This window comes from Benincasa hispida, chromosome 9, assembly GCF_027475165.1.
Source record: "Benincasa hispida cultivar pf3 chromosome 9, pf3_genome.v1.1, whole genome shotgun sequence".
Classification (NCBI taxonomy): domain Eukaryota; kingdom Viridiplantae; phylum Streptophyta; class Magnoliopsida; order Cucurbitales; family Cucurbitaceae; genus Benincasa; species Benincasa hispida.
The window spans coordinates 60,811,920-60,884,008 of NC_143486.1; the positions used below are offsets into that span (position 1 = coordinate 60,811,920).

Here is a 72,089-nt window from a genome sequence, read left to right on the forward strand (position 1 = left end):
CAATGGAGAGAGATTTGAGATCCTTTGTCTCTTGAATGGCGATGACTTTAGGCTCCCATTGTTTAGGCAAAGACCACAATAGCTTATTTATCTTCTCAAGTGTGAAAGCTATCGCTCTAAGTAAAAGAAATGTCATTTACGTTTTGTGTGTGTGAGTTTTTTTTTTTTTTTTTTTTTTTTTTAAGAAAAAAAAAAAGGCACCCTTGTATTAGAATTGACTTTATCCAATGCAAGTTAGGTATATCATAGACCGATAACCAGGCCAGTGTAGGGCGAAGAGAAACTGAAAGTTGGATGTTTCCTTTCTATTAATTTAGGCCTTTAAGTAAACTAAAACTAGGTAGTCTTTTCTTTTATAATCTTGCAAGAAAAATACCTTTTTTTTTTCAAAATAAGCTTCAACCTTTTGTTAGCAAAACTTTGAATTTCTAAATGCTTGCTTATATCCTTACTTCCTCAGTTATTGAGAAAAGAGATGAGAATCAATTCATTGTGTAAAAACACTTGAAAGAATATCATTAGGATGTGAAGATGTAAATGTACCAACTTCAATTTGTCAATTTTGAACAAAAGAATGAAACTTTGAATAAACAATAAACAATCCATTTTTGCTTAAATGTATGCATATTTCTATTTTAGACTGCTCGGTACAACCAAGAGCTAAATTGGGGGTGTTTTGATTGGTCTTTAAAGGATGTATATTTTCTATGTTAATTTCCCCCAAAATAGTGTTGATTATTTGCTTTAAATACTAATTTTGTAGGTAAAATAATCCCCGAAGCATTTAGGAGTCATTACAAGAAGATCAGGCCAAAAAGATAAAAAATGACCAAGAAAATCAACAAATTGAAGAGAATCGAGTAAATACCCAAAATGCCATCGAGTAAGGTTGTTGAGTAATCGAGCATCGAGTATTCTATATTTCATACCATCGAGTAATCATCCATCGAGTCATCGAGTACTATCGAGTTTCTTCTTATTCATTTTTTTCCATCGAGTAAAAGCTATCAAGTAAAGGCCATCCAGCGTCGAGCATCGAGTAAAGCATAATGTTCATCGAGGATCGAGTATAAGTTAAAAAATTTGCTTTTTAAACTGACTGGATGCGATCATTCTTCTTTCTGGATTTTAACGCGATTCATCCCCACAGCTCATGATGCTTTACTACTGGTATAAATTTTGGTTCAATTTTTCAACAAAACATTATTCATATATCATATATCATATATCATTTTTAGAGAGAAACTCTGAAGAGAAGAAAAATCAAATTTTTTATAGAGAGACTTCGAATTTCCAAGAGCGGTTCTTGTAATTTTTTTGCGAGTTTCATTTGATTTGTATTTAGAATTTGTATCAATATGCAACTATTAATAGATTGCTTGAAGAATTTCATCATCCATGAGTAGGTAATTCTTTTTTTTGAGACTTTCTTGCATTTTCGTTCATGTAATTACTTTCTTTTGAAAGTTCTTTTTGAGATTTAGAATAAAAAGGATTAAGATTGAATTGACAACTCAAGATTAATCAATTTTTGTATGTAAAAATTACATGGTTCTGTAACAAAATTATAATTATGGTTGCAAGAATTAGTAGTCTTGATAGAAAATGTGGACTTCTTTTCCTCTTTTCTATAAAGAATTTATTAATTCAGAACATCCATGTAGTCAATCTTGAACTTTCAGTCTTTTGATTTCAAGATTGGAATAGTTAAGAAAACCCACGAGTTTAAGCAATTTAGGGATTAATTGTGAAATGTCTTTAGGAAGCAATTAAGACCTAGATTAGGGCTAATTATCAATATTTCATTTCAATTCAATCTTATCTCACAATCTCTCTTATTTCTTTAATCAATAAATTTCCTATATCAATTCTTGTCTTTTTACTTAGTTAGTTTCTAGTTCTTAAAACAAACAACCACCCATCTAATCTTTTGCATTTTGGAATTTAAGTAGTTTATTTTAGGCCAATTAATAGTGGTTCTCTTGGGATCAACCTTTTACTCCACTATTACTACGTGTTAGTTATAGTTGTAGTTCTAGTATTATAAATTTCATTTGTTTTTGGTAAGATAGCATTACGACACCTATTTCGCACTAAACACATGTGATGATGGCTTGTGGCGGGATGACATGCGATGATGGCTTTTGGCGAGACACATTCCATGCGATGAGGTGATGGCCTTGCAAAATATAGGAGTTTGAAGATAAGCGCATCAGCATATACCATGTGCCGACACTTATAAGGCTGAATGCAAACCCATGTGACAGGTAGAAAACCATGCAGCGAGACGACGCCTATGTGGTGAAGGGACTTAGGCGCAGTAGATACAATGCTCACAGTTGCATGTGGAAGGATGATGCCCATGTGTTGAGCTTCGTTGTCCAACGCATGCAGTACTGGAAACCCATGCGGCAGATAGTATACCAATCTGGTGATTCGATTCCCATGCAGTGAAGGGACCTAGGTGCAGTGGTTGCAATGCTCACAGTCACATGTTGAGGGACGATGCCAATGTGTTGAGCTTCATTATCCAACACATGCAATACTTGAAACCCATACAGCAGGTAGCATACCAATGTGGCGAGTGGATGCCCATGCAGTTAAGGGGCTTAGGCGCGGTGGATACAATGCTCACATCTGCATGTGGAGGGAGGACGCCCATGTGTTGAACTTCATTGTCCAACACATGCAGTACTCAAAATCCATTCATCGAGCACTTCGTCTGCCATGCGTTGAGTTCAGTGGAAATCCCTTGTTTGTCTTGGTTTGTGCATCATGGACGGTACCTGGCAGATAGGTGATTGCAAGAGTCTCTTCCAATGCAAGGATGGTAGCTTTCCTTTGGAATTTAAATTTTGTTAAATCTAGGGTGCCAATATTTCGTCTATCATAACTTTTATATAGTTTTATATGCATGTGATGTTTTATATGTTGCATAATGTATGCCATATAGTTTTAAAATCCCACATTAGGATAAACATGATCATGCATCATATAAATGTTGTATGGTTACATGATTAATATAAGCGTGCTCATGCATTATAATATCATTGTTACATTATTCAAATGTATGTTTTGAGTAAGCATATTCATGCATCATAAATGTTATAATGTTTGATGTAAAGAAATGAATATGTATGTTTAGTTTCCATGTATGATAATTATAAGTGTTATAATTAGATGAAAAATGAACTTTGCATTGATCATAACATTACTTAGATTAATATAAATGTTACATTTAATCAAAGTCGTTGTCATAATGCAAACGAAAAAGGATTTTAAAAAATTCATTGTTTTATAAAGATTATAAGTTCAATGAATTAGATTAAAATCGACAATAAAAAATTGCATGTAAATATAAGTTCAATTTTTTTTAAAAATTGTTTGAAATTAATTTACCTAGACTTATGTTAAATGAATTTCTAATGAGATTAGAAATAGGTTAATCTTTTAATTCATTTTAATAGGATTAAAATGAACTTGGTTAAATGATTAAATTTATAAAATAATTACCCATAAGGGACCTTTGTCTAAGGAACATTCTATCTAGACTGAGGTTTTTAAGCTGACAAAAACGAAAAAACTCTACCTAGGAATGGACCTAGAAGGTGAATTGGGCAAATATTTTATAAGCATGAAATAAGTGATTATTTTCATTAAAAGTGTTTAATGAGCAAAAATACATATTGTTAAACTATTATATAAGCACCATATTGAGCAAATTTAACAATGACTTAGTTAAAATAATTTAGCATTTTTTCTAAGTTAATAAACCTAAAAGGTAGAACACTTAGTGCGAGCAAAAAGATATATATGATATGCCGTTTTTCTACCCACGTTCTTTTAAAGAGTTCATAGGGCGAGATTCATGCTCGGCCTCGTGGTACCCTGGGCGCACCTTCCCTTAGGAAGGTATTTACATGTGTCAATATCAAGGTGAATGGAGAAAGTGTTTATAGTAAGTGGGAGAAGGACGTGTGACAACATATCCTATGGTCTCTTTCGTTAGTTTGTAATGTTTCTTTCATGCTCGACCTCGTGGTACCCTTGGCGCACTCTCCCTTATGAAGGTATTTGTATGAGGGAAGGGCATTACAAACTCTATAAATAGATAAGACCACTATAATCAATTGCACCAAATACGTTCTTTCCTAATGCAGACTGTTTGAAGTGGGGTTATAGGGTTGAAAATGAAGGGTTACACTTACGATAAAACATTAAAGCAGTTAATGATTTATTGCCCAAATGAATGGTAATTAAATATTATATGAATAAGAAATTCTTCTGGGCTAATATTTAATTGAGAGTGCCTTATTTCAGTGATAGGAATAACTGTACACCTTGAGGTGGCATTTATTCCAAATGACTGAATGTATCATTGCAAAATTCAATGATCATTAATTTTTGCCAAACTAATTAGATTAAAATGAAAAATGAATTTTTGCACAAGTATCTAATATAAGTAATTTGTTTTTGTATCAGCATGTCTAGCTCAATCGTTACTTTGTTTGGCACTAAAAATTAATTGAAGAAAATTATATAACTTGGGAAAATATGATGAATACAGTTTTGGTAGTAGATGACCTCAAATTCGTTCTCACAGAGAAATATCCTCCAGCCCCTGGGCACAACGCACCACGAAGTGTTGATAATTTTTATAAGAAGTCGACCAAGGTCAATGATAAGGCAAAGGTCTACATTTTGGTAGGCCTATTTGAAGTCCCGGCCAAAATGTATGAGACCATGATCACTGCATGCCAGATCATGGAATCATCGCGTGACACGTTTGGAAAATCTTCCTCATAAGCCTTGCATGATGCTCTTAAGTTCAGCTTTAGTGTGCGGATTGTTGAAAGATCGTCTGATAGGGAACATGTCTTTAACATAATGAACCATATACCACTGAGATGAATAAAAGTCTCGTAAATGAGGCCAGTCAAATGAGCTATATCATGCAATGGCTGCCAAACAACTTTATGCAATTCCTTAGCAATTATATTTATGAAAAAAATTGACTACAACCTCACCACCGTCCTTAACGAGCTATGGATTTTTAGTCTTAATGAAAACCAAGAGAAATAATGGGGAAGAAAATGTTGCCTTCTCCAACAAGAAAAAGTTCATAAAGGTTCGACCTTTAGAACTAAATCTGTGCCTTCCTCTTCATCTGGTATGAAGAAGTGGAAAAAGAAGAAAGGTGGAAAGGGGAATAAAGCCACCACTTCTGTTGTTGCCTAAAAGGCCAATAAAGTCAAAGTTGCAAAAGGAACCTGTTATCATTGCAACCAAGATGGGCATTGAAAATGAAATTGCCCAAAATATTTGACCAAGGAAAAAAAAAAAAAGGTAAATATGATTGACTGGTTCTGGAAACATGTTTGGTGGAAAATGATAACCGTACCTGGATACTTGATTTAAGAGCCACTAACCATGTTTGCACTTGTTTGCAAGAAACTAGTTCCTAAAAATAGTTGGCAGTGGGAAGGATGACTCTTTGGGTTGGAACAAGAGTGGTTGTCTTGGTAGTTTCAGTTGGGTGTTTGAAGTTTTTTTTTGAATCAAAGTTTATATTGTTAGATAATGTTTACTATATTCCTAATTTTAAAAGAAACTTGATTTCAGTTTTATGTTTGATAGAACACTATTTTAATGTATCTTTTATTTGGGATAAAACGTTTCTCTCGAAAACTGATATTGATAGTTTTTCTACAACAAACGAAAGTAACTTATATATACTAAGACCATTAGTATCTAAAATACTCCACAATAAAGAAATGTTCATCATTACAACCACTAAAACTAAAAAAAAAAAAAAATTTCCTAAAGAGAATTCTCATCTTTGGAATCTAAGACTAGGTCACATTAATCACAATATGATTGAGAGGTTGGTTAAGAATGAACTTCTAAACGAGTTAGAAGAAAATTCTTTACCTGTATGTGAATCTTGTCTAGAAGGAAAAATGACAAAACGACCTTTTATTGAAAAATGTTATAGAGCCAAATAACCCTTGGAGCTTATACACTCAGACCTTTGTGGTCTGATGAGTGTAAAAGGCAGAGGAGGGTTTGAATATTTTGTCACTTTTATGAACGATTATTCAAGATATGGACATGTTTATCTAATACAACATAAGTCTTACACATTTTGAAATATTCAAGGAGTATAAGGCTGAAGTTGAAAATTTGTTAGGTAGAAAGATTAAAACACTTTGATTAGATCGAGGTGGAGAATACATGGATATTGAATTCCATAACTATATGATAGAACATGAAATCAATCTCAATTCTCAGCACCTGGTACACCTCAACAAACGATGCATTAGAAAGAAGAAATAGAACCTTGTTGGACATGGTTCACTCTATGATGAGCTATGCTTCTCTAATGATTTCTTTTTGTGGTTATGAAATGGAGACTGCATCTTACCTTTTAAACAATGTTCCATAAAAGAGTGTTACTGGAACATCTTTTGAATTAGCGAGAGGTCGTAAAAGTAGTTTATGACATCTCAGGATTTGGGGATGTCCAACACATGTGCTTGTAGTAAATCCAAAGAAATTGGAACCACGTTCAAGATTATGCTTATTTGTACGTTATTTTAAAGAAACGAAAGGTAGTCTGTTCTCCCATCTAAAAGAAAACAAAGTATTTGTATTGTCAAATGCTACTTTATTAAAAGAAAACAACAATAGAGAACATAAGTCAAGGAGTCAAATTGTATTAAATGAAATTTCCAAAGAAACTACTGAAACTTCAACATGAGTTGTTGAAGAGGCGAACATTTCGACAAGAGTTGTTAATGTTGCTTCATCTAGTCAAACACATCATTCTTAAGTGTTGAGAAAGTCTCGATGTAGTGGGAGGATTGTAACCCAACCTACTCACTATTTATGTTTAACAGAAACTCAAATCATCATATTAGATGATAGGGTTGAGGATCCATCATCTTACAAGAAGGCAATGGTTGATGTTGACAAAGAAGAATGGATCAAAGTTATGGATCAAGAAATGGAGTCTATACACTCCAATTATGTTTGGAAACTTGTAGATCAACCTGATGGAATTAAACCAATAGGTTTCAAATGGATCTACATAAGTCTATACCCATCATACTATATTGTGATAATAGTGGTGATGTGGCATACTCCAAAGAGCCTCGTAGCCACAAACATGGAAAGTATATAGAGCGCAAGTATCATCTTATTAGAGAGATTGTGCAATAGGGACATGTGATTGTAACGACCTGACCCCCTGGACTTAAGTTAGGCCGTTACTAAATACATGCATGCATAGAACTCAAAACGACACTCGGTTATGGCGAAATAAATGCTAATTAAATAAAGTAAGTTAAAAAATCTTTCATTAAATTTAAATACTAAAACAATAGTAGGGTACCCATAAATCATAAAGGACAATAAATAAGTCTAAAAAACAATTCTTAAAAGTAAATTTTAAGCTTCAAAACTAAAAATTAAGAGGAACATGAAAAGAACATTAAATCTCATGAGCGGAAGCGTAAAAACTAGTCCCAGTGGCTCGATCACGAATTCCGCTTGTCCATTGTCGGTGCATCTCTACCCTTATCTGAAACAACAACATGAGAAAGAATGAGTATAAAATACTCAGTAAGTAACCCCACTACTGGGGTTAGGCTGGGCATCTATGTTCTTTAGATACCCACCTCTGGTGAAACATATAACTTGCTCTAGTCCTCATGGGACACATACATACATGAAAAACTGAGTTCTATTCTACTGTAGTCAAGTATGCCCACTATCTCTAGTAAGTCCCGTAGGACCCACAACCTCTGGTGAATCTCGAAGGAAACACAATTTCTTACATACGCATGGTTATGCATACACCTCTTTCGTATACACATAACCCATTTAATGTGTACCTCTTTCGTACACATGGTTAAGTATACACCTAACCTACTGAGTATGTACCTCTTTTGTACATCTAGTTATATACACATCTTTTTCGTATACACATAACCCACTGAATGTGTACCTCTTTCATACACCTAGTTAAGTATACACCTCTTTCGTGTACACCTAACCTACTGAGTATGTACCTCTTTTGTACATCTAGTTATATATACACCTCTTTTGTATACACATAACCCACTGAGTATGTACCTCTTTTGTACACTCATATCCTCTCTATAAATATAGGAATGTGTACCTCTTTCGTATACATGGTTAGGCATACACTTCTTTCGTATACACATAACCCACTAAGTATGTACCTCTTTCATACACCCCAGTACCCTCTAGGTATGTATCATTTTCATACACACTAGCCCTAGTACATCTCTTTCATGTACTAACGCCTTTGGTCGTGCATTATTTTCATGCAGTCGTATAGTCTGGAAAGGAAAAGAGATTGCATCTAACTTCATATTACATATAATACTCACCTAATCATGAATCTTCTAAAAAATCTCCTGATCAAGGTTAGGCTAGTTAACCTCAACATACATAATTAATCTAGTATTAATGGATCCACTCTAGTACATCACTTTCATGCACTAACTCATGTAACAATCAAACATTTGAAATTTTATAATACATCATATAACTTACACAATTTCAAAATAAATCACATCAATAAGCACATCAACAAAATGCTCCAACTTTCACCTAACTTTAAGACATTTCCGTAATAGTGCCTCTTAACTCATAATTTAGGGTCATGCCCAATCGTCATTTTAATATATTTCATAAAATTCTAAATCATGCTCATACATTAACATTCTTCAGTCATGTTATCACATGTTCATATATCTTATCTAAACGGTCTATTAAATCTCAGAACAGTCAAAATTATTCTTGTAACCAGTCTTACAATCCTCAACATCAACAGATTAAATACAACCATATGGAATCACATACCATCTCATGCTAGCATTCAAATGCCTATGTGCATAAATAAATCTTTCAGATCTCATACCAGAAAATACATTGGTCATACTATACTATCAGTCCATCATGTTGTCATTCTGCCATAGCATTCATTTATCATGCTAGCATACATCTAATGCTTGGCTCGTGGGCAGTTCCAGTAGTAAGATTACTTACCTCTAATCGCAAATTCTAGAAACTAGAAGCTCAACATCTTCCTTGCCCAATGGAACCTTGAATCAAATAAACATGCAAAACAACTTTAATTCTTGTTGGTTGTTGTTCGAAATTTGGAGCCATTAAGAAGTGGGTAACTCAAATCTAAGTCGCAAGCATTATGGCCATTGAAGTTGTATGCTGCGACATCAGAGGACATTGGTTGGAGATTGTGGGCATTGTCGTTGTTCATTGGAAGGAGAAAACGAACAGATGGGAGGTGGAGTTTGACTTTTTATAAAAAAAAAAAAGAAGAACAATAATAATAATAATAATAATAATAATAATAATAATAATAATAATAATAATAATAATAATAATAATAATAATAATAATAATAATAATAATAATAATAATAGTAATAATAAAACAAAAAAAGGAAATAAATATAATTACGTTTAATTTCTTTCCGTTTTATACTATTAAATTCCATTACATTTAATTTCTTTTCGTTTTACTATTAAATTCCTTTCCGTTTCAAAAGAAAATTAATTCCTGCCATTAATTTTCAAATTGAATTTCAAATTAAATAATTTCACGCCAATAATTAAATTTTCGCACTTATACTTGAAGTCCAAAATTAAAAAATACCCTTAATTAATAAAAATTATTGAAATTCCAAATAATAAAGTTACTGAAATTACATTATTACTTAAAAAATGTGCGGGGTGTTACATTCTTCCCTTCTAAAAAAACTTTCATCCTAGAAAGTTCATTCTTGAAAAATAAAAAAAAAACTCTGGGGGTGTTACAATGATTGTCACAAAGATTGCCTTGGAGCAAAATATTATTGATCCATTTATAAAAAGCTTTCACAGCTAAAGTTTTTCAGAGTCACCTAAAGGCTCTACGTCCATAGGGTATGAGTCGTCTAAGCTAGGGCAAGTGGGAGATTTCATTGAGTATATTGTATGCACTAGTTTATTGTATTGTATATTGATACTTTACTTTTCCGTTCGTCTATTATTATATTTTGATACATTCTACTAGCTTTGGACAAGTGGGAAATTGTTGGGATTGATGTTCTAAATCTAATGTATCTCATGGTTTATAGTTTTGTTAACACAAATTATATATCTAATAAATTCAGAAGTATTTTATTTGAAATTTAGACAACATTAATTCAATCCAATAAATTAAGATCCAAGGTTATATGATGTCACTTGAACAGTATGTGGTTGACAAGGTGGTTCATGTTTAAGTAAAAACCTAAAAAGTCTGTAGTAAATAGATAAAGATTGGGTGCCTTATCCTGGCAACATTGCAGATATGACTTACTTTGTAATTGTTACATGAGATGTAAGTGGATCTAATAAGGAAAAAAACGAGAAAGATAGACGGTCAAACCAAGAAGCAAGACAACTTAAATGCCTAAGCACTTTTCACAAGCCCATTCACTTCAAGGAAGAAACACTCTACAAGTTTGATGACCAATCAACCTTGAATGTTTCTAGCATGCAAATCTAAAAACAAGAATTTGCAAAAAATAAGAAAATGTCTCAAATATGAGATTTCAATTTTCACTCATAAAGTTTTGATTTTTTTTCATTACAAATAAAGGATAGAAGGATTTATATAGCCTTGTAAAGATTCTAATCTATTTAATACAAATAAATAAAAGTCAAAATAAAGCATTAAGTTCTCTTATCAACCTTCATCTTCCAACCACTATCCTTTAATGTAACTGCATTAATTGCAGCCTCCACACTATCCTTCAATGTAAGTCCATTAATTGCAGTCTCCATCTTCAATGCATCTTCATAATTACCAAGACTTAAATTTAACACTTAAAATCTAGAAATCAATTAAAGATAACAAAAAACTCTAAAATTAAAATGCTGAAAATTAATTAAAAACAACTAAAGTTTTACTAATGCAACTCATCGACTCTGATCCATATCATCTTCCCCCTCTTTAAAAGGATTCATCCCCGAATCTAAAAGTATCTCGTACATCAAATGGACGAAATTCAGCTGCATTGAAAAAGTAATTCACCTTTTCCTCGCCTTGAAGAGTAATCTTGTAGCCATTCACTCGAGCTTGATTAAACACTTGGATTGGAACATCTCCACTTGAATCAAGTATGAACTTCATGTCTAGAGTGATCTGCTTCTTTTGCCATGTCTTTAAAGAATAAAAAAGAGCAAAATAATATTGAATGTTAGTTGGAATAAAAATCTCACTCTCTTGATTTTTCTTAAGTACATTTTCTAACAGTTTGTCTTGACTTGACTTTTATCAACATATATGTGAACATCTTCTTTGTTGGTTGACACATCATCGATAATGACGTCTTTCGAAACATCATCTTTAGGCTTGGGACAACCATCTTCTTGAACAAATTGTGTCGCTTGAATCATCATGTCTTGCCCTTGAAACTTCATCTTTTGAGTTAATTTAGAAAAGTAATCATTAGATTGATTTAACTCAGCCGAACTATTGCGAGAAGAGTTAGTGATAAACATCCTCTTGAATAGATTGTGTCGCTTGAATATTCATAGCTTGCTCTTGAAACTTCATCTTAGATTCAATTCAGACATGTAATTAATGGATTGTTGTATCTCAACAAAGGCATCTCGTAAAGTTTTCCAAAATTGGGCATTACCATTTTAGGTATTATTAGAATTTCGCCTTTGGGACAACATGGTGTTCAGATCAAGATAAAATTAAAAGATAATAACACAGAAAGAATAACGTGAATGACACTTTTTTTTTCAGTTTTTTCAGTTCTGATTTTTTTTTTTCATTACAAATGAAGGATAAATACAAATAAACAAAAGTCAAAATAAAGCATTAAGTTCTCTTATCAACCTTCATCTTCCAACCACTATCCGTTAATATAACTCTATTAATTGTAGACTCCATCTTCCAACTACCATCTTCAATGCATCTCCATAATTACCAAGACTTAAATTTAACTCTTAAAATCTAGAAATTATTTAAAGACAACAAAAAACTCTAAATTTAAATGCTGAAAATTAATTAAAATCAACTAAAGTTTTATTAATGCAACTCATTGGTCCTAATCCATATCAATTATAAATAATATGAACTATATTTTTAATGTAAAAACATGTGAGTGGAGGTATCTTGTATAAAGAAGTTTATACATAGATCAAACTACGAAATAATTAGTTTCTCTTTCTAACACTGTTACTTGAAGAAACTAATATTTCGCTAGGATGACCATAGGAGACTTGACCTTAATCCTGAGAGAGTTGTGAACTCCTATTTATGACGACTGTCCTTTGCTCTGTATGAGTAAGAGTGACCATGATAGCCAACTCAATAAGCTTACCATTTTGAGGATTTGTCTGATTAAGGAGTTGTGAACATAGCTACATAAGATGGAACTCACTGCTTCTCATTCCTTGGAAAAAGTAGATAAATAACTCCCTTAATAGCTGGTTTTGAGTCTGGAACAATGAGGCCTCAACCTCTCACTGGCCTGAGAGATGTTAGTTTATAGTTGGACTATAAACTGTTTGTTCATTAGAGGAATCAGTAGTACTTAAGAAGTTAGATGTACCTGCAGGCGTAAAATGGTATTTTGACCCAATTGTAGTTATGAGTGAAGGGTCATCGCTCTGTTGATTGGTTATATCCATGGATATAAAAATATATTACAGTGCAAAGAGTGCAGCTATTGGTCTTTAATGGAGTGATCAATAGTTATTGAATATTGATTGATTGGATGATTAATTGGATTAAAGAAGTTTAATAAATTAATCTCATATCATTGGAACTTCTAATTTGTAGGTCCATTAAGGTCCATTGTAAGCTTACTAAAGGATAGTAATGATGAATAATTTAAACTGTTCAAATCAAATGAGGAAATTTTATATTAATGAAATTTATATATAATGGTTAATTATAAATATGATCTATAATTCAAATTATGTAAGAGATATATATTTGAATACCAAATATTAGATTTATATGAATTGAATTCATAAAGAGATATGTAGATATAAATATGTGATATTTATATATTGATTAACTCCATATTAAATATGATTTAATTGATTAATTAATGGTTAATTAATTGATTAAAAATACTGAGATTAGAGGTTAGTATATGATAATTAATTAAATATATATTAAATCCCTATATGGTCACATGGAGAAGAGGTTAACCCTTTTCTATATAAATATATCCTTATAGCACATTTAGAGTAAAAAAAAGATTTTTTTTTATTACATAAAAAAGAAAAAATATTGCCTCCAAGCCTCCACCTTCTCTCTAACTTTTCTCTAAAAATTCTTTACCATTTTCTCGTCAAATGTTCTTGGAGACCACTTTTCCAAGTTCTTTAGAATCCTAAAGAATAGCAAGGTAACTTTGTCAGTGGTGTCCTTCATTGAAGAAGTTCGAGATCGTTGATAATGGTGGAAGAGGAAAACTAGAAGAATCAACAAATGTGAGTTTTGATTTCTCCTCTTTTTTCTCTTTTCCAGCATGCATATAGTTTTGTTTGAATGTTTATCCTACAAATCCATGTTTTATTTTACTGTTTTTGTTTCCATAAAAATCAAATGTCTAAATGCAAGGCGTTCACATGATTCCGTGAGAATTCGATTCTTTCAAACTCTACATCTCAAACACAGACATATAACTCACACAAAATAACTCTGCACTCCAAACACAAATATATGAACTTTACAGACATATAAACTCCACGAACATATGAACTCTAGACATCATATCTCAACTCAGCACCCCAAACAACTTCATAGTGATACAGTGTTGAAAATAGTAGTCTATGACTTAAACAAGTTTATTCTAAATTTTCACTAAAAAATTCACAATATTTTTATAAATTTTCTTGATATTCGTGATTTTCTTTAAATATCCGTCGATATATCTATAAATCTGAGTTACCGATATTTACACCCATAACGATATTTTCATCATTGAATACAATAAAGGTGAGATAATGAGGATTTAAACTTCTAACATCAGGGTAACGTTTAATAATAAAGAGAGAATTAATTAATATATAAGCTTAAAGTCAATTGAAACACTTATTAACATAATCAATGTAAAATTATTTAAATTATATGTACTAAATGTACCACATTTCAAAAATGGTATTACAAATTCAAACTTTTGACTTCTTAATCGATATTATGTCTTTATGAATTAAGTTATATTCGACTAATTAAAATAGGCTAGAAGGAGGTAGATATTTTTTGTTTTTCATTTTATTACAATTTTTTTTAAATATATAGATATATATAGAGAGAGCCGCTAAACACAACCACAAAATAGTTTTTATACATTTTTACCACACTCTAATCATAACAAGAAAGAAAGATATTTGTTTAGGCGTTATTCTAATTTGGTTTTTAATCCCGTCAAAGCTTCAATTTTTTCATCCTCTATTCAAAGTTTTCAAAATAAGACATTATATAAATGGTTTGTTTTGTTAGATGATATGATATTAAAATTTTCTTCTTTATCCATAAACTTAAACTTTTGGTTCAATTAGTGATTTAATATCCTCTACACCACAGTCAAATTATGCTCAGATTGATATGTAGCCGATTTACAAAATTAGAAATTGTTAAAATTTCACATTAGAAAAGCCTAAGAGAGCTCACAAGTTTTAAAAGAAACCACCATTGTTAATTGGTTTTAAGATGAAACATCATAATTATCTAACACAATATTCAAAAGTTCATCAAACGTGCAATAATTTAAATCGACAAAAAGACAAAAAAAAAAAAAAGGAATCCTTTGACGATTACCCATCAATTCTAAAATGAGATAGAAACCCATAATTGACAAACAAACAAAGTTAATAATTTCAAATTCATATACCATATCATTTAACAATAAATTTCAAGGCCATTTTTCTTCCCCTAGAGATAATATTGTTCTCAACTAGTGGAGATTAGGGATCACAAATTCAGCAACTGCTCCATATCATTATTATTCTTGCTGCTATAAAATGAGCAGCCAATGTACATTGGAGCTTCCCACAACCATGGCCATTGCGGATCAGAGTTCCGAATATGATATCAACATCTCCGTAGCTGGATTACTCATCCTCTTGCTTTTTCTGATCTTCTCATATTATGTCCTGATTCTGAAGAAAAAGGCTACAAAATTACGCCGATCACAACCCCCTGAAGTAGCCGGCGGATGGCCGATCATTGGCCATCTACGCCTCCTCACAACTGATTCTCTGCTCCTCCATGAAATCTTCGGAGCAATGGCCGATAAATACGGCCCGATATTCCAGATCCGACTCGGTGTCCACCCAACTCTAGTTATAAGCAAATGGGAAATCGCTAAAGAATGCTACACAACTCTTGATTCAATCGTCTCTTTCCGACCCAAGATTTTAACTGAAAAAGAATTAGGCTACAACTTCGCCGGGTTCGGGTTTCGGCCGAATTACGATGACTATTACCGAAACATGCGTAAGATAGCAGTCTCGGAAGTGCTTTCGAATCGCCGTCTGGAAATACAGAGAGATCTCAGAGTCAGTGAAGTGAATAGAGGAGTGAAGGGGATTTACAATTCATGGACAGAATATAGAAATGGTGATTTAATTGTTGATTTGGATGAGTGGATTGGGAATATTAATTTGAATGTGATCTTGATGATGGTTTGTGGGAAGCGGTTGGTTGGGGGTTCGGAGATGGACCGATGTCGTAAAGCGATGAGGGGGTTCTTTGAATTGGCGGGGCGGATTACGGTGGGAGATGCCATTCCTTTTCTGAAATTTCTGGATCTTGGTGGTTATTTGAAAGCGACTAAGGAAGTTTCTAAAGAATTGGACTGTCTAATGGAGGAATGGCTGGAAGAACATCGTCAGAAGAAGAAAGACGCCGGTGCCGGGGAGGAGGAGGACCTAATGGGTGTGATGCCGTCGCTTCTTGAAGGGATGGATCTTGGTGGATATGATGCTGATACAGTCAATAAAGCCACTTGCTTGGTATTCTATATTAACATTTTTATAGTAGATCTTTGTGATGGATAACCATTTGGTGTTCGATGTTTAGTTTTTGAAAATTTTGTTAGGATTGATTTCTTTGTTTTGTACGTTTTTAAAAAATCAAATCAAAATTTAAAATTTTTTTAATTTTGGTCTTTAAAAATTAATTATATATTTTATTATCTACTTTATAATGTTTTTTAAAATGAAGTTGGATTTTGAAAAATAAGATCCCGTTTGCTAATTCTTTCATTTTTTTTTTTAAATTAAACATATTTTCTTCATATTTATTATAATGATTTTTTTCTGTAGCATAATGATTGGAATCTTAACCAAATTTTTTTTAAAAAAAATCAATCTTTTAAAAGCTAATTTTTTTTTAGTTCTCAAAATTTAGTTTGGTTTTCTAAACTATTAGTAAAAGGTCGATAACAAAAGAAGAAATTTGAAGGTGAAAGTAGTATCTATATACTTAATTTAAAAAATATATATATATAAAAATGATTACTAAACGAGACCTAAAAAAAGTAGTTTTTGTTTTGGGTTGTTTTTAAATATAGAAAAATGAACCAAAATATTTACAAAATAAAACAAAATTTTAGGACTATCAATGATAGATGCTGATAGACACTGATAGACTCCTATCAATGTCTATCAGTGACATTGATAGACACTGATAGAAGTCTATCAGTGTCTATCAACGTCTATTATTGATAATTCTAAAATTTTGTTATATCTTGTAAATATTTTCAATAGTTTTACTATTTGAAATAATTTTCCTTTTGTTTTTGGAATTTGATTAAAATTCAAGTGCTTCTTAACGTAGATAAAAATTATAATTTGAAAATTGGGAATAGACAAGTATAAATTTTTAGAATAGTAAACAAAAAACTAAATTACCAAAGAAGACCTAAAAAATGTAGCTTTTATAAACTTATTATTCTTTTTAAAAATTGGTTAAGAATTCAAATGTTCAAGAAAATAAAATCTATAATAAAGAAATTGTGAGAAAACATGCCCAATATAAAAAAAAATAAATGATATAAATAAGACTTTATTTATTAACGAATGCTAAAATTGATTAATAATAAATTTAAGTGACATATATAAGGTAATTCACACAAATTTAGACCAGAAAAGAAAATGACCTTTTTAATTCCCAAGTTTTGAATAATATATGCATATGTTCCTTAAGGTTTAAAAATGTACCTTTCTAGTGTTCAAGTTTATAAAAATAGTTGTATTTGGTCTCCAAGTTTTCAAAATATACCCTTTTGGTCTCTAAATTTTTTCAAATAGGTTTAAAAGGTCATTGAATTATGTTTTTGTTTTAATTTTTTAAAAATAATTATATGATATTTAAAATTAGAAAAATAATTTAAGAGTTATAATTTTTAAAAATTATTCTTCTAATTTAAAATTCCATGTAAGTATTTAAAATAATTAAAAAATTATTTGAGCGACCGTTTAAACCTATTGTTAGAAGCTCGGGTGCTACAAAATTACATTTTTAAAACTCAAAGACCAAATTGACCTATGCTTATAAACTTAAGGACTAAAAAAGTATATTTTTAAAATTCAAAGACAAAAAACACATATATATTATATAAAATCTGGAGACTAAAAAGGTAATTTTATCATAGTGAAAGATTAAAAAATTTCTATTGATTTCGAAGAAATTTGAGGAAAGAATAAGAAAATTATTTTCCTAGATTTTAGTCTTAAATTTTTACCCTTAAATTTTTGTCAAATAATTGCTAAGGCTTGGTTTGGTAACCATTTGGTTTTTAGTTTTAGTTTTTGAAAACTAAACCTACTTCATTCACATTTTTTACAATGATTTGCATCTTTCATAATTATAATGATTGAATGCTTAGTAAGAATTCAAAAATAAAAACAACTTTTTGAAAGCAGTTATCAAAATTTGAATTGGTTTTTTAAATTATTAGTGAAAAGTAGATAACAAAAAAAAGAAATTGGGAGGTGAATATAGTGTACATAGACTTAATTAAAAAAAATAAAAAAATAAAATAGTTACTAAACGGGCCAAATATATGAAACTAATTTTAGCCTTCAAAGGGTGAAAAACTTCCTATATGAACAATAATGTTGTTTGAACTATAAAATTATTCATCATTATGGTAATAATCAACTGAGTAATATAAACTCATGATACTCTTACAGCTTCTCTATCATACATTTAGCAGTAAAGAATTTTTCCTGTTTATGATAGACCCTCATTTCTGGAGCAACTGATACAATGACGGTAACTATAACATGGGCAATCTCATTATTACTTAACAACCAAGAGGCACTAAAAGGAGTACAAGAGGAGCTAGACAACCATGTCGGAAACAAAAGGTTAGTGGATGAATCAGACATAAGCAAGCTAGAGTATCTCCAAGCCGTCATCAAAGAGACATTAAGATTGTACCCAGCAGGGCCATTGTCAGGAGCTCGAAAGGTAAGCCAAGATTGCACAATTGGAGGCTACAATGTGGCGGCGGGCACGCACCTTATAACAAACATTTGGAAGATACAGAGGGACCCTCGAGTTTGGCCAGAGCCTTCAAAGTTCAAACCAGAGAGGTTTCTTAGTAGCCATAACTACAACCACATAGATGTGAAGGGCCAACATTTTGAACTGTGTCCGTTTGGTTATGGAAGAAGGTCCTGCCCTGGGTTGGGGATTAGTCTTTTGATGACGCCGTTGGTGTTGGCTAGTTTGATTCATTCATTTGAACTTCGAACTCGTTGTGATGAACCGGTGGACATGGCTGCCAACCTTGGGCTCACCATGCACAGAGTCAACCCTCTTCATGTTCTCGTCAAGCCGCGTCTTCTAGCTACTGCTTATGCATGATCTCTGCCAACTATTTTGTTGTTTTTTTTGAGTTACATAAAATCATTTTTAAGTAAACTGCCTTTTGTAGTTTAATAATGGTAATAGTTGCATCCATTATCATGTATCCTCTTCAATCATAAAGAAAAAAAAATTAAAAAGAAAAATTTGTCACATATCAACTTATGATTAGACACCTAAATGAGCTGTAAGTACTTATGGGATGGAATAAAAAAATCTATGTAATAATTAAGCTTAGGCTTTAAGGGTTTTTTTTTTTTTTTTTTTTTTTTTTTTTGCAAATGTATTGTAATTAAAGTGTGGGGTGGGGAAATCGAACCTCAAACCACGAAATTGATAATATGAACACTATGCCAATTGAGCTACGCTCTTGTTGGCATGCTTAGGTTAAGTTTCTAATGGTTGGATGGTTGTCTCAAATAAAATTGATAATACAAATTAATAAAATTGTGAAGTCTCTATTGGCTACACCTAAACTTTAGTCTCCAAATCTTTTTTATGCTTTGTTTGGGGTTGCGGTAACTTTTGAAATAATGGTTGCCAACGGTGATTAAAAATCAATTGTACCCTTAATTTGTATTTAATAAGTTGATAAATTTTGAAAATGATTAAATGGGGTCTTTAAATACCCAACAATACTTGCTTTCTTAAGCACTTGCAAAAATTAGGGGGTCATTTGTTTCATGGTAATCTTAAATTACCACCTCATGAGCATCTAGATTACTTACATTTTAGTAATTTAAAAATTACCAAGCATCCAAAGATACCCAACATCTAAAATCCTTCAATTCTAGGTATCTCCATTCCTATTGAAATTATGGGTTTTCAAGACTCCCTACTATTAGATATTGGAAAAAAAATAATTAGGGGTTAATTTGTGTATGCATGTTTCTTTTCTATTTTGGAAAAAAATCATAATTATGTTTCTTTTGGTTGGGTCTAGAGCACAATCTAGAGTTCTTTGTATTTTTTTTTATTAAAAAATATCTTTGATCCTCTTTGTTGAGACTTGAGTCTAGATCTTACTATCACAGTATGACTCATTTTATCAAACTTTAATTTGAGAAGTGTCTATTATTTCTTATAAACTTTTGGATTTTTTCTTTGAGCTTTCAAAAATTTTCTAATAAGTTTTAAGCTCTTAATTAAAATATCATTGTATTCCCGATTTAAGTCAAGACCTAACTCTACTGTAAAAGATTAAAAAAAATCTACAATTATTTTGACATAAAGTCCAACTATAGAATGAAGATAAAAAGTTTGATTATTTTTCGTTAAAAGATTAGATTTAAGGTTTTTTTTCAAAATATATAAAATCTACAATTGTTTTGGCAGATAATCTAAGGATGGAATGAAAATAAAAGATGTATTTGATTTTTTTTTATTTTTTATTTTTTGTGAAAAGATTAGATATTTTATTGAAGTTTGTTTCAAATTAGATTAGGCATTTTTTTCATTGTGTATTTTCATTTTCTTCAAATTATATTTTCAATTTTAATTTTTGAAAATCAAATTTTTTATTATATTTCCTACAAATAAAATTATTTTATTTTTTTTGTAAATTAGATTATACATTTTATTTATTTTTAATAATTATATTTATTATTGAAAAGGTACTGATATGGTAGTTTTTAATAAAATTTTCTTATTGTTTGAGATATTTACAAGACAAATTCAGTATTCATATTGTTAAGGTTTTGAAGCTTATTTATAAAAATATATATTTATATTCTTTGCAGATATGAATCATCGTACTTTAAAATTGATAGATAATATTGTGACAATGTTCTATTTTTTAATACAACAATTGCAAAAGTGAAGAATTGAACCTCCGACCTATTGGATCAAAGTGTATGTCAATATGACTGAGTTGAGCTCATTTGGCAATATTGTGACAATATTAATTTGTGATATAGACATATTGAATCAAATGTATTTTTTAAATTTGTTATTATTATTAATTATTGCTGCAAGAAGCATAATCGTAAATATGTAAGAGGTGAAAGTGCATTCTTTAGATTACATGTTAGACAATTTAATGTCCATAGAATGACACATGACAAGGATTTAGTATACTTTGAGAATAGTACTCTATGAATAGAAGAACATTGAGTTTACTTCATCATATGCTCAAAACTATAAGCAAGTTAAAATGATGTCAACATAAATAGATAAAAGAAATAGTGATAATATTTTTACACATCATTACACACGATGTAAAAAATTAGAATGATACATAGATATTTTGTGCGACCAGTAGATGCTTTCATAGAAAGAGATATGAACCATATCATTTAGCAATATTGTGTTAATATGTGGCAAGACATGCTAGACCAATGTATTTGTTAGGGACAACTACCCTCAAACTAACTATCTCCATGATGGTATGATATTTGTCCACTCTGGACATAAATCCCTCATGGCTTTATTTTTTGTTTCATCCCAAAAGGCCTCATACCAATGGAGATAGTCATCCTTACTTATATACCCATGATCCTCCTCTAATCTAACCAATGTGGGACTTTGGTCGCATTCCCAATAGTATTTTTTGAGTTGTTTATTGTTATTAACTATTGCATGCCATAAGCATAATCGTAAATATATAAGAGCCGAAGGTGCATTCTTTAGATTACAAGTTAGACAAATTAATATACATAGATTGATACATGACAATGATTTAATGTGTTTTGAGAATACTCGTATAAATAGAAGAACATTGAGTATACTTTGTTATATGTTCAAAACTGTAGGTAAGTGAAATGGAAATAAACATATAGAGATAGAAGAAATGGTGGCAATATCTTTACACATGATGTAAAAAATAGAGTATGTATAGATATTTTATGCAGTCGGGTGAAACAGTTATTAGATGCTTTAGTGAAGTTCTTCATTTGATATTGCGCCTTCATGAGTATCTACTAAAGAAACTAGATTGTACCTACAAATTCATCCAATGGAAAGTGGAGATAGCTTGAGTTATGCCTTGAAGTAATAAGCTTAATATTTGTCATGTCCCAGATGAGTAGAAAATGACTTTCTAGATAAAATTTGATCTTTATGAGTGGCTTGTTATATCATTTGGTCTTACTAATGTACCAAGGACTTTTATGAGCCTAATGAATCACTTTTGAGAGAATACATTGACAAATTCTCTGGTAATATTCTTGTTTAATAAAAAAGTTTGGGTGTTCATATTTTACATATCAAGACAAGTTTGCTTAAACTTAGAGAACAAAAGTTTTATGCCAACTTCAAAAAGTGTAGTTTTGTCTAGACCAAGCCAACTTTTAAGGATTCCTTGTTTGAAAGGACGAGGTTAAAGTTGATGAAGCAAAGGTAAAGGCTATTCAAGAGTGGCCCACACCCACCAATATAACCAAGATGAGATCTTTTCATGGTTTAGCTAGTTTTTGTAGAAGGTTCATTAAGGATTTTAGTAGCATAGTCTCACCCTTGAATGAACTTGTTAAAAAGAATGTGAAATTTGAATGAAAAGAAAAGCAAGAAATGCATTCAATGAATTGAAAAATAAATTGACTAATGCACATTGTCTTTCTTTACTTAACTTTGATAAATCTTTTGAGATTGAATGTGTGCAAGTGGAAAATGGATTAAAACCATTTTGATGCAAGAAAAGAGGCCAATCATGTTCTTTAGTGAGAAACTAAATGGAGCACAACTTAGCTACCCAATATATGATTAGGAATTACAAGTACTTGTGAGGGCTTTGCAAATTTGGTGACATTACTTGTGGCCAAAGGGTGTTTGTTATCCACACGGATCATGAAATCTAGAAGTACCTAAAAAGCTAAACAAAGTTGAACAAGAGGCATGCTAAATGAGTAGAGTTCATTGAGATATTTTGATATGCCATTCATTACAAAAAAGGTAAGGATAATGTAGTACTTGATGCATTGCTAAGAAGTTGTTTCAAGGACAGAATACTTAAAAAATTTTGATAAAGAAATCAAAGAAATGATTGAAAAGAATAATCAAAAGCTTATCAATAGTAGAAACCAAGAGAGAAAGAAGTTGATTTTTAAACTTGACGATTGGATTTAGGTTCATTTACGAAAGGAAAGGTTTCCGGATGAAAGGAAGTCTAAACTTCAACCAAGAGGAGATGGCCCATTTCAATTAATAGAGCGGATCAATGGTAATGCCTACAAACTAGATCTTGAGGTGAGTACAATGTAAGTTCTACTTTTTCAAGGGATCGGATCTTGCAGTTGAAGCGCATGAATGTGTGTGCTTTTAATTTGATTTTGGAACATACAGAAAATTATATAGAACTTTAAATATAAATTCACTTAGTAGCTATTTAACTATGAATAATTTCAAGGGAAAGATACCTTTGAAGACAATTCTTCATTCTCTAATTCTTCGTTGTGGTCACGATCTCAGCAATTCTTCTTTGGTCTCGAACAAGATACTACCATTATGCTTTCCCCGTTATTACCAAGTAAGGATTTGGCTTATGGATTTTTTTTTTTTTTTTTTTTTTTTTTTTTTTTTTTTTGAAGATTGGGAAGAGATCTAGAGAGAAATTTTTTCTGTGATTTTAAGTGATGAGAGATAGTGAGAGTAGAGAGAGAATTGAGAGTTAGTGTGTTTTTCCTAGAAAAACAATTCCTCTGTCAAAAAACAAACACATAACTATTGTTCATATTAAATGAGGAAATTAACTCCCTCTCCCACTCACATTAACTCATGTTAGCTCCCTTAACTGCACGGGAGTTATATGATTATTTAGTTTAATTTAAATCAAATAAAATTTGATTTAATTTGATTAAATAATTATTAATTAATAAAATTAAATAATCTTAGTTAATTAAATATCACATATTTAATTAATATTAAATTTGAATCATATTCAAATGTATTTCTCTCCCATAACGTTGTTTACTGTCTCATAATTAATATTAAATTTGTTTTAATTAATATTAATTAATATTAGATCAGACCACAAAATCAATCACTCTTACTTTATAACGTTGTTTACTGTTTAAGACTGACTATTTCAAAGCGATGATCTAGGCAACTAGACCTTAATTATGAGCTAACTATGAACTTCTGTTTATTTAGAATTATCCTTAGATTTGCATAGGTGAGGGTTGGCTCAACAGCGCCGGCTCAATAACCTCCCATTTCAGGGGTAAGACTAGATAGATAGCTGGGGACATAGGGTGCAAGACAGAATTCACTCCTACCCGCCTTCAGGGATAGTAGATAGGTTGTTCCCTTAAGTGCTGATTCTGGATCTTGAACAAGGAGCCCCGCCCTCTCACTGGCCCGAGAGGGACTCGATTTTGTTGACTGGATCACAAAAAAATTATTCATTAGGGGACCAGTGGGGACTTAAGGAACAAGAGGTAATATTAGGGGTAAAATAGAGATTTGACCCTGCCGTTATTATGAACAACTTGTGAAAGGTTGATTTACTAATCATGGGTATATCGAGTGAACATAATATATCTACAGTAAGGGGAGTTCAACTATGGGCTTTAGTGGAGTGACTCATTAGTTAATGAATGAGGGTTAGATTGGTCTAATGAGTTTAACCGATTAATCTCGAATCGTTGGAGCCAATGATCTGTAGGTCCACGAGGTCCCCCTACTAGCTTGGAAATGTATTAGCTCTAGAGTAGCGTGATAAGTTAATTTGAAATGTTCAAATTAGAATCAAACAAAATTGAAGAATTTATATTTAAATATGATTTAAATATATGAAGATGGATTTGTGTAAAATTAATTTAATATTGGATATTAAATTAATTAGAATTATTTAAATTATTTAAATAATTATCTATTAATTTTATTAGAAAATTAATTTATGAAATTAATTTGTAAAATTAATAAATTTTTATTTTTGAATCAAATGTGATTTTTAAGTCAAAATTGGATTTTGGATATAGAAATTACACAAATGGGAAATTGAGATTTTCCAACTCCATCTTCAAGTAGCTCACTAACAACCCACCATCTTCAAGCTTCATTTACTCCAATCATGAGTTACATCTCATGCAGTTATTCTCTTTGCATGATAGTCTTCAATATATTAAAGAGATTGGAGTAAATTTGAGGGATGATAATCGATAGAATTTTAGTTGAAAATTCGTGTGAAGAAGGTGTTCTTCCTTTGGGTTGCTGCTGTGAGCATTCTCCAAGTTCCCTTGATTCCAGCTTATTTTGAGTCACACAACTCAATCTAGAGCACTAAGAGAATATTAGGGAAGATCTTGTGGGAGTCTACACAGAGATTTGGAGGAATTTGCAGCTGAAAATCGAGATTTCAAAGGTTCTTCAAAGGTATGACTTAAAACCCATTAAATTCTGCTTGAGCATTCTTTCATGTCTGCCAAAATTAATCTTTTAGAGTGGTTATCGATCCTCGTCGCTTTCGCTGCGTGCTAGAACCATCCAACATTACTTTCCTCTACCCTGGGGAAGGAGTGAATTCCGTCTTGTGTAGCTGTGTTGCCAGCTCCTCAATTCAATGAATCCCCAAAATGATACGCTTATTGAATCGGCAATCTGGCCACTCTCACCCATACAAATCAAAGGTTTGCCTTCATAAGCAGAAGTTTACAACTTACTCAGGTCATCTTGGTGAAATGTAAGTCTCTATTATGAACAACGTTATATAATAAGACTAGTCATTTCGTGGTCCGGTCTTATATAAACTCCTTTGTATAAAATATTCCCGCTCACATATCTCCATATGAATGATCAAGATCAGATCATTTATAGCACTTTACAACAATTATAACATCTACAAAGGGGGGCATACTCGTAGTGTCATAAGCATAAGGTATCCAGCCTTATCCATCTACTACAGACCATTAAGGTTATCACTTAAACATGATCCACCCATATGTCTCTACATACATGTTAAGCTACAATATAACCTTGGATCTTGGTTTATTGGTTTGTGATTAATGCAATTAAAAAAGAAATACAACACCATTTTATTGAATTAATAAGATGTTTATACATTACAATTACAAATTATAGGATACTATGAGATTTAGGGCATCAACCCCAATACATCGAACCACAAAGGTCCAAGTTTACAAGTTCTAGGGATTCTTTGGCACTATGATCTTTTTCAATAAAAGATCTTTTAGCCATTTTTCCTTCAAGGAATGACTCACATACAGGTAAAGGATTTTCTTATAACTCACTTAGAAGTTCATTCTTGACTAGTCTCTCAATCATATTGAGATTTATGTGTCCTAGTCTTAGGTGCCAAAGATGGGCATTTTCTTTAGGAGAAAATTTATGCCTTTTAGTATGAGTTATCATAGTTTTAAACAATTCGGTATTTAGGAGAGTTTTAGTTGCTAACAGTCTTAGCACATATAAATTATCTTCGTGATTAGCAGAACAAAATATGTACTCCATTGTTGTAAACAAACATTTTATTTACATAAAAACTAAAAGAGTATTGCTGTTCTAGAAGACATTTTATAGAAATTCAGTTCCTTTTTAAGTCTGGAACCACATGTACATTATCTAAAAAAATGTAAGATTTCTATAAGTAGATTCGAAGCCTTACCACTACCGTAGCAGAAACGATGTGCCCAATTCCAACATGCTTCGTGATTTTCCCAGCCTCCAGTTGCCTCCAGGAACTAATTCCTTGAAATGATGAACAAATATGGTTAGTGGTGCCTGAATTAATTATCCAGGCAAAATCATCATTCTCCACTAAACAAGTTTCCAAAACAAGTAAATCACATTTACCTTACTTGACCTTCTTCTTTTCTTCCAAGTATTTGAGACAATTTCTTTTCCAGTGTCCCTCCTAGTTGCAATGGAAATAAATTCCCTTTGCAGCCTTGGCCTTCTTGCCCTTCTAGGCAGCAACTGGTGGATTAGCTATCCCCTTTCCATCTTTCTTCTTCTTCAACTTTTTGGTATTAGAAGAGGAAGGCACAGGCTTAGTTCCAGAGGTCGAACATCTGAAGAACTTCTTAGAGGATGAGACAACATTTGTCTCTCCCTTATGTTCCTTGACTTTCATCAAGAACTGTAAAGTCTGTAGCTCTTGAGTAAGGTGGTCAGGTTGTAGTCAATCCGTTCATAACAACATTACTATGAAACTGCAAAAAACTTTCAAGTAAAGTTTCCAGGATGCTAACCTGACTGGCCTCATTGATAATAGACTCATTCATCTCCGCCACGTTAAAGTGGACCATCGTGTTGAGAACATGTACTCGAACAGATGCCCTTTCTTGTATACAGGCATTGCCGATGTATTTAGGAGCGTCATGCTTGAGTTGTTCAGACGGTTGTCTAAATGACCCCCGTAGGGAACCCATGTTCTCACGGTAGTGATCATGTGCTCATGTTTCTTGGCCAAGACTTCAGAAAGGCTTGTCTGATATATGCTCGGGCCTTTTCATTTGCCCGTACCAAACACTCTTATGCCTCCTGAAAGTTCCGAGCAGCATTTGGAGCTAGGACTGAAGGACATTCCTCCATCAGGAAAAATCTTAGGTATCGATGATTATAATTGTGTTAATCGTGTTTTTCCAGGTGATATAGTTATCACCTATTAACTTATCAGCGACGAGCATGTTTAGTGTCGAAGAAGTCATTTTATAAATTTTGCTGAAATATTAAATTTATTTATATCATTATTCAAGCATTACCCAATTGAAAAACCAATCAAATTTAGCAAAATAACTTAATTCATCCTGTGTGACATCTATTTTGCAATGATGTTTCAGTGAGGTAAGGTAAAAGCTGCCATAAGGTGATCAGGTACACCTTCACCGAAATGGGACCATCTAAACCAATATACAAAAAACTCCTTGTTACTGTAAATATGAGTCACCATCGTTCGGTCCAGAAGCTGTTAACTATCTTAACATCTTCTTGTAAATGTAACCCCTCATTTTAGATTCTAGAGTTTTGCTCCAATGAGCCAATCGTAGGGCAAAAACTATCTATTTCTAGAGTTTGAGTAATGAGTCATGCAAATGTCATTCGTAGAGGGACATAGGCAAAGGTGCCTTGAGGTCGAGCATGAAAATTTACTACAAACAAATGAGAGAGACCGGGGGATGTGTTGACACATGTCCTGCTCCCTCTTACTATAAACACTCTCTCCATTCACCTTGGTATTGACCTATACGAATACTACCTATAGGGAGACATAAGCGAAGATGCCTCGAGGCTAAGTATAGATCTCACAGTGTGAACTTTGAGGGAGAAACATGAAAAAGAAAAATGAAGTATCATATAGCCTAATTTTCTCCCACTAAATGTTTTACCTAGGGCTATTTAACTTAGAAAAATACGGCTACTTATTTTTACTAAGTGTTTGTTTAAATTGCCCAAAAGTAACATTTACTTTGAATAGTTAAAACAACTTTGATTAATATTTATTAAATATTTTAATAAACTTTAATCAACAATTACATGCTCGTAGCAAATCTATCTAATTTACCTTTCTAGATCAATAACTAGGTAGGGGAGTTTCATTTCCATCAACTTAAATACCACAGCCAAGACAGAACTAGTCTTAGAACAAATGTCCGTTATAGATATGTTTGCCACAAATTTGACCTTTTAATTAAAACCAATTTAATCTTATTAAACTGATTAAAATATTAAACTAATTTCTAATCTCATTAGAAATTTTATGATCTTAGGTCTATGTAATCATATTTTAAAACTATTTTTTATTCGAACCTAAGTTTGCATGCAATTATGAATTATTGATTTTAATTTTTATTTTCATTTAATTATAACAATTATAAAATAAATTATATAAATTAAAATCACACATTGCATTGAATGACATAATTAATAAAATTATAACATTTATAAAATTTTCTAAAGCAGTGTCATGCAATTCCCGTTTCATTATTTAACATACATAACATTTATATATACTAAAGTAATGAAATAATTAATAACGTACACACATCCATACATCCAAACTATATTTTATAAACTTTATAGTATAAATGATGCATGGCTAATGCACACAAACATATATTATAACACTTATATTATATGATGAATAAGCATGCTATAATATAAAATCATGCAACTATATATTATAATATTTATAATATAAATTATGTATGAATAATTCATATGATATGGTAGAATTTTCTATATTGCATACATTATGACATATAAAAATAAAAATAAATCATAAATCAAATGAATAATTTAAACAACAATTTAGGGACCGATATTGGACTCCTAAACCAGTAGTTAAATTAATAGAACTAATTTGATGACTCACAAACTTAAACAACTTTGAAATTGCAGACTTGATAGCAGTTAATAATGCCTAAAAATATAGGTGCCTTTACAATTAACTTGAAATGTAAAAGAATTTAACAAACCAGAGGCTTCATCCCAGAAACTCCATTAATCCACACATCCACAAACAATTTAACGATTAAACAGATAGTAGATATGCTTCACCCACCAAGAATGTAAATGCAATTCTTTGCATCAATGAATTTGGAATATCATAAACCTAGCTCTGATACCAATTGAAGAAACTCTTATACAAAAGTACCTCTGAGCGAAAACGGATCTTTTCAAAGACACTGTGACAGAATTTCCACACTTACATTCAAGAAAACAGATATGCATCATATTGTAAAATTACTGTCAAGCAATCGTTCAGCAACACCACCGGTCGTCTACCATGAACGGTCTCCACATGAATAGAAGGAAGATGGGGACGACACCAACCACTTGGATCCCTTAGTATTCTCGGTGTGTGAATCCAAAGAGTGGGCTCTGTTCGAATTTGGAAGAGGAGAAGAGAAAAAGAAGATCATATACAACGATCAAGCAAGTGGGAGAAGGTTGCATCTATCGTATAGACAAAATGTTTGATCGTTTAGATGAAGTACACGATCGTGTAGTAAATAGGCAACGATCATCTATACGATCGTAAGACGATCGTTTAGTACAAGGTACTGATCGTTTAGAAGATGGCGCACACGTGTATACGATTGTGTAGTAAAATCGAGCTATCGTATAGACTCTCAATTTACTAAGCGATAGGTAGCAAACACTTCCTGAGCAAAATAACTGTGATCTTTTGCAAAATGAAAACAATTTTCATTTTATTCTTTAGTTATGAAAACCGATTGGAACTTCCGACTAACACAAAATTACGGAGAAACGGCGTGCACAATTATCCCATAATTGTCAAAATTAAAAATTAAATATAATCATATTATATTTATTAACCTATAGTTTAGTATCAAATATAACCATAGTGTTTCCTCCTCCACTAGATATAAATCATATTTATATCCAATTTTGTCCAATTAATGTATCTTATACATAAAGTCAATCATATCAAATATAATTAACCAATTCAATCATATCATATATAATCGAACTCCCTTTTGTCAATTTGAACATTTCAAACTGGCCCAGAAATTGATTCTCAACTTAAATCCATTGAGCTACCAAAGGTGACCTTATGGACCTATGGCTCGAGCTCCAATGGTAGGTGAATTGCTAACTAAACTCTTTAGCTACGAGATCCTCCATCTGTTAACTGCCAGGCATTCCACTAAAGACCGACATCTGAACTCTTCTTAGCACAGATATATTTTTGTGTCCATCGGATATAATCAATCAACAGTACAATAACCCTTCACAGATGCTCGTAAGTACAGCTGGGCCAATTTACCGTTTTGTCCCTGTAGTTACATCTAATTCCTTAAGTACTACTAATCCCTCTAATGAACAATACAGCATAGTTCTACTATGTGTGGACACCTCTTGGGCCAAGAGAAAGTGTGTGGCGCCGCATCGTTCAAGCCCCAAGATCAACCTTTAAGGGAGCAATCTATCTACTCACCCCTTCTTCGGGGAAGGAATGAATTCCATCTTGTGTAGTTGAGTTCCTAGCTCCCAAATCAGACGAATCCCCAAAGTGGTAGGTTTGAGTCGGCAACCTGATCACTCGCACCCATGCAAATCAAAGGACCGCCTTCAAAGGCAGGAGTTCCCAACTCACTCAGGATTGAAGTCATGTTACCTATGGTCATCCTCACTGAACGACGTTATATAACGAGACGTTAACACTTCGTGGTTAGGTCTTATACAAACTCTTTGTATAGGACACCCCCGCTCGCACGTCCCCACATGAATGTTTAGGATCAGACCATCTATAGCAAGTCACAATACTTGTAACTATTCCAGAAAGTGGGCTGCATCCGTAGCGTTATCAAGATAAGGTTTCTCTCCTATATCCATATCCCCAACAAATATAACACATAACGTATAGTTTTTATATTGTATCAAATACAATATAACCTATAGCTTTTGTTTCTCTCAATACTGCATGACATTTAATATAAATCACATTTATATTAAATTTAATTATATGAATCCTATCTAAATAAATAATATTTGAATCATATTCAAATACTTAAATCCTCTCTTAATAAACTTTATTTTATAATGTATCAAAATACATTATACTAAGTATATAACATATATTTAATTTAAATTATATATATCATATATTCCATTAATTTGAACAATTCAAATTAATCCAAAATTAATTCTCAACAATCCTAGTTAAGCTATAGAGGGGACCGTATGGACCTGTAGATTGAAACTCCGATAATATTTGAATAATTAATTAAACTTCATTAATTAAATTACTCAACATCCATTAACTGTTGGTCACTTCATTAAAGACGACAGCTGCATTCTTCGCACTATAGATATATTTTTGTGCCCATTGGATATAACAAGCCAACAGTGCGTTGTCCCTTCACAAATTGCTCGTAAGTACAGTTAGACCAAAATTACCGTTTTTCCCCTGTGGTTATATCTAACTCCTTAAGTACCATTCATCCTTCTATGAACAATAAGTTATAGTCCAACTATGAGCAAACCCCTCTCGGGTTAAGTGGGTGTGTTGCATCACATTTTTCAATTCCCCGAGTTAGCCTTTAAAGGAGCAATTTATCTACTTACCCTAACATTATGGAAGGAGTGAATTTCATCTTGTATAGTTGTGTTTCTAACTCCGCAATTAGTCAAATCTCCAAAATGGTAGGCTTATTGAGTCGGCGATCTGGCCACTCTCACCCATATAAATCAACGGACTGGCTTCATAGACAAGAGTTCACAACTCACTCGGGGTTCAGGTCATGTCACCTATGGTCATCCTGGTGAAATGTAAGTCTCTATTATTAATGTCATTATATAATGAGACTATTCATTTCGTGGTCCAGTTGTATACAAACGCTTTTGTATAGAACACCCCTGTTCCCATGCCTCTACATGACTGATCAGGATCAGATCATTTATAGCACTTTACAATAGTTGTAACATCTACAAAGTAGGTCGTATTCGTAATGTCACCAGGATAAGATATCCAGACCTATCCATTTATCAATCTACTAGAGACCATTTAGGTTATCACTTAAACATGATCCACCTGTATGTCTTTACATACATGTTTAAGCTACAGAAGATAACCTTGGATGTTAGTTTATTGATTTTGTGCATTAATGCTACTAATTGTCGAATAAAATATCTCAAATTTTATTAAATAAATATATTTTTTGTACATTACAATTACAAACTATAGTCCACAAGATTTAGGGCATCAACCCCAATAAATGTCTTAAGATTCTGTAATGTAGTAATTGTGCTATGATGCAAGCAACGTTCAAGTCCATGCAATAAACTTCTTGTCATAGATTTTATGCAATGATATGCAATACTATTTCTAGATATGCGTTATTAATAAATGTTCTTGTAGTATGCTGTGCGTTGAACCAAGTATAATTTCATCGCAAGTTTCTCGGTATGATCCGAGGTCGAACACAGGGATTGTTTTAGGTTAATTGCATTATATTTGTGATAAATGCACTCTCTCGAGATCTAACTTCGGTTGAAGGCTCCGGTCGTCACTCAAAATGGATGAGGGAAATGAAGAACTCTTAAGCTTTCTTCTCACACATTAGTCTGGATCGCAGGGATAACCCTAGATAAGTTGAATTTCTGCTTAGCGGCTTCTATTTATAGAGCTTGGATCGCCAATAACATTTATGGACTGCTCTGATTCTGACATTCGCGATGCGTTAGTCCTTTTCTGATCTACTAACGGTGTGGTAGGTGAAATGTCAACATCATCTTTTGATTTTCCTGAGATATGCGTTGATGCATTCATTCCACCAACCTTGCGTTGATCCCACTAATATGCGTTATCGTGTAGCCGCAATCGTGCAGTGACTGCATTCGCTTAATACCGCAACTCTACATGATGATCGCAATCATTTGACGATCGCAACTCCTATGCGATGGATGCATGCGGCTGATCACCGCAACACCCATGTGGTGGTTCGCCTTTGCGATGGAGAGTTTCTCTGCATGCGGTCGTCTAGGCGGTAGTCCGGCTTCCGCGTTTGCGTCCACTTCCTGCATTAGCTACAAAAATAGACAATTGAACGCATAATAATGCATAATAATGGATTAGCCGAGATTCTCAATGTTGAATGCCGCAAGCTCGTTTTCTCATGAATTTCTAATATAATTGTCGCATATTGTACTTAACAGCCTTCATAATTCTAAATAAAAGGCCTAAGATGACATGCATTTCTGCATGTCATCAATGCTCCGAAGCTCTGTTTAGGTTCATTTTCTTGTCGTTTCAACTCCAGTTGTTGGTTATACCCCTTACTTGCTCAAAACCTACAAAATCAAGGAATAAACACATAAAATCTTAGAATAAGCCCGAATTAAGCTACGAAAAATAACACTTTTACGGTAGTATCAAACACTCCCAACTTAATTCTTAATTGTCTTAAACGAGGTAGAAACATACAATCATGCACAAAGATATGTTTGTTTAATTGCAAGGCTCGTTACTCTCGTTTTAACAGTCTAATAAGATCGTGCATGCAATCACCAATGTCATCTAAAAACAAACAATCAAATGAGGCAATTTAAGAAAGTTTCTTCAAATCTATTCATGCAAAAGTGAGTTCAAGACCCTTCTATCTAAACCTAAGCAGAACTCGTAATAGATTTATAAGGCTCTCAATTTGTTTTCCCGTACTCGGGTTCGAAGGGTTAAGAATTAACTTCCTAAACTCCAAAGTTGCAATACATACAAAATGGAAAGACCAACCTCATTGTTATCAATGAAGAACATATTGTGCATCTCCCAAATTTTTCATTTGAAATTGCAATGCTAGCCATCTCTTTACATTAGCAAGAAATCCTGTCTCATTCCCAATGAGTAGGATATCATCAACATAAACTACCAAGAAAGCTACAGTCTTGTTACTATTTTCTTGTAAACACAAGGTTCGTCAACATTATGTTCAAAGCCATAACATTTGATCGCAATGTCAAATCTTATATTCCAGGATTGAGGTGCTTATTTTAATCCATAAATGGATCTATTAAGCTTGCAATTTTTTTGCTCATGACCCTGTTCAATAAACCTTTCTGGTTGAGACATATATAACTACTTTCATCGAGATGACCATTCAAAAAAGCTACCTTGACATCGATTTCCCATATTTGATCATCACAGAAAGTAGTAATAGATAAAAGTATTTTAATAGATTTAATCATGACAACATGAGAGAAGGTTTCTTCATAGTCTACCCCCTCTCTTTGGGTAAAACCTTCTGCCACGAGACTAGCTTTATAGGTTTGCACCTTACCAGTTTGGTCTCGCTTTCTCTTGTAGATCCGCCTACAACCAATAGGTCTTACACCATCTGGTTGATCTACAAGCTCCCAAACAGAATTGAAGTACATTGACTCTAATTCTAGGTCCATGGTTTTTATCCATTGGTCTCTATCTACATCGTCGATTGTCTGTATAAAGGTTAATGGATCCTCTAAGCCATCATCAGGTATGATGACTTGAGTTTCTATTAAATCCTTGTAGCGGTCAGGCTGTTGAGCAACCCTCTCACTACGTCTAGGCATTTTTAATTTATGAGAAGGATATGACGGACCAATAACTTTTGTTGAAGGACCAGCTTAATCAACAACTTTTGTTGATTTATCTCTAGATTCTCTTGACATCTCATCTAATACTAGTTTACTGCATGGTTAATGATTTCTTATTTGATATTTCTCTAAGAATGTAGCATTTGTCAATACTAATACAATATCTTCTTGAGGATCTAAAATGAACCACCTTTTGTTTCTTTAGAGTATCTTACAAATAGGCATACTTTTGAACGTTGTTCCAATTTCTTAGGGTTTTGTACCAATACTTGTGTCGGACATCCCCAAATTCTGAAGTGACGTAAACTACCTTTACGTCCTCTCCATAACTCATACGGTGTTTCTAAAACACTTTTTTAGGGAACCATGTCTAGAATATATACGACAGCTTACACTGCATACCCCCAAAAAGATTGAGGTAATTGGCCATAACTCATCATTGAACGAACTATGTCTTATAGAGTTCAATTTCTCCTTTCTGCTACACCATTCTGTTGTGGTGTACCAAGTATTGTGAGTTGAGATTGAATTCCATGTTCTACTAAATAGTTATGGATTTTTAAATCCATATACTCACTACCCCCATATGATCGAAGTGTTTTAGTCCTTTTACCTAATAGGTTCTCAACCTCCGTCTTGTATTCTTTGAAATTTTCAATAGTTTTAGACTTATGATGCATTTGGTAAACATAGTCATATCTTTAACAATGATCAATAAAACTGATGAAATCTTCAGATCCTCTCTGAGTCTTAATATTCATTGGATCACAAAGATATGAATGTATAAGGTCTAGAGGTTCTTTGGCTCTAAGACATTTTCCTGGAAAAGATCTTTTAGTCATTTTTCCCTCAAGACATGATTCACATGGAGGTAAAAATTTGTCTTCTAACTTATTTAAATGTCCATATTTTACTAATCTCTCAATTCTGTTGATATTTATATGACCAAGTCTTAAGTGCCAAAGATAGGCGTTGAGAGAAATCTTTCATTTTTTATTTTGAGTTTCTGCTGTTTTAAACATCTCTATATATAAAATAGCTTTTGCCTCAATTGGTTTTAACACATACAAGTTATTTTTAAGTTTAGCAAACAAGATACAGAGATTAAGTTCCTTTTCATTTTATGTACGTAATATACATTTTTCAGTAAATGTAGAAATCTCCAAAACATAACTTGATGTCTCTCATTGCTTCTGCTGAAATGACTTCACCTATTCCCACTTTGAAAGTCATTTCATTTTCCGTTAGCTACTTCCAGGAACTAGTTTTCTAAATGGAAGTGAAAATATGATTAGCAACGCTTGAATCTAGTATCCAGGTCAAATGAGAACTTTCCACTAAACATGTTATATTACAAGTAAATCAGATTTACCTTGATTTGCCTTCTCAGCTTTCTTCTCTGCAAGATACTTAGGGCAATTGTATTTCCAGTGTTCGTCGACATTACAATGGAAACATTTTCCTTTTGCAACTTTCGTATTGCTCTGACTAGCAGGAACTTTTTTCTTCCCTTTTCCCTTCTTCTTAATTTGGATACTCTTATCTTTTGAAGGTTTAGACTTCTTTTCAAAGGGTTTTGAACCAGATGTTGAACCCTTCTGAAATTTCCTCTAGGAAGCAATATTTGATTCCCCTTCTTTATTTTTCATTAAGGATTGATAAGTTTGGAGTTATTTAGGAGAGTTGTCATGTTGTAATCAATATTATTCATTATAGCATTTGTACGAACGGTTAGAAAACTTTTCGGAAGAGATTCCATAACCATACTAACTTGACTCCTCTTGTCTATGACAGCATCATTTGCTTCCGCTTTGTTGAAGTGGACCATTATGTTCCGTACGTGTTCTCTAACAGACGTCCCATCCTTCATACGTGAATTCTAAATGTATTTTATAGCATCGTATTGTACCGTTGAGGACGGCTGTCCAAACATCCCTTGTCTCCATGATCTCTTTTGTAGTGACCATGATTTTATGCCTTTTAGTAAGCACATCAGATATGCTTGCTAAAATGTAGCCTCTGGCTTTTTCATTAGCCCTAACTCATCTGTCATAGGCATCCTGAACATTTCAGTTTGCATTAGAGTTGGGAAGAGGAGGACGTTCCTCCGTTAAAACGAATCTCAGGTCATCAATGACTAGTGTCCTGTTTATGTTTGATTTTTAATTTGAATAACCATCTCCATTGAACTTATCGGAGGCTAAGAGATGAATAATCAAGTTCGACAAGCTGAAACATAAACAAATTCTATGAGAAAATTGCATCTAAATCCAATTTTAACAAAAGTAATAAAGTACCCACATATCTTTATTTATTTGCAACAATACTTTTGTAAGTCAGAATAGATGCTACCAAGGGGCAGTCAAATACTCTTTCACTAAAGTTAGACATTCTTGACTAAATACTATATCGATAATAACTCTTATTGCTATAGTCATTTAGATATCGTTTTCGATCAAGAACTTACTGACACTTAGTAACTCTTGTAAGTGTGACCTTCCATTTTAAGATTTCATAGAACGGTCCACCTAAAAATGACAATAGGCGAAACATAAGAATATCACGGTATTGGAAGAGACCGTAGGATATGATGACACATTTCCTGCACCCACTTACTATGAACTACTTTCCCTATTCACCTTGTTATTGATCCATGCAAACACTTTCCAAATAGAGCAGTCGCGGTAAAAGCGACACGAAGCTGAGTATGGATCTCATAGTGTGAACTCTTAGGGACGTGAGAGCTAAAAACAATATATCATATTTATTATTAATCTTCCACTGATGTATTCCAATTGTTTGGGTATATCTTGTACTTAGGTATATTTCGGCTAGAAAACACCCTAAGTCTATGTGGTTTATCCAAGTATAACGTTTATATTTTGATTTAACCTACGATGTCTATGTGATAAAACCTTTTTATTACCTCACACCGCTCATGCATGCTCATAAAACCAATTAACAACACTCAATATCTCGATTATAATCCCTAGGTAGCAGGTGTTACGTAAACCGTCAACTTAAGTGCCTCTAGCCTTAGATAGGATTGTAGGCCGATTGAGTTTGTAACCGTGTTTTATAAGATAACAACCTATTTTAACTATTAAAACAAGTTGTTATTAAACCTAAGTGAGCATGCATCTTATTTTTGTTGTAGATTTTAAATGTCTAATTCATTTTATAACACATATAAAAATATAGAAATACTATAACATACACTTATGGATTCCATACTATAATAAACTATATTTTTATTTGACACGTGCGCTTGCGCATATCAGAGGACAAGAGATATGAAGGAACATTCTTTTATGAAATGAATAAGAATGTTTTCCATTTCATTTCAGTTGTATTGTAGATTTTAATTACTTTTAGAAAGAAATTCAAATTCAAATTCAAATTAATATTTATTTTATAAAACAAAATATTAAATTAACAAATATCAATTTAATAATTAAAATAATATAAAAAATAAGTTTAAATTAATAAAAAAAATAAATATGTTATATACAAACTATATTAAATTAATGAAAAATTTTCTTTAAAAAATTAATGAGAAAGATGATGTATATTTAAAACGTCTTAGGCACTCGTAAAATTTTGTATGAAATAAATATAATTATTTAAAGATGTCGAATATCTAATTTTGTACGCTCCTTTTAAGGTAACGTGTAATATTACCATAAATGCTCAAGTGGGTGGCGTAATATCTGATGAACCAGACAACCTTAAATTAATTAAACAACAAAATTTTTCTTGGATCGAAAATCAAAAGTGAACAAAAATGTGGAAATTCATAGCACACTTTTGTCATTTTCCCACGAGGGGTGTCATGTTGTCTCGTAGTGGTTGTAGATGGTGGAACAAATACTATTCAATGTGTTCTATGATAGATTTCAAATATATTTTTAAGTATTTAATTTAAATATTTAGTAATTCACAATAGTTTTTTAAATATATTTTAATTATTTTTATAAAAAACGATTTAAATAAAAATAATTTTTTATTTTTTCAAATCAATCCAAATAACCTGAATCTAACCTAATTTTAATGCATATGGAGAAAGATTTATGTAGCCTAACATGTATTAGACATAATACTTTTTCTTTTTCAAGAAGACTAATCCCGAGACATAGAAAAATGATTAAATTCTACTCTAATCTTAATAAGTATTTCTACCCTAAATATTTATTTTTAAAAAATGGACCCTGGACTTAAATAATTTGGGATAATTTATATTTATCTCATTTTTCTAGTTCATTCATTAATTTTAATTTTTAAAAAATAATGAGGTAAGAGTTTCATAAAATTCTCTACTTCAATAAGTGCACACAAAATAAAATTTATAAACCAAGGAACACGTACATCACTAAATAATTCTACTGAAGCTGGCTAATAAAGTTTAAAAATAAAAACGCTTTAATTTTGTTGAACCTTTTTTTGTTCATCAATATGTAGTTAGAATAGATATCTGAATAATGTTAGAATTTTTCGATAAAAACAAATTATATACCTTACCTACTTGAACTATATTGTTCACTATAGTTTGTTTTTTTTTATAAATTTATCAAACTCGTATCCAATATATATGCGGATTTAGGATAATGGTAACGAGTAGCATTTTTAGGATAATAATCATTTATATAATAATATTTTTTAAAAAAATTGTAAATATAGCTAAAGCTATCACTTTTATCAGCTATATGGTCTATTATTGATAGACTCCTATCAATAATATAGTTTATTATTGATAAATTATCTAAATTTTATCATATTTGTAATTTTTTACATTACGTTATATCTACTAATATTTTGAGACTGATTGTTATATTTGTAAAAGTCCTATAAGTTAATATTCTCTTGAATATATATTTTTTTTATAATGTATATTCAAACAAAAATCAACCTTAAAGTAGAAATTACATCTCTTTTAGATGGAGTAAGATAAACATTGAAAGACTTATCTAGATAAATAAATTTAAAAGTGGGATGAAAATGGAGCGTTTGAATAAAAAGGAAAACCAATACAGGCAAGTGGGATTGTCAAATAAATTCGGCTGATTTATTCTTGAATGAAACAATCGACATTCCTCCATGGAAATTATTTCACCCCATCTCAATCTCATCACACTCGGACTCTTCCTCTTCCTTCTCTCCTCTGTTTTCTTTCTAAAGAAGCTAACCAGAGCCTACAAATACAGAGACCCTCCTCAGGCAGCCGGCGGATGGCCGATCATCGGCCACCTCCGACAGCTGCTCGGTCCAAAACTCCCTCACGAAACCTTGGGAGCCATGGCCGACAAATACGGACCAATTTTCACTATCCGTGTTGGTGTCCACAAAGCTCTGGTTATAAGCAATTGGGAAATGGCTAAAGAGTGTTACACAACACATGATTCACTCATTTCTTCTCGTCCCAAAAGTTTAGTTGGCCAATTGTTGGGCTACAACTTTGCGGGGTTTGGGTTCAGACCAAATTATGATTCTTTTTACCGTAGCATTCGGAAAATAATAGCTTCGGAGTTGCTTTCGAATCGGCGTTTGGAAGAACAGAGAGAGGTCAGAGTTTGTGAAGTGAAGAGAGCGGTGAAGGAGGTTTATGAATTGTGGAACAGAAAAACAGAGGATTTGGTTTTGAATATGGATGAATGGATTGGGAATGTTAATTTGAATGTGATTTTGATGATGGTTTGTGGGAAGAGGTTGTTTGGGGATGATGAGACGATGAGACGGTGCCGGAAAGTTATGAGGGAATTTTTTGATTTGGGTGGGCAGTTTATGGTGGGAGATGCGATTCCTTTTTTGAGATGGTTGGATTTGGGTGGATATGAGAAGGCTATGAAGATAACTTCAAGGGAATTGGATTGTTTTATTGGGGAATGGCTTGAAGAACAACGCCGGAATAGAGACTCTGCCACTGCCGCCGCCGCCGCCGATGGTCGACGTGACTTAATGGATGTGATGCTTTCGATTCTTGAAGAAGGAATGGAGCTTGGTGGGTATGATGCCGATACAGTCATCAAAGCTACTTGCATGGTATGCTGTACATTGCTACATTTGTTTTCATTATAATTTGATGGATCTTTATATATTTGCAGCTTACTCTAATTTTACAGAAGAATTTTTTTTTTAAATATCTAAGAGATAATGAAAATTGTATCAGTTGAACGATATGTGAGTACAAAAAAAAGAGGAGTTTTTTTTCCAAGTATCTCTATCTACCACTTAGGAAAATAATAATTTTAGCATGTGTGAGTCCAATGAATTGAAAGCTTAATGGAACAGGGACATTCCTTGTACATTTTCTTAATTATCATTGAAATTAAAATGGAGAACGAAATTTTGTCTTGGTCCCATTGAATTATATCCTCGATCATGGGCCCCATCTTTGTGGAAAAATTTTGCATCTTACTTTAAACTAAAAAAAATGATTAGTTATGGATTAAAGTGCAAATTTGACCACCATAATTAGTTTAGTTCATACGGATTGTTTGATAAAATTTTATCAACTATATTGATTAAATTTTCACTTTCAAAATTATAGTGACTAGATTTTGATTATTTCCAAAATATAGGGAAAATTTTGAAATTTAACCTTCATTATTATAGTTTTTCATGTCATTTTTTAATATTTTTTTATTCAATATTCAATTTATGTGACTCTAATACATGTCCACTTCAATATATATAGTTTTATTATCCATTTGATAAATTCAAAATAAAATATATTAAATTTAAATTTGGCTTTGCGATTTCCACGTAATTTTAATTTGAACAAATATCAATTTATATCTCTGAACTTTAGGGGTGATGTCAATTTAAACTCTAAATTAATAGTTCTATTAAATTAAACCCTAAATTTTAGGTACTATCCATTTAAATTCCAAACTATTAATTGTATCAATTTAAACCTTGAACTTTTACGAGTGTTTCAATTTAAACCATAAACTTTTGTGACTGTATCCAAATAAAACATAATTGAGGGTTTAAATCGATACACTTATGAAAATTTAGGATTGAAATTGATACAATTAATATTTGCGCTTTTAAATTTGTCCAATGCTTTTAAACGTTTTTATAATTTTGAATTTATTTTTTTAATTTGGTATGTATAATTTGGTTGAGTTATAATGTTGGTCCCTATAATTAATAAAACTTCATAAATAATCATTGTCATTAGGATATATATATATGTTTAGTCAGATGGCCATAAGCTAATATTTTGTAGTTTTGGCTTACAATATTAGCTGATCATATATATTATGGTCTAGAGGACTTATGAGATTTAAAAAAATTGAAGCTTAATCCAATTCACAAATTGAAAATTCTAAAATTAAATTAAATTTGATTTTTATGTTGTTTAAACTCTCTATAACAACAGGCCCTTATAGCTGGAGGAACCGATACAGTCACAGTAACTCTAACATGGGCGATCTCATTTTTATTAAACAACCGAGAAGCATTAAGAAAGACACAAGAGGAGCTGGATATCCATGTTGGAAACAAAAGGCTTGTGAATGAATCAGACATAACCAACTTGGTGTATCTCCAAGCCGTAGTCAAAGAGACATTAAGGTTGTACCCAGCAGGCCCGCTGTCGGGGATTCGAGAGTTCAGCCAGGACTGCACGCTCGGAGGCTATCACGTGGCCGCTGGCACGCGCCTCATCACCAACCTTTGGAAGATACAGACCGACCCTCGAGTTTGGGTGGAGCCTTTGGAGTTCAAACCCGAGAGGTTTGTGAGTAGCGAGAAGCATGTGGATGTGAAGGGCCAAAATTATGAACTTGGTCCATTTGGGTTTGGAAGAAGGGCTTGTCCTGGGCTTGGGTTTGGTGTTCAAATGACGCAGTTGGTGCTGGCTATTTTGGTTCATTCGTTTGAAATTGGAACTCGTTTTGATGAACCAGTTGACATGGAGGCTAACTTCGGACTTACTATGCATAGAGTCAACCCTCTTCAAGTTATTGTCAAGCCTCGTCTCTTACATACTGCTTATGCTTGAATTTTATATTGGAATGGAACTGCTTGCTGTTCTGCTTTTAAGTTTTGTTAAGTTTTAGAGACTTTCCAGTTTACAACTATTTGTAACATAAAATAAAGATGGTTGGTTTGATTAAGTAATCAAATTTTGATATGTTGGTGGGAGGAATTTTCTGAAATGGGAGTCAGGAGCTTTGCCTTCTTTTCGAGAGTAATATACATGGTGAATTCTTTTCTATATCACACTCTAATCACACAAAATATTTTTAAAGAATTTAAGAAAAAAATTGCCACGTGAAAAATTATGATTAGACTATTAGGTGGTAGAAAAAGAATATAGTCTAAATTACACCTAAGTATTTTTCGGTGTTTCAATTCATAGAATGATAGAATCATGGGAAAAGCATCCTCAATTATATTCGAACTTCCTATGATGTTTTCAAATCTATTTAATGTTAGAAACTGAGCCTTTTTTTTAATTAAATCTGTTATGTGGCTTTAGGTAATGTAACTAACTATATACCTCCTATTGTACTTCTGCGCTTAAGGTTGTGCTGCTTCGATTGCTCTTCTAAACAATTATGTGCAGAAAGGAAATAGTGTAGGTTAAATACCAGACTGTCTGCCCAGGATTGTATGTTTGATTGAATGGGTCTTGTCGTCTATTTTGCCCATTAAAATTGTAGCCTCCAATTGTATTTATCTCAAGAATTGCTCCTCGCATAGCACTTGGACAAATATCACTTGTATGTCCAGCTCCATGATACATTTGGCAAACAATAGTAGACTGTCCATTCTCCGTCTTTGTCAACTATTTGACAATAGAAACTAGGTTAGATATTTCTTTTTGAAGTTCACTTACCTCATTGGCTGATTTAACACTGACTGAGACCCTTTGTGCGAAACTGTTGAGAGTTGGCTGCCATGGTCGCTATCAGTTTCATCGCCGTAGTAGCGGTTTTGTTTACTAAGGCTCCTCCTGAAGTTGCATCAATACTGCTTTTGTCAGCCTACATCAGTCCCTCATAAAAATATTGGATCAACAGTTGGTCTAAGATCTAATGGTGAGGAAACATTGCACGTGTATTTCAGAATCATTCTCAATGCTCGTGAAGTATCTCCCCATCGACAATACTGTAGATCTTCTTTCTGATACTCGCAACTCGAGATGTTAGGAATAACTTATCCAAAAACTACCTGCAACTCCTCCCAGGATGTGATGCTCTCAGGTGGAAGGATGTAGAGCCATTTCTTGTCATCATCCTTCAATGAGAAGGGGAATGGCCTCATATTAACCTGTTCTCGAGTCACCCCGTTTGGTCTCATTCCATCGCACACCACATAAAATTCCTTAAAGTGCTTGTGCAGAACTTCATCCTACAAAACAAAGAAAGAGTGGAGTAAGTGAATTAACCTAGATTTAAGCTCGAAATTACCTGTCATTTCTGGATAGGAAATGCATAGGGGCTGTTGAGTGAAATCAGGTGCAGAGAGCTCCCTAAGCATCTTCTCATGTTCATCCATTATTAGTGGATTTTCAGGAACACTTTCTGTTAGAATACAGAAACAAGCAGCGGAAGAAAAACAAGATCATTAAACATTCTAATTCATTAAATTTGGCTTCAAATTCAACATTCTCATAAACTAAAAAGAAGGTTTCAACACTAACCTTTAAAGATACATTTGAATCACGAATTCCAGCTACACACCTCCCTTCCTTTGGATGTGAACCACCACAAGGTCTTCCCTACTATTCTCTTGGGACTCAAAATAAGCTTGAATTAGGGAAATGAAGGAGAAAGGCTTTCTTTTTCCGTAGAATGAACAATTTCTTCAAACAGAATTTTCAACAAAACATCTCTTCAATGCAAACCCATTCCACTCAGAATTTGAGCTATATATTGCATGACTATCATACATTCAAAAAAACATGTATGAATTACAGCTCCACCTTAAGAATTTGAGCTGGAAATGCAATGGATTGATGACTAACCTACTAGGTTGAGAGGTGGGAAATTCCCACTTTTCCACTTTTTCTAATTTTTCAAGTTTTTTTATTTTAATTTTGAAACTTTTCCAAAATTAAAATTAAAGTTAACTTTTCAATTTTAATTCTTTAATAAAAATGAATTAAAATTGAGTTTTTATTAATTTTGCAAAAATTAGTTCAAAAATTAATTTTTCTTATAAAATTAATAATTAATAATTAATAATTAATTAAAAATTTAATTAATTTTAATTAATGTAATATCAAATATAAAATTACTTAATCACCAATTCCACTATCATGAATCCCTATTCATGTATTTAATATTTAAATCATATTTAAATATTAATCAATTCTCCAATTTTGTTTAATTCCAAAATTAAACGTGTACTTATATCACATATAATTATTTCATTCTGACATTTACTCATATCCAATAAACAAAGCTCAGTGGTTATCTTATGTAAACTCAAGCATGTATATGTGATATATAAGTGGATCATGTCTTAAGTGATAACCTAAATAGGTCTGTAGTATAAAGATTAAGGTGAGATACCTGATTCTACTGACACTACGAATACGACCCACTTTGTAGAGGATTGCAAGTGTTGTAAACCACTACAGATGGTAGATCCTGACAATTCATGTGGACATATGCGAGCGGAGGTGTCCTATACAAAAAGTTTGTATAAGACCGGACCACAAGATGACTAGCTCTTTATATAACGCCGTTGATATTGGAGACTTACATCTCACCCAAATGACCATAGGTGACACGACCTCAATCCTGAGTGTTTTGGGAACTCCTGCCTTTGAGAGCGGTTCTTTGATTAGTATGAGTGAGAGTATCCAGATTGCCAACTCAACATGCCTACCTTTTTGAGGACTTGTCTAATCTGGGAGCTGAGAACTCGCTTACACAAGATGGAATTCACTCCTTTCTCTAAGCAAGGTTAAGTAGAGAGATTGCTCCCTTAAGGGCTGATTCCGGGGCTTGAACATAGTGGCCACAGCTTCTCTTTGGAAGAGAGGACTCGGTCATAGTAGGACTATGACTTATGTTTATTAGAGGATTCTGTGGTACTTAAGAAGTTAGATGTGACTACAGGGGCATAACGGTTATTGGCCGAGTTGTACTTACGAGCGATCTGTGAAGGGTTGTCGTACTCTTGATTGTTTATAATGAACACATAATATATATGTCATAAGGAGAGTTTAGCTGTCGATCTTTAGTGGAGTGCCTGGCAGTTAACGGATGGTGGATCCCATGACTAAAGAGTTTAGTTAGTTATTCACATACCGTTGGAGCTTCGAGCTATAGGTCCATAAGGTCCCCTTCGTAGCTCAGTGGATTCAAGCCGAGGATCAGTCCTTGGTATTGATTTGAAATGTTGAAATTGACAAGAGGTAATTCGATTATATATGATATGATCGGTATGGTGTATGAGATACTTCAAGTGGATGGAATAAAAAAAGAGCTATGGTTTATATGTTTCATGAGATGAAATATTAAAACTATAGGTTATAAATATATTATGGTAAGTTAGTTATCATTTATATTTATAATAATATTAATTATTGGATAATCATCTCTTTTTCTCTAATAACTAATTGAGTGGTAAGTTATTGGTGGTTTCATGGTAATCGTGAAATAAAAAGAAAAATGTTTTCCTAATTTTAGTAAGAAGTGATTTGAGATTCAATCCCGAAAATACTCACGGATAGTTGTCAAGTAAATAAGATTTACTAAGTGACAGCTTGGAGTTAGCTAAACGATCGTGGAGTGTTCTTAGGCGATAGACACTAAGCTAAGTGATGAGATAAGCGATCACATAGCTTTTGCTAGACTATCGCATAGCTTTTCCTAAACGATTGGGCATCAACCTATATGATATGTTCTTCCATCTCCCATTTGCTCAATCGTTTACACGATTGTGGTTCCTCCTTCTTCTGCCTCAAACCAAGTTCACACAAAACCCGCCCTCTAGATTCTCACACCGTGAATACCAAGGTAACCTTCTTGGTGGTATCATACTCAACTCGACACTATCAAGGTTCTGTGGAGGTTATTCGTGGTGTTCGGGGTGTTCGTGACCTTGGTGATTGCTTAGTTTGAGTGCGCGGTGTTCGTGTAGTGTAGCGGTCGTGTTGGACGAGCGTTCGTGTGTTGTTGTGTTACTGTAATCGAGCATTCATGATCAAGGAGCTTGAAGACGAGTCGACAAAAGTGTGTTGCTCTTGTCCTTGATCTTTTGTATACCATGCTGTAATTTTGTATTTTAGCATAAGCATATGTTTTCGTTTGTGATTGTAATTGTAAAGTTTATATACGATTGTAATTTGGAATGATCATTCTTCTACTCATGTAAATCCTCGTATCTGATTTCCTTCAATTGGTATCAGAGCTAGGTTGTTCTGATATTCCAAATTTCAATTCTGTTTTGAACTTCTTTTACAGTCGTGGAGGGTTTTCTGCATTTTTGTTTAATTGTTAAATGCATTTGTTGATGGAGTTAATGAATGTTTTCGGGTTTAATTTCCTTTGTTTAAAGCTTTCTTCAATTACAAAGTGTTAATTTATAAGGGACCCTATGCTTTTAGGCGTAATTAACATGCAATCGAGTCTGTAATTCAAAGAGTTTGAGTTAGTCAAGTCGTTCATGATGAAGTTTCGGAGCATGGAGATGTGGTTCTAAACGAGGAAAAAGACCAAAAATTGGTCCTATCGTATATCCTAAGGTAAATGATTGTTGGGATTTATCTAAGCGATAATGTAGATTTTTCTATACGATCGTGTAATATTTACTAAACGATCGTTTAGCTAATGCTAAACGATGGGGTAAATCGTTTAATCTATCGCGTAACATTGGTTTCTCGATCGCGTAGGCGCTAGAGGTAGATGATCGTAATGGGAGCATTTGATGCTCATCGTTTAGTAAAAGAAGCGCGCTAGAGGATCATGTAGTTTGCTTGCTTCATCGCTTAGTTACTACCTACACGATCGCGTGATATACGATATGAAGGCGCTCGCTAAGCGATTGGTTATGCAATAGTGCTTTGCCGCATCGTAATCGTTTAGAGGATCGCGTAAGGCTGGTGTTGTGCGAAGCGCGCTAGACTATCATATACCTTCATCGCTTAGAAAAAGGTACACGATCGTTGCCAAACGACCGTTTAGCTCTGGGAGCGTTGGTAAGCGATAAAGTGAAGTATTTGTTCTTTCGTGTAGACATTTGGGGGGAGTTTGGTACACGATGGTTGGAGACGCGTTGCTTTGCCCAGACAGTTCAAGACCCGATTCGCCTGTTTAAACTGGGGACTCTTTATTTTTGTAATAGTTAGCTTTAATTTTTGTGTTTTGAGGAAATTTCACCCAGTTCATCAACATTTGTTTATTATATATGTGATGTATAGTGTTTATATGGCAAAGAGTTTGACATATATTTTAAAAACCCACCTTAGGTTGTGCAATTATTCATGTATCATGTATTATAAATGTTATAATCTAGCATGAAGAAATTACATGAAAGCATGCACAAACATTATGAAATATAAGAGTTATATTTTGCATGTAGTGAGCATTATCATACATCATCCTTTTATTATAAGTGTTATAGTCTAAGGGTGAATGGAAGCATGTTATGCTTGATTTCATTGTTGTTTTGTATAAGTGTTATATAAAAGAAGTAGCAATGAATGAACAATGCATTGAGCATGACACTTAGGCTGTTTATAATCGTTATGAATGCCTTGCATGTGTTAGCTTAGCATTGAGGTTTTGGTTGTTTCCATTTATAAGTGTTATAAAGGAAATTAGAGCTAAAATCAATAATAAAGAGTTGCATGCGGACTTAGGGTGAACTCAAGTTTTTTAAAATTGAATTGAGATAGACCTAAGTTTAAATGGTTCTAAAGAGTTTAGTAACCTAGATTAATCTTTTAAAATCGGTTTAATAGGATTAAATTGATTGGCATAAAAGATTAAATTTTTTGTTTTAATCTATCTATAAGGGACCTTTTGTCTAAGATGGGTTTTGTCTAGGTTGGGGTTCTTAAGTTGATGGAAACGGAACACCCCTACATAGGAACCTACCTGGAAAGGTGAATTAGATAGATTTTCTACAAGCATGTGACAATTGATCAAAGACTCCGTTAAAGAGTTTAATGGATGATGATCAAAAGTTGTTTAACTATCCATGGTACAAGTTATGCTTGGGCAAACCTAAATGTCACTTAGTTAAAATCCTTAGCTGTGTTTTTTCTAAGTAAACTAAACCCTAGGTTATAAAATACTCAGTAGGAGGAAGAGATGTATCTGTTATATCTATGATTCCACTCACATTTTTCCCTGTATGTTCACACCGTGAGATTCATGCTTACCCTCATGGTGCCCTGGGAGCATCCCCCTTCGGATGGTGTTTGCATGAGTCAATATCAAGGTGGACGGAGAGAGTATTTATAGTAAGTGGGTAAAGGGTGTGTGTCAACACGTCCTATGGTCTATGTCATTGGTTCACACAGTGAGATCATTCTGTACTCCCTCGTGGCGCCCTGGGAACATCCCCCTTCGAATTGGTTTTGTGCAATTGGTCAAGATAAAGGTGAACTCCAGAAATGGATAGAGTCGTTTTAGGTTTTTCCCCAATCGGATTTTTTCCCTTTGGATTGGGTTCTTGGGGCGGATATCTAGAGCTTAGAATGGCCGGTCACACTTACGGGAGATTGTTAAGTAAGTTAATGATCTCTTGGTCAAATCAATGATGGCTAGTCGTTATAGGAGCAAGAGTTATTATGGTATTAATGACTGGTTGAGAACTTCTCAATTCAGATGAGGGATAATTGATCTCCATTTCGCAACTTTTGTCCTAAACCTTTGAAGCGTCATTGCGAAACTAGATGTCACACGGGGTTCATATTAGTTTTGCTAAAACCTTATTGGATGTTGTTTGTTTTATATCGGGTATTTGCATTAAAACCTAACGTAGGTCAATATGTTTTTCTTTTCAGCAACTCGTTAGTATTTTCGTTTAGTGCGACTGAATACATACAGTGGAAAGAATCGTATAAAACGTATTTCTTGGAAAACAACCTCAAATTTGTCATGGTTGAGGAGTGTCCTCAAGTCTCGATCCTTGATGACTTCGAAGTGTTCGCAATGCATATGAGGTGTGGATGAAGGCTAATTCATTGGGCCGACTAAACATTTTGGCTAACATATCTAATGTTTTAGCCAAAAGGGTTGAGCACATGATCATTGCACACGAGATTATGGACTCGTTGCAAGATTTGTTTGAACGTCAGTTCTCACTTGTCGAGCACAAAAGGATGGATGAAGAAACCAGTAGTTTCTGTTGTTCTGACACTTATCCCACACTCTCTAAAAGAGGAGGAAAGACAGTAAATCTGATTTATTAGTCTTGTAGACGTGTTTGGTAGAGAATGATGATTCTACCTGGATCCTTGATTCGAGTGCTACCAATCATGTTAGTTCCTCTTACCAAGGATTCAGTTCATGGAAACTGTTGCCACAGGGAAAGATGACTCTATGAGTTGGTACTGGTGAGGTTGTTTCAGCTGTTGTTGTAGGCAGGCTGAAGTTATTTGTTGACAAGAAACATTATTTGTTACTGAATAATGTTTTCGTAGTTTCTCATATTAAGAGGAACTTAATCTCGGTTTCTTGTCTCATTGAATAAGGGTACACCGTCTCTTTTTCTGAGAATAAAGTGTTTATTTTCAAGAATGGAATGGAGATTAGTTATGGTTCAATGGAAAGTAACTTATATGTACTAAGGTCATTAGTCATAAAAGCCTTGTTTAACACTAAAATGTTTAGTGCGGCAACAACTACTAAAAGACCAAAGTTTTCTCCTAAAGAAAATGCCTATCTTTGGCATCTAAGAATAGGTCAAATCAACCTCAATAGGATTAAAAAGGTTGTGAAAAGTGGATTTCTAAAAATCTTAGAAGAAAACTTCTTATCGGTGTGTGAATCATGCCTCGAAGGCAAGATGACCAAACGACCTTTTACTAGAAAAGTTTACAGAGACAAGGAAACCTTGGAGCTTGTACATTCAGACCTCTATGGCCCGATGAATGTTAGAGCTTAGGGTAGTGAATATTTCATCTCTTTCATAGATGATTATTCAAGATACGGGTATCTCTACCTAATGCAACATAAGTCTGAAGCCCTTGACAAGTTCAAGGAGTATAAGCTGAAGTTAAAAACTTGTTAGGTAAGAAGATAAAAACACTACGATTTGATCGTGGTGGAGAGTATATGGACCTCCAATTCTAGAACTATATGAAAGAACATGGGTTTGCGTTCTAACTCTCGGCCCCTGGTACACCTCAGCATAATGGTGTATCAGAAAGGAGAAACAGAACCTTGTTGGACATGGTTCGGTTTATGATGAGTTATGCTCATCTTCCAGACTTGTTTTGGGTTTTACAGTGGAGACTGCATGCTATATCATGAACAACGTTCCCTCGAAAAGTGTTTTTGAAACATCTTTTGAGTTGTGGAGAGGATATAAAGGTAGTTTACGCCACTTCAGGATTTAAGGCTGTCCGGCACATGTGCTAGTGACTAAAGAAGTTGGAACCGAGTTTGAAGGTTTGCCTTTTTGTAGGCTACCCCAAGGAAACGAGAGGTGGATACTCCTACGATCCGAGTGAGAACAAAGTGTTTATTTCTACAAATGCTATCTTCTTGGAAGAACACATATGAGGGATCATAAGCCACGAAGTAAGCTCGTTTTTTAATTGGACAGTTATGGGATAATTGGTCGTCGTTTTCTCTGTAACCATGCATTAGTGGGATGTTCCATTCGGTTTTCGTAACTGAAGAATAAAATAAAAATTGTTTTCATTTTGCAAATATATAAAAAGAACACGGTTAATAGCTCACGGTGTGTTTATTGCCCATCGCTTAGTGAATTGAGATTCTATATGATAGCTCGCTTTTACTAGACGATCGCTCACACGCGCACGTGCATTTTCTAAACAATCTCTTACCTTTTCCTTAACGATCGCTTAGCACCCGAGCTTTACTAAATAATCGTATACTTCGCCTAAATGATCAAGCATCTTATCTATACGATAGTCGTTACCTTCTCCCACTTCCTTAATCGTTGTATGCGATCTGTTTTCCTCCTCCCCTCTACAAAATCTGAACAGAGCCCAATCTTTGGATTCTCACTCCGAGAGTACTAAGGGCTCCAAGTGGTGGTGTCATCCCCATCTTTCTGCTTTTCGTGTGAAGCCATTCGTGGTAGACGACTGGGGTGTTGCTGAATGATAGCCTGACATTCCAGCGAGAGCAAAAGCTTCCGTTTGTGAATAGAGCAAGATTTCAAGTGAAGAGAGTTTTTAACTGGTAAGTTTACTCGTTCGCTTGTTTATTTATCTATAAGTATGCCGTACTTTAGTAGTTTAATGTATATTTGTATGTGTGAATGTAAATGTGGTAATTCTGTCACAATGCTTTTGGAAAGATCTGCTTCCGCTCATAGGTACTCTTGTATAAGAGTTTCTTCAAAGACCCGGAGTCAGCACTTAAAGGAACAACCTCTCTACTATCCTTGAAAGCAGTTAGGAGTGAATTCCATCTTGCACCCTATGTCTCCAGCTATCTACCTAGTCTTACCCCTAAAATGGGAGGCTTATTGAGCCGACACTATTGAGCCAACCCTCACCTATTCAAATCTAAGGATAATTCTGAATAAACGGGAGTTCATAGTTAGCTCAGGAGTATAGTCAAGTTACCTAGGTCATCGTTTTGAAATAGTCAGTCTTAAACAGTAAACAACGTTATAAAGTAAGAGTGACTTATTTCTTGGTCCGAACGTACGCAAACTCATTGCATAGGACACCCCCACTCCTCATGTCAATACATGAACGAATCAAGATCACTTTGTTTGTAGCACCTTACAATAAATTGTAACAACTACAGAGTGGATCGCATCTAATAGTGTTACCAGAATAAGACACTCAACCTTATTCGTATACTATAGATCATTTTGACCATTTATATGAACCTGATCCACTTTTATGTCTCCACATAAAGTTCAAGTATGCATATAATAGCCATGGATCTTAGTTTATTGGATTTAGTCTTTATAAGTGCAATTTAAAAATTCAATAATAAATTTTTTGAAGAAATATTGAATAACATCTTTATTGATGATAGAAAATGTTTAACTTTACAAACTAGTTTTAGGACATACAACCAAACACTTTCTTCTCCAGACATGTCTTCAACATGGATAGTTCTTTCAAGCGTAACTTACTGTCTTCTTTCTCTCCCGATTCTCTGCTTCTCCCTGGAAATTTCTACAAAATACAACTGTTTAGAGCCTTTGAGAATGTGGGTCATGCATCAAAAGAGAAAATCGATTAGCAAGGAAGACACTATAAAGCCTAAAAAAAATCAGGAAATTCGTTGGCTCCCTGGAATTAATCACCGAACGAACTACTTATAACACAAATATCTTATGGTGTCGCTGCCAAAAGATCATAACACAAATAATTAATCACCGAACGAACTACTTATACTAACCAGTAGTTGCACAAGCGGAAAGTCCGAGGTCGAACCTCAGATAATCGAATTGGATTCCCCAAATTTGAAGCTTATAAGAAGTAACCTAGAGGGGGGGGGGGGGGGGAAGAAGGAGGGGGTTGTGAAAATTGTACGAAAATTGAAACGCAAGTGTGAAAGTATGTCTAAAAATACCAATTGAACAAAAAAAATTAGCTTGGGTTATTCCTGTTTATTCCATTCGTTTTCAATTCTATCATAGACTTATTCTAAAGATCATGCGAGAAATTCCAATTAAAACTTATCCTACTCGTTTAGAATCCTAACCAGTAGTCCATAAGATCAAGTTAATTTAAAGAAAAGCAAAATTCCTCACCTAATCAATAAATCAACAGGCATTAAGATTAAAGGCAAAGCTAAGCCAAACAATTAATTTTTATTATCGAATCAATTAAATTGAAGAAATTAGAGTGCTTAAGGTTCTAATTGCTTCTGCATGTTGAATGTCAACATCATCAATTGGTATCAGAGCATGATTTAAGCACTCAATTTGTGTTAATTTTAGCTTGGTGAGCGATTTTCATAAGTTGTATGAAAATGGGTGTTGATATGGATAATTTCAATTTTGACATTAGATTTCTCTTTAATTCGGTGTTAATTGTTGTAATTGGTTCTTTTTTTATGAGTCTTAATGTTGATTAAGTGTCTGTAAATTTGTTAGAGTCAATAGAATTGCAATTAGGTTATATTTAAAGAAAAATCAAAGCAAGCTCAGAGAGGAAGTTTTTCTTTTAATGAGAGTGACCTTTCAAAGAGAATGTGAACTAAACTTATCACAGGAATACCAGTTACGGTACCTATTATCCAATGACACATATGAGATCACCGAATGTTTGGGAGTTCCTCTATTCAATTAAACGTATAGACGGAAAAGAAATTGCACGTGTCGAATGGATCAGAGAAGGAAGGGTTAATGCGGCCAGATGAAGAAGACTGGCGCCTGCTGAAAGAAAAGGGATGGTTGCGATAGAATAACTGCCTTGCAGCATTGCAAAGTTACCATTAGAGCGTTGCAACATTTTTCTTCAGCCAACCCAAAGATGAAGCAAATTCCATGGCGTTGCAATGCTGGGATGAATCGTTGCAACGCCATTCATCCCTGCCAAGGAGGCGTATGCGTGAATGGATCGATTCAACCAGTTCAAATCAAGGAGACCTGATTCAGCCAGTTTTTGTCACACACCCACCTAGATTACTCTCTTAATCTAGAAGGGAATGTGACAAGTTGGTATTAGAGAATAAGTTTTTCGAAAAAAAAAGAGAGAGTTTATGCATTAGTTCAGGTCCTTAACGTGAGTCCCTAACATATGTACTTTATAATTAGGTAAGGATGCCGAGAAGAACTGGCAGGCGGAACGAGCAGACGACAGACGGGGACCTTGACCTTACCGTTAGAAATCCTGAGGTTGGAAAGGATCCAGATTCAAGTAAAAGAAAACCAGTATTACAGGAAACAACTTCAGATAGTGAGTTGAATACCCCGCAGATGGGAGCAAATCCTCAGCTAGAGAAAAGAGTATTTGACAGGATTGCCCAGAGGTTGGCAGCAAGTTTAGGGTCCATACAGACAGACTCAGAGAAGAAGTATGGCATCGAGGGGCTCAAAGCCTTAGGTGCGACGACGTTCGAATGAGCCATGGATCCAGAAAATGTTGAGGTCTGGTTAGATTTGATTGAGAAATGCTCTAACGTGATGAGATGTCCTGATGACCTTAAGGACAGGTAGCAGTGATCCAATTGCAAAAATGAGCTGAGAAATGGTGGAAGATCGTAGACGCTAGAAGAAACCATATAGAGGTTATGACCTGGTCACCGTTCAGAAAAGCTTTTGAGGATAAGTATTATGACCTGGTTGGCGTTCAGATGGGGGGTTTGAATTTATGCTACTGTTAACATGGAGATAAGAACCAAAGTCTTGTAGATGAACTGTTGCCTTGTGACTAGAGCATGATTAACTGCGAACGAGCCTTGGTTTGGAGGCTGTAAATGATCGTTCTCAGCAGGCTCCAACCTACTGGGATGGTCGCAAGGTGGTCTAAGAGACTTCAAATATTTTTTTCCCTCCTTTGTAAGTATATCTTTTCTTGTTGGTGCTTCTGCTTTCTATGTTCCTTAGATGGGGGACGGGGTGGGGGTTGAATTTATGCTACTATTATATGGTTTATGTGAATAGATTATAAAGATGAGAAGTTTTACTTGGATAGTGGGTAGTTGGTTTATGTTCGTAAGGTGTCTAATGAAATGTCTCCAAAATCAGAAGCTAATTCGTCAAGTGTTTTTGTTCTAGTTTTATGTTTTCCTTGAATAGGGTGAATCTATGCTACTGTTGTATGGTGTTCTGTGAACAGATTTGAAAGATGTGGGGTTTTACTAAGATGGTATTGGTGGGTATTTGGTTTATGCTTGTAAATTGTTTAATCAAACATCCTTAAAGTCAGAAACTAGTTTTTAAAGCTGTTTCTGTTCTAATTTTCTATGGTTCGTTGAATGATGTGTGAAGATATTAGAAAGATGGGGGGTTTTACTTAAATGGTGGATATTTGGTTTATGCTCATAAGTTGTCTGATGGATGTCTACAAACCAAAGACTAATTCTTAAGGAGTTTCTTTTCTTCCGTTTTCATGTAAAATCACTGGAAGTTAAGCTCATGTACGATAAGATCATAATATCTTTTTTCCCAATGGAATTGATTACGTTTTTTGTTGGCCATTTAACTCAAAGGTTGATAGTTTTACTATTTTAGCTAGGGGATGTTAGAAAAAAAAACGTGGAGGACAAATATGAAAAATGAGAGATATATTTTTCATTCAACTAAGCATGTCTTTATATAGACTTACAAACATAACCATAGGAATGCCAATGGTTTAAAGTTATAAATGTCATCAAATGCTCATAACTCCCATAACTCCTATAACTTAAAAATCACTATTGGTTACAAAAAACTAAAAGTCACAAAACCCAAAAGTCACACTAAGTGCCACAAATAAAGTTTAATAATGACAAAATTTTCAACACCCTCCCTTAAACTTGATTTGTTACACCAAGTAAACTCCTCATTTTGATAAAAGTCTCCAACTTGAGGGGCTTTGTGAAAATGTCTGCCGCTTGGTCTTGTGACTTGATATATTTGAGTTCCACTTCTTTCTTCGTAATGCAATCCTAAATGTAGTGAAATCGGGTATCATTGTGCTTGCTCTTCCATTTGAAATCTCCATTGTTGTCAACAAAAATCTCCATTGGAGTTCCATTTGAAACTTCAACTCCTTCACTAAGTTTCTTAGCCAAATTGAATGACATACACATGAAGTTGCTGCGACGTACTCTACCTCGCATGTTGATAATGTGATTATGGGTTGCTTTTTTGACATCCATGTGAACGTCATTTCACCAATAAAAAATACAAACCCCGTAGTGTTCTTTCGATCATTCAAATTACTGCTCCAATCACTATTACAATAACCAACAATATCAAAATTGCTAGAAGAGACATAGGAAAGACCATACCCAATCGTCCCTTTCATGTAGCGAAGTATTCTTTTTGCCATTTTGCAATGTGTTACTGTCGGTTCCTCCATAAATCGAAAACAATTCTAACTGAATAAAGAATATCCGGTCTTGTACATGTCAAGTATCTCAAACTTCCAATCAAGCTTTTGAAATATGTAGAATTTACCTTCTCTCCTCCATCTTGCTTGGTGATTTTGACTCCACATTCCATCGGTGTTCCAACTAGATTAGCATCATTCATATTGAACTTTTTGAGCACTTCTTTAGCATAGCCGTCTTGGGATATGAAAATCCCATCTTCACCTTGTTTGACCTTGATCCCAAGATAGTAACTCATGAGACCAATGTCCGTCATTTCAAACACTTTTACCATCTCTCTTTTGAACTCATCAAACATGCTAGGATTGTTTCTGGTAAATACTAAATCATCAACATATAAACAAATGATTAGTATGCTTTCACCTTGCATTTTGATGTAGAGGGCATGCTCATAAGGACACTTCATATACTTCTTCTCTTGAAAGTACTTGTCAATCTTCGAATTCCGTGCTCTTGGTGCTTGCTCTTGACACTTCATACTCTGTTTGAGATGAGTAACACTCATTCGCATAATGTCCATATTTGTTACAATTATAACATTTTACTTGAGATTTATCTCTCCCGGACCTTTCACCACATCTTCCATGACCTCGACCTTCTCTTCCTCTTGAGGATTCAGATGAGTTTTAAGAAACATCAGTGTTGGCTTCACCTCTTCCACCATGGCCTCTACTGTCACACCCCGCTCTAGATTACCCTCTTAACCTGGATGGAATGGTGACTGCACAGTTACCAACCCTTTTGCTGACATTTACTGCCTATCTAACCTGTTAACTTTTGCTCAAACCCTGAATATGTACATTTCATCAATATACGAACAAATAAACTCAGAACTTAACACATTTACATTACAGGGTTTCACAACATTGTTCATACATGAATATTACAACTTAGTGAGCCCCATCTAGAATACTAGTCACTAGACAGACACATGTGTACTAACTAATACAGGTCTTCAATTAAGCTTCCTTCAACATGTTTCTTTGAGTGGTAAAGCAGCAACAGAAAAGTCTTTTAGGAACTAACCGCTACCTGAAAGGAAAACATTTGAAAACATGAGCTAGAAGCCCAGTGAGTGACTAACATTTAAATTGTAATTTTCATACATAAATTTGATATTAAAACTAAAAGCATTAATTGAAAACATAAACTTGGCGACTATTATTCATGTCATCATCAACATCAAATAGCCTTTTTCTTACTTTGCTAGACTATGTCTTAGTCTTTAGTCTAGAGTGGTTTTTTTGCTCACTTCTTATCATTCTTTACTGCATTACTACTTAACTGGGAAGGAATCCTTTTGTTCACTTCCTAAAAACATAATTTGCATCCTTAGTTGAAAGAGAACCTTTACTTAATTCCTCAACACTAACAATAACAACTTTTGGAGTAATCTCGACACTAACAATAACAACTTTTCTTTTATTCATGTGATTCTAGTTTAAGTACCGTCATACCTTAGGTACTACTGCTCAGATACCTTCTCCGTGTACTTCAGTATCGAGCTGCTCGGATACCTTCTCTGTGTACTTCAGTATCAAGCTATTCAAATTCTAAGACAAAGCTTCAGTACCTTCTTCGTGTACTTCAGTATTGAGCTGCTCGGATACCTTCTCCGTGTACTTCAGTATCGAGCTATTCAAATTCTAAGACAAAGCTTCAATATCTTCTCTGTGTACTTTAGTACTGAGCTACTCGGATACCTTCTCCGTGTACTTCAGTATCGAGCTATTCAAATTCTAAGACTGAGCTTTAGTACCTTCTTCATGTACTTCAGTATTGAGCTACTCACACTGAACTTGCTTATTCTTATCTCTTAATGACTTAGTTGCCCAAAAACTTTCTACACTAATGCATCCACATGGTCATTGAAAAACATAGCATAAATATAACATTAATGTGAGATGCGTTGCTTGGTAACTATTTGAGAATAAATAAATAACTTTCAGTAAACATGCATTGTTAAACATTCATGAACATTAGCAATTTACTTAAAACATTTAAAGCATTTAGAGTTACTCACAGTCTTTGGCAATCCTCTCCATGTATATGCTCACTGTGCGTTGAACACTTATCCAAATTCTTAGGCCATAACTTGACTAGGCAGTAACTTCATTACCATGCGTCCATGCTTTGCGTTAGGTGTTCAAGCCTCCTATGCGACCAAGCTTTCAGCTCACGCATATTGCCCATCGCATAGCAACCTTTGCGCCCGTCGTTTAGCTCATGGACCCATCTTGTGACACATCAACGCATGCTTCATGCGTTCGTCTGGTTGTGCCCATCGTTTAGCTCATGCGCCCATCTTGTGGCACATCAATGCATGCCCCATGCGTTCGTTTGGTTGCGCCCATAAACTCCAAGGCACCCTTGCGCCTAATACCTTGTACGCCTGTCTGCAGGATCCAATGCCCACATAGCACTTGTGCTTATGGCTTCAATATATGTTGCATGGTCTAATGCTTCTCAGCACGTCCTTGCGCCAATTCAACCTCCAATGCTGCTTGCTTATTCAACCCAAACAGCTGCCTGCTTTCTCAAGATTTCGAATTTTACAATTTTAATAACTAATTTTTCAGGCCTTTTCTCAAGAAATTTCCTTCTACAAACATTCTCTAAAATGTCTTAGCAAGCTTAACGTAAAATTTCAACTTAGAATTCCTCGTGGTTGAGCCGAAATTCTCAGATCATCAAGACTGGCCTAACTTACTCGAGAATTCGACCTCTAGCCAGATTCTTCATACTCCAGCTCGATTCTGCTAGAATCTCCCTCCGGCATTTCAACCTCAACAACTAGACATACTCAGGGTTTGAATGCTCTGAAATAACTTCATTTGCACGAGCGAACTTCTCCAAACCTCTGTTTGAAGTCGAGCTTCCCTTTTAAACTAACAGCTGTATGTTCTTCTTTTAACATCAAGCTGCCACCTCATCATTAAAGGATAATATCAAACCTGAGTATGACAGCTAGCTTAGCTGATCAATCACCAAGATGATCTTTCCCTCTTGGTTATCGACGCAAGGGTCGGCTCCCAAGCCAATGCTTGCAACCACATGGCAGCATACCTCCTTCTCAACACATCGCCCAATCTGGCTAACGCATAGCTCACTTAGAGGCTATTGCGTCCCTACTTTGGTCGCATACTTCTAAGCCAATGCATGTCCTAGCCCACGAATAGCTGTCTTATCATATCAACCATGCGTTAAGCCTTCCTCATTTCATAGCATAACTTTAGTGTGCATCACATATTCTATCGTCTAATGCCCAACATCTATCGTCTAGCACCCAACGTCTATCATCTAGCACTCAATGTCTATCGTCTAGCGCCTAACGTCTATCATCTAGCGCTCAACGTCTATCATCTAACTTTGATGCCGATCATCTAGCACTTATTGTGCAGCTCGTCATTCAAAGTATAGCGCTATCGTTTAGCTCGCGCAATTACTACACGATCGCCCAGCATCCACCTAAACGATCGCCTACCTCATCGTATAGTGCCATTCACTTACTAGATGATTGCATACCCAATCGTATAGTGCCACTCATCTGGTACACGATTGTTCAGCACCTTTACTCGCACACACTGGAGGCTGCCACAAGCCTTATCAACGCATCATGCATTTCAACTCATTCGTTCATCCTTAGCACCAATGCATAGTTTATCCTTGCCTTCAACACTTAGCCTCTACAAGCCTTGGTTTCTACACACGCAATCTCATGCGTCCACACTTCTCCATCAACGCATGCCTACACTTTGCTTCCATACTTAGCCAATTTTCACTTGTTATATTATCTAAAACTCACCCTTGACTAAGTATTTCTAACACATAGAATTTTCTTCCTCCATCTTCCTACTTTTTTTTACCTCCTTTCATAATTTTACTTAACATGCTTGTTACTCACTTTTGTAAGAAAAATAGAGTACAGGGTTTACATCGACCACCACGACCTCTTCCACGTCCACCACTATTCTCCTCCTTGATTTTGAGTTGGAGAAGTTATTCAACGGTCTCTGTTTGCTCCATCCTCCTTTTCTTTTCTCCTCATAGGCTTGTGACGAGCCTATAAATTGTTCAATTGTCATGTTCTCGAGATCCTGTGTCTCCTCGATCGTCGTGACGATAATCTCGAACTTTATATTTAGGCTTCGTGGAACATTCTCCATGACACAAACATCGGTGATTTCTTCATCATTCCGTCTCATTTGGTTGACGACAACCATTACTTTTGTGTGATATTTTGCTATCACCTCCGTCTCCTTCATTTGTAAAGATTCAAACTCACCACGTAAGGTTTGCAACCGTACCTTTTTCACACGATCAGCCTTTGACGTCTTTGACGTCTCCGCATTGGCGATGGTTTCAAACGTATCTTCGTCCACCGATTGGTACAAGATATAAAGGGCCTTCTTGTCCTTCTTTCTTGTCTCCTTTAACGCATCTCTTTACGCTTGATCGGCTTCAGTTTCTACCTCTTGGAAACCGTTCTCCACGATCTCCCACACGTCTTGTGCTCCTAATAACGGTTTTATCTTGATGCTCCAATTTTCATAATTGAGCTTGGTAAGCATTGGTAGTTGGAGTGAACCTATCCCACCGTTGGTCATTTTTCTCTCAATATTTTCTACTAGCTCTGATACCACTATGTTAGAAAAAAAACTTGGAGGACAAATATGAAAAATAAGAGATATATTTTTCATTCAACTAAGCATATCTTTATATAAGCTTACAAACATAACCATAGGAATGACAATGGTTTAAAGTTATAAATGTCATCAAATGCTCATAACTCACATAACTTCTATAACTCAAAAATTACTATTGGTTACAAAAAAACTAAAAGTCACGAAACCCAAAAATCATACTAAATGCCACAAATAAAATTCAATAATGACAAACTTTTCAACAGGGGATTTGTTGTACTTTCCTACGGGTGTGAAGTTTCAATGATGTTGAAAAGTTTTGGAGTTTTAGGAAGGTGAATAGATATTGTTGGCCACTCGAATTTGTAGGTAAATTCTAGAAACAAGCACTTATTCTTAAAACGACGTTTTGTTTTCAATTTTTTTTTGGATTTTAAAAACATTTGTAAAAATTAAAGTAGAGAAGAGAACAAAGATCCATAGATAGGAGTTGTGTTTATCAACTACTTTTGATATGTCACATTTTCAAGAATTTATTTGGTTTTCTTAGGTATTCTTTTTCTTTTATTTTAGAAAAACCATTGAAGGTTGGATGGTAGGTGTAATCGTTTATTGGGTCAAGTTGTGGCTTGAGTTTAAGATTGCAATTTCTGGTTCGGATAGGTCAGTCAATAACCACTTATATAGGCTAATTAGCCTCTTTATGCACTTTAATTTTGTATTTTTAGTCGATATACTGTATTTTATGTGCTTTTGATGTAGTCCCAAAATTGCAATTTTTGTTTCATTTATATTTTCTTCACGGATATTTTGTTGCGTTTGTGCATGAGTTGGTTATGGGACACATGAAAGTAACAAAGGGTGAACATTGTGGATCAGATTTTCCTTGATTGTTGCCCAACACATCTATATATGAGTTTGTTCTTTCATTGTTCTTACTATGTTGTAATATGGAGCCCTTGAATTTTTTGTTTTTTTTTTTTTATCTACCGTGTAAGTTTAATTTTGTATTCGTTTTTGTGCTTAATATTGCAAATTCTTTATTTTGCATTTAGATTTGTAAATTGTTGGCTTGACCAAATGTCTAGGACTAAAGGCTTTGATTTTTTTTTAGGTATTGATCTATGTTTTCAAGAGTACATCTTTAAAGTTAGTGTTTGCTTATGTTAAATAACTATGTAACCCTTGATATTATAGGTTTCTTGAATCGAAGGTAAACACTGTGACTTCTCAATTTTTGAACATTGGTATATTGTCACATTTAATGATTGATTTTTGAGTTTGATGGTAAATATATGTTCTTTTTGCAGCAAGCAGGGATAAGAGACTTCTTAGATATTTTGATATAAATACTAATGGATGCATCATTTTAAAAAGGTAGAGACTAAAGGATACTTACTTGCCGTGAGAAAATTAGAAAGATGAGGTTGCATTGTTTTTTTCTTTATCTTAATGTAATTTGTACAACATGTCGACTTCACAAAAAATATGGTTATTTTTATGGAATGTTGTATTGATTGAAGCATAACATTACGAGCGATATTTATACTATTGAAATTTTATTTTTGATGTAAATGTACTTGCATATAATGTTAAACATTTATATGATTATAGATGATTTTATAACTTCATTTGTAATAATTTGTTACTGGTATAAAGTGCTATGCAAACTATATACAATTTGATCAAAATCGACTACCAATGCAATATGATTTTTATAGCTATTTTTTTATGACTATAAAAACTGCAATTGAAAGTCAATTATAGCAATTTTTTAATGCTATAATATGTAATAGTCGATTTTGTAATAGAAAATGGATATTTTATAGTTTTTTATAACATTGAAAAGGCACTATGCAAAGTTAGAGACTTTCAATAACATCGGCTACAACAACATGCTTAAAACGTTATAGAAAGTATTTTATAACATTTTTTATAGTATAAAAAAAGCTATAGAAAATCTTTTATAGCGTTTTTTTACCACGATAAACAACGCTATAAAAGTCCTTTTATAGCATTTTTTGCCAACGTTATGAAAATTTTTCATAACATTAAATATGTGCTATCAAAAGTTTATTTTTTATTGCATTTTTTATAGCGTTAAAAGAACGCAATGGAAAGTTGGAAACATTCAATAACATAGGTTACGACAGCATTTCGAAAATGGTATGAAAAGTCTACGATAGCAGTTTTTTAAAGCTATCAAATATGATATTTGTTGTAGTAAGACAGAATTTGGCTCTTCTTCTAAGAACAAAAATATTCCAATGAAAAAGGGTAAGGGAAAAAGGAAGACTCCTACTGATTGCAAAGGCAAGGCTAAAGTTACAGACGAAGGAAAATGTTTCTAAATATTTTATAGTTTTTTTTATAACATTGAAAAAACGCTATGCAAAGTTAGAGACTTTCAATAACAGCGACTACAATAGCATGCTTAAAATGCTATAGAAAATCTTTTATAATATTTTTTTATCGTATAAAAAATGCTATAGAAAAACGCTATAGAAAATATTTATAGCATTTTTTACTGTTATAAACAACGCTATAAAAGACCTTTTATAGCGTTTTTTTGCCAGCACTATGAAAAGTTTTCATAACATTAAATATGTGCTATCAAAAGTTAATTTTTAATAGCATTGGGAAAACGCAATGGAAAGTCGGGAACTTTTATTAACATAGGCTACGAAAACATTTCGGAAATGCTATGGAAAGTCTACAATAGTAGTTTTTTTAAAGCTATCAAATGTAATATTTGTTGTAGTGAGACAAAGTTTGGCTCTTCTTCTAAGAAAAAAAAATGTTCCAATGAAAAAGGGTAAGGGAAAAAGGAAGACTCCTACTGACTGCAAAGGCAAGGCTAAAGTTGTAGACAAAGGAAAATGTTTCTACTGGAACGAAGACGGGCACTGGAAAAGAAACTACCCAAAGTAACTCACGGAGAAGAAAGCCGGAAAAGCAAAAACAAGGAAATTAGTTTATGAAGAATACTTGCGGAAGGCGAGATAACTCTTAGAGTTGTGAACAGGAGAGGCTATCTCAGCAGAATCAGTGGGAGTTTCTAAAGTTGTTATCTGGAGATAGATATATTATATTAGATAATGTACTTTTTATTTATGAAATGAAAAGAAATCTTATATCTATCTCCTATGAGAACAATTGTACAAAGTGTCTTTTGACATAAATGAAGTGTTCATTAACAAAAGAAGTGTTTTTATTTGTTCTACTAGAAAAAAAAACTTATATGTTAAAGCCAACCAAAGTGAAGGCCATTTTAAATATCGAGATATTTAGGTTTCTTCAAAAACATATCTTTGGCACTTAAGAATTGGTCATTGATAACACTTGAAATGTGTTCTCTTCTTCTGCTTAACTCAGGGTTGTTTAGCTACTTAATTTGGTTTAATTGACTATTTTGTAAGACTCGAGTGTACAAGCAGTCGAATTAAGCGTTCGGAACTAAAAGGCGCTAAAATGACAAAGTTAGGAACTAAATCGATCAAATGGCGAAGTAAGAAGGTTGCTGCACTGCCGAGCGTCGCAACGCTCTGTTTAAACTTGAGTCCAACGCTAGCTTGACGCTATTGAACAAAATGCTCAAACGTAACGCTGCCCCGAGCGTTGCAACGCTCTAGAAAATACATGACGCCACCATCACAATGCACCTTGATGCTTGAACCTTGACGCTTTAAGAAAGAAGCATCAGCGTTGCGACGCTACGTAGTTTGACAGACGCGTAGCCCTATCATGCGCGCAACACAGCATCAGGCTAGTGCTGCAATGCCTGTTTGATGCTTGGCCATTATGCGTCGTAGCGTTGCAACGCTCTTCTTAGCATTGCGATGTTGCGGTAGTTTTATAAAAGAATAATTTAGGTCTAGTCGATGCAATCAGACCTAGTACACCCAATTTTGAACGCCGCTTCTCTGTTCCAACCTTGTTTTAGCTCCTTTTACACAAAACTCTGTAAAGAATTCTTCCCCTTGCCAATTATATTTAATTCGAGTATGTTCAGTGGCTAAAGGGTAAGAACTTAGCTTGGGTTTGTTAATTGACTAATTGGTTGAGGATTCTCGCTTTTTTGTTAATTAACTTGATTTTATGGACTACCAGTTAGGATTCTAATTGAGTAGGCTAAGTTTTTTTATTAAAATATTCTCATGTATCTTTTGATTGGTCTATGATAGAATTAATGAGGAATGGATTAAATTATAATTACCTAAGCTAAGTATTTGTTCGATAAATAAATTTTCTTAATTGTTTGCGTTGCACAATTTTCATTTTCATAATTTATTTTAACAATTTTTACAAATCCCCCCCCCCCCCCAGTTACTTCCTACAAGTTTCAACTTTTGAGGAATCCATATTTGGCTCTCTGTGGTTCGACCTCAGATTTACTACTTGTACTACTAGTTAGTATAAAGTGTTAGTTAGATGCATATAAATTTATTTGTACGGCTGCCTTTTGGGAGCGATACCATAAGATCGATTCGTCAACCATATTAATCCCAATAGGATTGAAAGATTGGTTAAAGTGTTCATCTAAATAAGTTAGAAGACAATCTTTATCACTATGTGAGTCTTGTCTTGAAAGGTAAGATGACCAAGGTATAATATTCAAATGTAAAATAAATAAATGGAAAAAAATAACCTAACAATGTCGGCAAGGGAAGTGAACAATGATAGGAGAATAAGAAATTAGCTTTCGAGTACTGGAGTTGGGAAGAAAAAAAAGGGAGACACAAGAAGAGGGGAGGAAGAGGAGATGATGTCTTCTTTAATTTAGTGTTTTAGAGTTTTCAAAACTTATAATATAATGTCTTCTTTAATTCACGCTTGCGTTCGAGATTCACAAGAGGTTGTGTTTCCTTCGGGATTCATTAGAGGTGTTTTTTTCCTTCGAAATTCACCAGAGGTTGTGTTTCCTTCGGGATTCACTAGAGGTAGTGTCTCCTTCGGGGTTCACCAGAGGTTGTAGATCCTACAAGACTTACTAGAGGTAGTGGGTATACTTAACTACAATAGGATGAAATTCAGTTATTCATGTATGTATGAGTCCCATGAGGATTAGAGGAGTTTATATGTTCCACCAGAGGTAGGCATCTAAAGGATATAGATGCCTAGCCTGACCCCAGTAGTAGGGTTACTTACTAAGTATTTTATACTTGTCATTTCTCATATTGTTGTTTCAAGTAAGGGTAAAGATGCACCGCGATTGAGAAGCGGAATCCGTGATCGAGCTACTGGGACCAGTTTTATGTTTGCGCTCATGATATTTAGATTTCTTTTCATGTTTTTCAACTTTTAGTTTTGATGTTTGAAACTTACTGTTTAAATTTATTTTCAGACCTGTTTATTTTCATTTATGATTTATGGGTACCCTATCGTTTATTTTTAATGTTTGAATTTAATGGGGTCTTTTTAATTTACCTTATTTATTTAGCATTTATTTCACTATAAAAGGGTGTCGTTTTAAGTTCTATGCATGCATGTGTTTAGTAACGTCCTAACTTGAGTCCTAGGGGATCGGGTCATTACAATATTTTTGTGTGAATGTGTGATTCTACCTTGCTCGAGGATGATCAAGAATTAAGTTTGGGGCATTTGATAGCACCAAAAATGTATTATCTCACTCAATTTAATTCAAGGTCATTATTCTGTTTAATGTATTTATTTAGCATTTTTATAGGTATCGGTCACCTAGGAAGTAAAAATGACTATTACGGGTTTTGTATAGTTAATTTGGAACAATTAGTTTCTAAAATGAGCAATCAGGCTTCAATGGAGTCAAAATTATGAAAATGGCCCTAGAGGCGCAGCGCACAACACAATGACAATACATGTGGCACCCAAAAGCAGTAGTAACATATATGATGCAGCGTTGCGACGCTAGATGGTGTGCAGCAAAAGGGTAAGATCCCACATAGCAAGTAGCAGACGAGGGCGTGCTCACACACAAATGGTATGATGCATCAGACGCACAATTCTGCCCTCGATGCTCGTAGCACTACGCTTCGACAAGCAGCCCTTAAGGACTAAAGCGTCGCGGCACTATTGCAATTCTATATAACCATTTCTTCATTTCTAGGTCAATTTTATCACTCACTTGCACCTTTAACCCCTATTTTCGTCTCTTCTCTCTTCCACTGTCTTCTTTTGGTGTTCATTATATAACTAATCGAGTAGATGTCAGATTTTAGGTTCTCCATGTTTATGGGAAGTTAAGATTATGTTTTAGATTATGTTTTTTTAGTTTAGAGACTTGGAGAACCATTGTAATTTTGGGAGAGTTTTGATATTATTATATATATATATCTTGTTTATGGATTCTCACTCTGAAATTATTGATTCTAAGTTGCATTTCCATATATTTGATTGACAACCAATGCTTGTTTATGTGATTCCATGCTTAAGGTTAAACTTAATTAAGGCAATGAACCATTAGGAAGCAAACAATTAGATTAACCTATTTGATGGGAGTCAATCGCACTAAGTAATGCTTTAATCAATCTTGAGGTAAAAATCATATTGAATGAGTTAACTACGCGATGAAAGTTAATTAGTTCAACCTAGCATCTCCTTAAAGCTTATTGCGATTAGTTAATGTATCTAGAGCGAATTAGTCTTCTCATGTTAGCTAATTAGATAATTAGGATGGTTAATTAGGATTATAATTAATTTGCCTAGGTATAGGCAAGAAGGTTAAGTCATATGTTGATAATTCAATGATCTGAATTGAATTGGGCGACTTCATTCCTCTAAGCTAGGAAGTCTCGATTGATTGTATTTCTATCCTTTACTATGTTGCGTTTTATTTTCTTGCAAACTCTTATCTCGAACCATACCCCCTCCAATTTATCGTTTTAACTCAAAATGGGCTTTGATGAAATAATCTTTGTGCTTCCCTTATGGTTCGACCCGAACTTGCCACTTGTGCTACTTAGTAGTATAGGTAGTTAGTTCGACATTTTAAATATTATTTCATTGATGGAAAGCTTCGATAACTTTCTGTTTGTCAAATATATCGGCTCAATATTTGGTTCGCCAACTTTAAATGTTGGTAGAGTTGAGTTGGTATATTTTACCACCTCACCCCAATACACCTCAACTCTCTTTTTCCAATGTTTTCAATGACTCCACCCATCAGTCACTTTTGGCGACTATCGCTATCGCTATCACTACCCCACTCTAGTAACCAACTCTGAGCTTCGACAATGACTTCCAATAACAACTCTGATGACCAACTCCGACAACCAATTTGGGCTTCGACAATCATCTCCGACAACAAAACTCTTATGACCAACTCCGACAACCACTTTCGTAGGTTACGACTGCACTTCTGATTATAAACTCCGATGAAAATCACCTTCGATAATTACCTTTGAGAGATCAACTTCGATGACTAATCTAGGCTTCAACAACCACCTCTGACGACAAAACATCGATGACCAATTTTAATAACACCTTCATGCAACCAATTTCAAGCTCAGATAACCACCTTCGACCATAAACTCCAATAAAAATCATCTTTTTTGATCTACTTCGACAATCACCTCCGTGTGACCAACTCCGACGACCAACTTCGGACTCCAAAAACCACTTTTGACAACAAACTTTAGCCACCAACTCCAATACCACCTTCGTGCGACCAACTTCGGCTCCAACAACCATCTCTAACTACAAATTCCAACGAAAATCATCTTTGATAATCAACTTCAACCACCACTTTTGATTATTATAAGACCGATAACTATTAAAGTATGTTGTAGAGCTGTTGATTACATAAATAATAGTATTTTATCTACAATAAGTGCAATATTTATATGTAGAAATTTGTAATATATATATTTTTTTAATTGAATTCACATATCGAATGAGTGTTAATAATATTTAAAAAAGTATGTATGTAACATATAATAGGAAAAAAACCATAAAATAGAGATTTTTTTTCTAGAACATTTTCTGGCAAGAAATAATGAAAAATGAAAACTTGTTCTGTAATCATCATCCAAAACCGGAGGAATTGAAAGTGAAATTGTTAAAGAAATGTGGTGCATTCCATTGGCTGCTAAGATGATGAGAGAGATTCAATTAAAAAATTTATGACAAAGTAAATATACATAATAACAATAGGAAGAAGAAAAGAAAGAAGATGATGAAATTCATGGAAAAAAATTAGGAATCAAAAGTTTTGATTTCTCTTTGGTTTTCCACTTTATTTAACTATATCTCTACAAAAAAAATGTAGTGGGTTAATTGTTGTCCATTATCTAAAGAAAAAAAAAAGAATGAAAGAAAAACTTTAAAAATTATATGAACAAAAATTGCAATTCATATTTTATTCAACATAAAGATACGATTATTTAGAATTCAAAAAATTACACCAGATACTTCAAACATATGAACTTTAACTCTGCACTCCAGACACAGATAGGACTAAATAAATCTACATCCTAAATACAGATTAAACATAATAAACATATGAATTGCATACCTCATATCTCAAGTCAATACCCAAACTGTTCATTTAAACTAATAATTGTCTTTTTAACACAGAGTCAATCCGACGGTGACGCTTGGGCCAACCCAGGATGGGCAGCCCCCTCCGGGAGACAGAGAATTGACTCCTGGCGCCAATTTACCACCTTATTTCATTAATTCTTTGGCACATCAAAAGCTGATATTATTGATGAAAATGACTTCACGTAGTTGTTGAAGGTGATTTTCTTTCCACAGGAAAATAAGAAAAAAATCTCAAAGTTCATCACTTTAGTAAACTTAATTATTCAATACTTTATGAGTCGGAACCCTCTTTACATCCTCCCAGATTCTTCATTTAATCATAGTCATACACAATTCCTTTTTCTATATATTTAATTTTCGGATGCAATAAGAAAAATATTCTTGGATCTCAATCCTCAAAATTATTATGGTTTATATATATATATATTGATTTTTAGTTAAAAATGGAATTAATTATTTTAAGTTATAACTAATTTCTCTAGATCTTACCTACAAATATGTGGGAATATATATCTATATGTGTAAAGTAAATTTGACGTCATCGGTGACATATATATTATTGGAAAGCATCAATATGTTCTGTTAGGTATATATGAAAACATGACCAATATTTTAGATTTCTAGATTCAATTTTTCTTCATTAATGAAATAAAATAAAGAAAATGATGGATAAGAACTCGGGGTGATGTTCGACCAGTCAAAGGCTACTAACTTATCATGTTGTTTTCACACAGGTAAGGATGATGTGTGAACCAACAAACAAGGTTTAAACATTTTAAATGCTCTTTTTTTCAGTTTTCTTTCAGAAACCCTAGAAGATAAGGGATGAGTGATGGAGATAAAAATATCATGTGAAACCAATAATCTATATCAAATACCGATATATCCAGATATAGATGTGTAACTTACACGTGATTTGACGTATCTATTTTTATGCTTACCTTTTTTCAAAGGAAAAAATGAGTAACTCATCTAATCTTTTCCAATCTAAAACTAGGTAACTTATTTAAAAAGCTCACTACTTGAGTCTAGAACAAACAGAAAAAGATAAAATAAAAGACCAAACTCTAGAATCATCTGATCTTTATCTTCATATTTGAGTCTTCACAAAGTCCACCAAAATATAACCCACTTAAATATCTTCAACAATTCAAAAAAGAAGTTTTTCGTTTATCTTCATACTTCTCCCTCCAATCTTTTCTTCTCTGATCAATATAAGTCACTTTTCTATTATATTTTATTGACTATTGTATTTCAATATCTTAAATGTTACTTTTTATATTGTATTTTATACTATTATCATCAAATTATATGCTGAATTTATTTATATCATAGTCTTTTTTTTTTTTAAGAAAAAGAAAACATATCTTTAACGTATCAATATCTTAGTTTTTTATAAATTAATGTATCTTCATATCTTATCGTATTCGTATCTTGTATCTATATTCGTGTCGGTGCAAAAAAACAAAGAAATAAAACAAAATCTGATTTTGTGGTGGTTGTTGACTTGGGGCCGTGGGCATGGATGAGATCGTGAGGTTATTATATTTTTCTTTTAAATTATTGTTTTTCTTTTTGGAGAAGGCAGTTGAGACCATTAAGATTAAGATTTGACATAAGTTAAGAAATGGTGACCACAAAAAGGAACTGATTAGGAACCAAACTTTGGATTAACAGTTAAAAGTGAATTTTTAAGCACTTGATTCCAAACAAGTTCTCAATTAAATTAGAGACACTCGAATAGTAGAAGATTGTGCCATGCCAATATGCCCATGGGTATCTAATCTGATTGCAGCATCATTTTCTTAAGAAAAAACTTGGGTGAGGCTGTACC

The 72,089-nt window shown here is 33.7% G+C and overlaps 2 protein-coding genes, 1 long non-coding RNA gene and 1 other non-coding gene across 4 annotated transcripts; 3 read left to right on the top strand and 1 right to left on the bottom strand.

Moving 5' to 3' along the window:
* Positions 1 to 7,341: 7,341 nt before the first annotated feature.
* Positions 7,342 to 11,534, bottom strand: LOC150033978 (uncharacterized). Its single transcript, XR_016532315.1, has 2 exons — positions 9,079 to 11,534; positions 7,342 to 7,582 (listed from the first exon to the last, which is right to left on the bottom strand). It is a non-coding gene; the product is annotated as an uncharacterized LOC150033978 (long non-coding RNA).
* A 3,371-nt stretch (positions 11,535 to 14,905) lies between these two features.
* LOC120086563 (strychnine-10-hydroxylase-like) lies at positions 14,906 to 19,172 on the top strand. Its single transcript, XM_039043279.2, has 2 exons — positions 14,906 to 16,064; positions 18,298 to 19,172. Exons 1-2 carry the CDS (start codon positions 15,072 to 15,074, stop codon positions 18,925 to 18,927), a joined length of 1,623 nt encoding a protein of 540 aa, XP_038899207.1. The 5' UTR covers positions 14,906 to 15,071; the 3' UTR covers positions 18,928 to 19,172.
* Positions 19,173 to 39,792: 20,620 nt separating this feature from the next.
* Positions 39,793 to 43,079, top strand: LOC120084868 (cytochrome P450 CYP82D47-like). The gene is made up of 2 exons (XM_039040681.2): positions 39,793 to 40,953; positions 42,299 to 43,079. Exons 1-2 carry the CDS (start codon positions 40,012 to 40,014, stop codon positions 42,920 to 42,922), a joined length of 1,566 nt encoding a protein of 521 aa, XP_038896609.2. The 5' UTR covers positions 39,793 to 40,011; the 3' UTR covers positions 42,923 to 43,079.
* Positions 43,080 to 55,346: 12,267 nt separating this feature from the next.
* Positions 55,347 to 55,530, top strand: LOC150033979 (small nucleolar RNA U3). Its single transcript, XR_016532574.1, has one exon. It is a non-coding gene; the product is annotated as a small nucleolar RNA U3 (small nucleolar RNA).
* The last annotated feature ends 16,559 nt before the right edge of the window (positions 55,531 to 72,089 follow it).

Coding starts and splice junctions, on each gene's coding strand:
- LOC120086563 (XM_039043279.2), top strand. CDS start 15,072: ATGAGCAGCCAATGTACATTGGAGCTTCCCACAACCATGGCCATTGCG. Junction 16,065..18,297: donor TCAATAAAGCCACTTGCTTG/GTATTCTATATT, acceptor TGTTTATGATAG/ACCCTCATTTCTGGAGCAAC.
- LOC120084868 (XM_039040681.2), top strand. CDS start 40,012: ATGGAAATTATTTCACCCCATCTCAATCTCATCACACTCGGACTCTTC. Junction 40,954..42,298: donor TCATCAAAGCTACTTGCATG/GTATGCTGTACA, acceptor CTATAACAACAG/GCCCTTATAGCTGGAGGAAC.